The 72089-nt window shown below is 39.4% G+C and overlaps 1 protein-coding gene across 1 annotated transcript; it reads left to right on the forward strand.

Moving 5' to 3' along the window:
- The first annotated feature begins 28774 nt into the window (after nt 1-28774).
- LOC124545205 (lipopolysaccharide-induced tumor necrosis factor-alpha factor homolog) lies at nt 28775-51971 on the forward strand. Its single transcript, XM_047124075.1, has 4 exons — nt 28775-29159; nt 38681-38773; nt 39042-39183; nt 49887-51971. The coding sequence occupies exons 1-4, from the start codon at nt 28799-28801 to the stop codon at nt 49987-49989; spliced, it is 699 nt and encodes a 232-aa protein (XP_046980031.1). The 5' UTR covers nt 28775-28798; the 3' UTR covers nt 49990-51971.
- Nucleotides 51972-72089: the final 20118 nt, after the last annotated feature.

Below are 72089 nucleotides of genomic sequence, written 5' to 3' on the forward strand. Positions count from 1 at the left end.
TGTGTTAGAGAAATATGGTACCGATGTGTAAAGTTGTATAAGCAAATACCATATTAGCTAGGGTTCCTTGTGGTTGCCACACACATGGTACACAAAGTAAGCGTGTACCCCCCTGAGGATTAATGTAATTATAGCCTCAGGTGTTACAGATTACAGCAATGGAATGAAATGTATCACGGAAAACTTTCTTTGTAATTCAAAAATCTTTAAAAATAAATGTTTTAAGTACAAAATTAATCACTCAAATACGTGTCCTGTAGCGCTAAATGTGCGTCTTGCTGTAAGATAATTCTGTGGAAGTGTCGTACTTATCGTCCTCCGAAAGCTAAGTTCTGCAGAAGTCAATGTACTTACCTCATGATAAACAAAAGTGAAATGCTTTGCGTAGAGATATCTTAGTTATTACACTTATTGTTGTGTTCCTGTTTCCGCATTCCGCGATTGTCAGTGTCAATTTCCAATTCTTGTAACAGTCCCTGAAAAGCTTCAATGTCGTCTTTGCAACGTCCTGCCAAAATAATGTGTCGTAAATGTTCAGGCAATTTGATTAAGCAAATGCGGATAAGTTCTGAGGGGCTGTATGGCTTTGACAGGTACTGATTCTTGTGCAACATGTCTTCAAAATATTTCACAAGACTGGAGAATTCAGATTGTTCGAAATGTTTCATCATTATGATACCATGTTTTACTCGGTCTTGTGTGGCTTGAGACCAATATGCTGAGAGGAAGGCATGGTAAAATTCTCCTACACTGTGGCAATCGTGAATGACCGATCGCATTCTCACAGCTGGTTCATTCTCTAAGTAGCCACACATAAATTCTAATCTGTGTTCCAACGACCAGTTGGGAGGAAAACAATGAGAGAATTGATGGAGCCATGCTTGTGGATGAATGTCGTTGCCAGAATTCTTAAATGTTTTGAATTTACGTGTAGTAATGAACAGCTTATAGTCAAAATCATCATGTCGGCGAGTCGCATATCGGTCATTGTTAGGTCGTGTCGGCCGTTCCACCTCAAAATTCGGTGCACATTGCCAATTTCTTTCATAACTTCCGAAATGCCCTGTGTTATTATTTTGCGGCTTTTCCGTATTTCTAAGTCCCTCTTCCCGTGTTGGAGCGCGAGTGTCCTCTGAAATACGTAATTCTTGTATTACCTGTGTCAGCTGATCTTGTACTTCCCGGATTTCTCTTTGGTGTTGTGTATTAATTTGATTCTGATTTTGTTTGAATTTTCTTATTTGTTCATACTCTCCTGTGTCAGTGAAGGCTATGGGTCTTGTGTCATTCAGATCATCATCTAGCTTTGTAGATAAGTTAGTGACCTGATCCGAAAGTTCGGCTACTTTCTCCGATAGTGTACTTATTTCTTCAGTGTGTTTTTCTGAACCAAGTTTCAGAGTATCTACTGTGTCCTTAAAGTTTTCCTGAGTTTTTGCAAGTTGCGTAACCGAATCGGTAGATGCAACTGAGTCAAATTTAGCTTGCAAGGTCTCATGATTTTCATGAACAATAATTTGCAGTTCTTTTATGGCTGCTTCGTGATTCTGTAATGCATTTTCATGCCGCGAAAAAATAGGTTGAAAATGCTCACAAATTTGAGTTTTTACATCATTAAAGACTTTTTGACATTTCGATTCAATGTTATGTAACTCAGTAGTTAAATGTTCACGCGTTTGTTCAAGAGTTTGTTCCAATGAGTCTAACTTTTGAAGCTGTTGTTGTGTTTGTCTCTGATTTTGTTCCAGTGTGTCTAACTTTTCAAGCTTTTGTCCCATTTGTTGCGTTAATTGTAATAACAATGCACTGGTGTCTGAAACATGTTCCTCAGTGCTTTTCGGCAGTGAAGTTGCACCGGCAACATTCACATTTTGACAAGTGGAAAATGTGTCTTGACTCATTTGAGAAAACGGTGGGAACCCAAAACCTGAGTCTGCAGTATTTGCAATATTGTGTTCTGTCATTCCCGATTCCTGAGGCGAGCTGTTGCCGACCGATCGATCGATAATGCGTCCCTCTTCACTAATTGTTTCACTGTCCACGCCATTGTTTGCCGCCCGCCCCATTTCCCTATGCACAGTTACCAAACCACTACTTTGAATGTCTGTTAATTCATTACTCTGCGGCGCTAACACACTGCTTTCGTCTTCACTGTCATTTCTCAGTTTACTTTGGAGCCCAGTATTACGTTTTTCACACGCCATTACTGTCACAATATTTCACACGACAACACAGAAAAGCACAATTTGAAGAGCAAAAATAAGAGAACACATTAACATAACACTGAAAATAATATCTAGTTAATTGCAGCTGCGAAATACTTGGTGCAAATCTACATGCATGCCACAACTGTTTTACTGTACAACAATGAAAGACTGCAACTACAAAGGAGATTTTCTCTACAATTGCGCGCTGGCAATAAACAAAGGCTACACTAATTACACAAACTACAAGAAAAAATCAGAAGATTCCAGTGAGGTATCCTCGGCTAAGGGTCGACATATGAAACGTCCCCTTTGAACAATTATACATGACTGTGCTTAAACTGACACACAATATTTTGTTAGCGCAACGCAATCTGACTTTCAAAATTCCCTACAAAAGAATGGCCCTGACTAACATTAAACTATACCTTTCACAAATCACTTACCTCACAAAAATCTTCGCTGCTCAAGCTACTGCAATACAGCGAGCGCCACTACTGCCAGCTAAATAAAAGATTCAAACTATGGAAGGCACTAACTACTGATAGGGATAGTTAGCAAATGAAAGATATTAATAGAGAACGAACAATGTATTTACCTTGATATCATCATATATAAATATAGCAGTTCATGACAAATTTCAAAACTCCGCCATCTCTCTCCCCACATCCACCACTGCTGGCGGCTCACCTCCAACTGCGCAACGCTACGCGCTGTTCACAGCCAGCTGCCTAACACTACAATGGCGAGTATTACAACAATGCAAAGCAGCCACAGACTGCACACAGCACAGCCAGTGATTTTCATACAGAGGTGGCGTTACCAATAAAAAACCTAAACAGCCTACTTACAACTATCGCTGTCAGGTTCACTACCGTTACCCTCGAAAGTTAAGGCTATCTTACAACATTCATGGCCATGTCCTTTTAAAGAATTATGGCGGCTCCTCGGCGTGCTTAATTTTTACTGTCAACATCTGCAGCACGCAGCCAAATTGCAGGAAGCATTAAAGGCTGCACTCATTGGCCCTAAGAGCGGAGGCAACTCAACTGTGGTCGAGTAGCATGACCTCATCATTGGAGGCAGCCAAATAAAGCATAGCAGATGGTGCATTGCTCGTACACCCTGACCCAAATGCTCCTTTGGCATTATTGGACAACGCGAGCAGGGCAGCGATTGGAGGGTCGCTTCAGTAACACTGTATTAACACATGGCAGCTGCTAGCTTTCTTCTCACATAAACCTTCGACGTTACAACGAAAATGGAGTGCCTACGATAGAGAGTTTCTGGCAGTTTATGAGGCCATTAAATACTTCAGACCTCAATTTGAAGCCAGAGAGTTCAAATTGTTCAAATGTGTGTGAAATGTTATGGGACTTAACTGCTAAGGTCATCAGCCCCTAAGCTTACACACTACTTAAACTAAACTATCCTAAGGACAAACACACACACCAATGCCCAAGGGAGGACTCGAATCTCCGCCGGGACCAGCCGCACAGTCCATGACTGCAGCGCCTCAGACCGCTCGGCTAATCCTGCGCGGCCAGAGCGTTCACTGTTTATACTGACCACAAGCTGCTGACGTTTGCCTTACGCCAAAACAACATCGACTGTTCACGTTGACATCACAGTCAGCTGATCTACATAGCCCAGTCGAGTGTAAATTTTAGGCACATTTCTGGGATCGAAAACGCTGTAGCTGACTACCTTTCCCGTGTTAACAGCATCTCGTAGTCATAGCTAATCGACTTCACTACTTGCAGAAGAACTACACAGTCTGTTCAAGGATTCATTTTCAGCATTAGACCCCCAATTATCAATGTACCTGGAGCTGATGTCAAGCTATACTGTGACATGGAACCCGATCAAGAACTCACACAGACTCCATGTGTGGCCTGGCAGTCGTAAAGACTGCTGGGAATAAACAAGAGCGTGCATCAGTGTCAACGTAGCAAAATTAACCGCCACGTGCATTCACCGATAGGTGACTTGTGGACACAACTACTTGTTTTGCACACATCTATATCGATGTGGTAGACCCTTCTCCCCGTCCAATGGCCAATAATAGATATTGACAATGATCAACCTCTTCACTAGATGGCCGGAAGCAGTGCTAGTCGATAACATTTCAGGAGAGGCTTCAGCTTCCGCATTGTATCTATGTGAACGGCCGGTTTTGGCTGTCCACTGCTTGTCGCGATGGACAAGGGATGTCCATTTGAATCTAAACTGTTTGCACAGCTTAACAAATTCCGCAGCACTGTTGTTGTTGTTGTGGTCTTCAGTTCTGAGACTGGTTTGATGCAGCTCTCCATGCTACTCTATCATGTGCAAGCTTCTTCATCTCCCAGTACTTACTGCATCCTACATCCTCCTGAATCTGCTTAGTTTATTCATCTCATGGTCTCCCTCTACGATTTTTAGCCTCCACGCTGCCCTCCAATGCTAAATTTGTGATCCCTTGATGCCTCAGAACATGTCCTACCAACCGGTCCCTTCTTCTTGTCAAGTTGTACCACAAACACCTCTTCTCCCCAATTCTATTCAATACTTCTTCGTTAGTTATGTGATCTACCCATCTAATCTTCAGCATTCTTCTGTATCTGCAGCACTATATACCATAAAACCCAAGCAGTACCGAGATTATAGAATGCTGGCACCGTTCTCTGAAGGCCAGACTGAGGTGTCATAGTTCAGACTGGACAACAGCCTTACCATTGGTGTTGCTTGGTCTGTGAAGACATACAAACTGGACCTGGACTCTTCACCAGCTGAACTGGTTAATCGAGAAACACTTCAATTACCAGGCGAATTTATTGATCCACATGCAGTCCACATTAATGACTCCTACCAGGCAAATTTTGTGTTTCGCCTCAGGGAACAGATCATTCAAATCCGACCTCATCAAGCATCGAGGCGTGGCATTTAGCCCACCTTTGCGCACCGCGAGCTACAATCATGCAGGTATTGACATGTTACGTGCGAGTGGAGTGAAATCAGAGCTGCCACTTCCACATACAGCCCCTCATCTCGTAACAGGTAGAGACGAAAGAGCCACAATGTCCTTGTCAACAGCAAGTCCTGTACCATCTCGCTGGACTGAGTGAAGCCTTCATACGTATTCCCAGAACAACCTACTGCTGTACTGCGTACCATGGCACCCATTTGCTGCAACATCCGCCCGAGCACCGGCGTCAACACCAGCTATACCATCAGCCATCGCAAGCAGCCTTACGACAATACAGACGCGTCGGGTCCATTTTCCAGCGCACTCTTTGGACGACACTCCATTTTCCTGGAGGAGACTGTTTTAGCGACTAAATTGTTAGTTGCTGTCAGATGACGTACATACGACAAGTGTCAGAGAGTTCACGCGAGGCGCTGTATTTACGTTGATTTAGCGTTCCTTGATTAATATGACTTTCCTTGACTGTTGTCCTTAGAGACAATTCGCATATTGCTTTTCACTTCTCCGTTGCTAAAAATATTAATGTCCATACGAGATTAATTGAAGACATGCGCGGGAAAACAGGCTAACACTTAAACGTAAAAGCTTAGATGTAAGTGTTGTCATCTGTTGCTGGGTGCGGGAACTATCAGAATTGACATTGGTTCTATCCCTAAATATCCTAATATGACACGAAATGTCAATTTTGATAGTTCCCGTACCCAGCAACACTTATCTCTAGTTTTTACATTTGAAGGTTAGCCCGTTTTTCTGTACATGTCTTCAATTGCATTCTTCATTGTGCGTTAAATAAAGTTCTTTCCTTCCTGTGACGTCGGAATTTATGTTCCACATTACGACTAAATTTCAAGAACATGTACGAGTGTTTGTCGTACGGTTAGTCTTCAAGAAGCTCCGAAGAGTTAATGTGCTTTCGTACGCATTATGATACCACTTTTGTAGATATGACATCACGAAGTTTACGATAATGGGCTTTTTAAAACAATCGAAATTTTACGCTGCGGCTCTTAGACCATAGATGAAAATAATGGTCGCTTAAGATTTTACCAATTACTGACAGAGAATACAAACCAAAAGGTTTAATATTCTCTAAAGGAAATGATTGAATTTTACGTGGAAGAGAAACTGCGGTTAAATTATACGACGATGATATTTTTTTCCACTAATAGCAGAGCAAAAGCGTCACATGGGAAGTTTAATTCTACACTCGCGCTTTATCTCTTCCTGTCGTTGTACATGTATGCCAACGCTACGGCAAGGTTGGCAACAAGGAAAAGCACGCAGTGAGAGAGTAGTGAAGGTAGGAAGCGTTGTGTTGTGTGTTAGAGAACGGAGGTGTGTAGTGCCGTGAAAAAGCTATTGGCGGGTGGTGTCTTATAAGTTTGGTTGATTGTTGGTCGGTAGTAGCCGGGTAGAAGAAGGAGTTTTGTACAGGCAGCTGAAGGTATGCTTTTCTGACTTGATGAAAGAACTTCTACACATATAGCATTAATTGAATGGTAGATGGTTCAGACGTATTGTCAAGATTTTGTAGGTACGGGAAATTATTTTAATTGAACCTGTAAATTTATATTATGGATACCTACAGATAAATGTAAAGCTCCGGAAATAAGCATATTACGTTAAAAGCACAGCATGTTTGAATACGCATTCTAATGAAACTTAGCTTCGTCGCAAAAGTTGGTTTTTGGGTGCTACAGCCCATTATATTTAGCAGTAAATAAATAAAAGTGCAAATAGTGCATTATTGAATATCTTGGTATGATGCCAATCCCACTGCGTTGAGTGACGACCACCACAGTCAGAAGTTTCACAAAAGTCTTAATTTCCTTAACTTCATTATTCAAATAAGGTTTTCCCACATGTCATGGAGAGGACTAATGTTATGAGTGCCAAGCCTGTATGCTATCCTCATTTATTTATGTAAAATATAGAAAAAATGACGAGTCTGGAGGTAACTTTCAATACATTCCCAAGTGCCTTATTAGTTCACCAACTGCAGAAGCCACCTTAAAAAAAGAGCCGAAACGATATTGTTAAGGGCCTCGCCCCAACACTGAATTTCTTGTTACACAAAGATCAGCGTGTTTTGATACATATCTCTCTTTGTGTGGAATATGTTAGCAATTTGTCTTGATTGTAGAGTATTATTTCAATAGAACGTGGTTGAATCTTATATAGCTGAAGTCTTGTGGATGTGCGAGCTACCAGTTGTGAACTGTGATGGTTCTATCAAAATGAAATGCTGCAACACTGGCTTTACAGACCAGTCAAACTCCTCAGTAGTATGTTGAATGAAAGGTTTGAAGAGGGAAAGGGGGGCAGATGGAACATAAACTTCTGTGATGAAAATTTTAAATGAATCCTCTTTAAAAGTGTAACTTTGATTGTGATTTCAATGATACTGTAAATAACATTTTGTACCAATATGAAATGAGGCATTATGCATACAAACTTAAAGAAGGTGTATCAGAATGTATAATAGTCTACAAACTGTACACATCATAATATAGAGCATGCAGTGTTACACAAAATGTAACAACTGATTTCCTGTTGCTATCAGTCTGAAGATGAAGTGTGGGTCCCCCTCCAAAACGTTTTACGTCTTCCCCAAGGGTCATTCCATATCAAATCACCCAATAAAAAATAAATTTTACACCCACCTCCTTAGGTTTTCATGAAATTTGGCTCAAATGGTTCTAATACCGTCCAGACAACACCTGCAATTTTTTTTGCTGTATCTCTTACAGTTTTTTTTATAAATTTTTAAAGTTTTTATGTTTTGCGTTTTCTGAACCTTCGGAAATGGTCAGTTTAATTTGTATTCAAAACTTTAAATTTGCTAATCTTAAAAACTCTTTTAGATAACATCATGAATTTTTGCAGCAAGTTTATTTATTATACATATTTGAAGATAAAAATGATGCTATTAAAATATATTAATATTTGCTATGAAAAATATATATATATATATATATATATATATATATTTTTTTTCTTTTTTTTAACGGATGTTTTGTTTTATAAGAATTGCAATATCTCGAGTCTCAGACCTGATAGAATGCTCAAATTTGTTTTAATTTACTCTTAAACATATAGGCTACTTGATAAAACAAAAATAATGATGGCTTTTTAACATGTTTATTAATTATAGTAGATTACATTAGAATTATGTACAAAGATAGTTTACTTACGGCACTTATGTATAACCCAACTGATTGCTTGAAACATTGAATTTTTTGAGTAATTTTGTCTTTTTAATAAACATTAATGATGATTCAAACTGTTTTTCCACTTCATCCAAGAGCTTTCAGTTCTTTTGATACAGTCTTTTTTGAAGTAATACATTCTCCCAGTGCCGCTTGATTGAGGTGCGTCTACTACACAGACTGTGCTCCAAAGGCACTATGCAGGAATCTTATCTTTCAGGCCAATAAAATGATGCAGTGGGTCCTGAAGGATGTAGAAATAGAATTTCTGCATCTTCTTCATCATTGAACATTGTTTTTACCAGTCCAAAGTACCAGTTACCATCATAATTTGCAGCCACATAGCAATTTATGGATGGTTCAACACGAACCCAATCAGAAGAAGAATGGAAAGAAAAGACTAAGGAGGGTTTTACACTATCTGTAGTCCTTCTAATTTCAAGGTTGTTTGTTGGAAGTGGTTTGAAGTTATGAAAACTTCTAGTTCCAGGAATGGTTCGGGTTGCTGAAAAACGTTTTTCTAGTTTTAACCGTAGCAAATCGGCTTCTTTTTTGTCAATAAAGTGAAAATGAATGTTTTCAATATTTTTTTCACAAAACTTATACACATCGATTGCTGTCATTATTTGTTCTTTGTCTGAAAGCTGTAGACTGGCTTTCCTTAAAATTCTTTTAATAGTTCCTCCTAGGCCATCACAAATTGACTTCCCATGACTTGTTGCAAAAAAAGTGTGTTGGGCCTACAAATTAAAGTCTCTCAAGTGTTCAAATTTTTAAGACTGTTTCTATTTTTGTACTACCCAGCACAACCATCTGTAAAGTAGTGAACTGAGTCAATGTCAGTATGATGTAATGACAGCCACTTTGTAATTTCTTTTTGTACAAAGTTAACAAAACCAGTGTCACGTTCTTGGTCATCACTAATAAAACAGTGGTTGGAAACAAAAACATTGTTTTCCTCATTTCTTAGAAAAACTCCAGCTGGGTGTAGAGTACCACCACCTCTATTCCAGTGGTAACTTTGGATCTCATTTTGTATAACAAAGGAATAATTTTCACCGAAATCCATCACAATAATTGCTGTTTTGGGTGGTGGGTCTTCTTTCAATCTTTTAAAGGCTGCTGATTGGGATTTTGCTATAAACGAGTGTGGGGTGAGCTTTTCCAATGACCTAACCAATAAAGAAATGTAGTCTTCAACACTGATAGACTGTTTGATCATTTCTGCCCTGTCTGTGTTAACCCACTGACTGATTACACTTTCTTCTTCTAAATCATAATCTTCACTTAGTTTTTCAGTTAAGCACTCTGTTAGTGCAGTATTTGCAGGACAGCTGTTGCAATGATGTAGCATGCAGTTTTGGTTTTCTGTGTTGCACACAAGCATCTTAATTTAGGTCTTTATAAGATTCTTCAATTTTCACAGCATCCAGTAATAGTTTAACATTCTGGTGGATACTGCATACACATACAGTGTGTGTGCCTGCAGCACCAGCAAGGATACACCATTTAGGTCTCAAGAAACAAAATTTTGAAAATCCTACTTCTACCTCGGGATTCTCCCTTTTGAAAGAATAATAGAGTTCTCTCAAGTTACACAAAATGAGTCTTTTTTGCATGTACACATTTTTTTGAACACTTACTTTGTCTTTTGTTCCAGGTAGCACTCTGGAACTTTCATCCTTTTCATAAAAATCTGTTAAAAGGCTTACTGTATTTTCAGAAAGAGTTTTACCTTTTTTTGGACCAGGAGTTTCCAAAATACCCTTTTCGGATTTTAGCTTTCTAGCTTGTCGCACCATGTACTCACTTACATTAAATTCTTTCATCACTTTATTTCGAGTCTAAGAATCTGGAGCCAAGGTCAGAATCTGGATTTTTAAAGACCTCCCTACAGATGAAATCTTCTCTTTCATAAGAGAAATCATTACATCAAAATCCTTTGCTTTCTCAACCACACTTTTATCTTCTTCGTCATCATCAGAACTGCATCATATTTTAATGCTTTTGAAACCGCCTTTTTTGCAGTCTTTTCAATACTGCTAACCTTCCTTTTAAAATGAGACCCATTACTTTGTTCTGACAAGCCATGAAGCTTTATCGGTGTTAAACCTAAATAATCAAGAGCAATGTTTGTTTGTACGAGGTATTCATTTCTGGATTCCAATGATTCTAATTCAACTATGACTTCATCATCTCTTTCACTTTCATTGACTTCAACTCTTAATTTTTCCTCACAAAAGTTATGGCATGTTCAGCAAAGCTTTTGTCCAGGTTTTATGCTAATATTTTTTGTCAGTAATTGTTTAGAAAGATCCAAGCCTACACTTCTCAACGATTTTTTGATGGGCGTTTTGTGTTTTTTAGTGGGTCTACACATGTTGTTTGATACTTTTCAAAAACATTTAAAAAGTAGTAGCTGTGGTGTGAACATATATTCTTAAATTCACACAGATTAATTCCAGATCGTAAGTGGATCAAGTCTTTTTCTTCCTCACTCAATTCTGATACTGGTTGTAACTTTTTTGAAGGTGTGTAGGTTGTTTGGAAACAGTCAGATTTTTTAAATAACCCTACACTACAGGTTTGAATATCTGACGTACTGATTTCACTTTTGGTCTGATTACTGTTCTGGTTACTTTTATAGGATATTGGAAAAGAATCTCTGTAAACTAAGCAACAGTACTTACTGAGAGTTCGAATAAACTTAATAAAATACTATCCAAGCACTATTTAACACTGTAATAATTTTTTACTTCAAAACACAGGAGTAACAATACAAAATCCAAGTGTACATTGTTACTCCAAGAAGACAAAAACTTATTTTCGGTGTCTAAGTCACTTGGCATTTTTTATTTTTAAAATATAATTAATATTATTTTAAAAATTAGATAACTATTAAACAGGTTAAAAAGCCAACATAATTTTTCTTTTATCTAATAGCCTATACAATTAAGAGTATTTTAAAACAAATTTGAGCTTTCTATCAGGTCTGAGACTCTAGATATTGCAGTTTTTGTAAAACTAAACATCCGTTAGCTAAAAAAAAAAAAAAAAAAAAAAACCACTTATAAATTTTTTTCATTTGGAAGAATTTAATGTATCTTTATGGTAATTTTTTTTAACATTTAGATATAATACACAAACTTATTCCAAAATTTCATACTGATATCTTGAGTGTTCTTTAATATACAAATTTTTTTAGTTGTGAGGACATGTTTAAGTTACAATTTCTGACTGCTGAAACAAAGCCAAATCTAAAAACTTTAAAAATTTATTTAAAAAAAGCTATAAGAGATAGAGCAAAAAAATTTTACAAGTGCTTTCAGGATGATAAAAGAAGTAATTGTACCAAGTTTCATCAAAATCTGACATGGTTGGTGTCAAGGCCTGGGTGATATGACATGGAATGACCCCCAAGCTTCATTACCAAATTGACCGATCCTTGATGCCTCAGAATGTGTGCTGTCAACCAATCTCTTCTTTTAGCCAAGTTGTGTCATTAATTTCTATTTTGCCGAATGTGACTCAGTAGTCCCAACTCTTAGTTAGTTACTGTATCCATCCCTCTAATCTTCACCATTTATTTGTTCTTCTTTTAAAAGTGTCTCTTCTCTTGCCGGGACTGTTTATTGTCCACGTGTTCTTTATGTACAAAGTTACAACTGAGATACCTCCAGAAAATACTTCTTAACACTTAAATTCATGTTTGTGTTAATGACTTTCTCATTCTCAAAAATACTTTTCCTGCTGCTGCCAGTTTGCATTTTATATCATCTGTATATGAGCCATAGTCAGTTATTTTAATGCACAAATAGAAAATTACATCTAATACTTTGTCTCATTCCCTAATTTAGATTTAATCCCTCAACATCACCTGATGTAGTTCAACTACATTCCATTACTCCTGTTGTACCTTTTTTTATATTCATCTTATATTCTCATCTCAAGCTGACATCCATTCTGTTCAACTGATCTTCCAGGTCCATTATGGTCTCTGCCAGAATTGTAGTGTCTTTGGCAAACTTCAGAGTTTCTGTTTTTTTTCTCCCTGAAGGTTAATCCCATTTCCAAATATCTCCTTAATTTCTTTTACTGCAAACTCAATGTACAGAGTGAATAATGGCAGGTGTAGACTACAACCCTGTCTCACTCCCCTCTCAACTACTGCTCCCCTTTCGTGCCTTTGGTCGTATAATTGATGTCTGGTTCCTGTACAGGTTGTAAGACAGTATTTTATCCTTATTCCGTTATAAGAATGTATTCCAGTTGACATTACAGTATTTATGATTCATCTGAGGATATTTTTACAATGATCTATTGGTTTAATATAAGGAAAAACATAATTCATGTATACAGAGATAAACATATACAAATTATGTTTTAACTAGTAGAGAGTGGGTGGTTAGCCATGGCCTGGCATTTGAATAAGTTATTTAAGAAACATACGAAAAACTTTATTTAAGGTAGCCAGATAGAGCATAAGTCATTCTATGTGAGAGAACCCTCTATACCAAAAAATTAAAATAGTTCAAAGTACCTTGAACAACAACTTTTCTACAGTAGAAGATCCCTTCTCACAATTAAACAACTCATTTTCAAAAAATATCACTACTATTGTATTTCTATAGGTATTTCAATTTCGCTATTGTACAACTGATTGGTAAAGAGAGATCACAGCTTGTAGGTTGACTACCCTGATCACATGCTGTTTTGTTTGTTCATTGTTATGATCTGCCACACTAGCTTTTCAGATGTTGCAAGATTTTCAAGGAAATTTTGAAGTCAGTCAGGTATGTTTTTCCATGTGTTCTGTATCAGATCAAAATGTTATGATGATTTGTCACACACACAAGAGGAAACATGATGTTACTTATGTTGTAGCAAAAGTAATGAACTTATTAATTTAAAAGCTCCTGAAAGTAAGGTCATGACTCTTGTGACTAAGACTATGTTGATCATGTGACAACAGTTTACCATATTATATTAACATTTCTAATTCAATGTTACACACTTTGTAAATTAAACAATTATATCGTTATTTGCTTTATAGGTATCTCAACTATTTCTCAGTTTAAGAATGTAACCTGCTGAGTGATCACAAATTTTTAGGGAAAAATTTAAACAAGGCCCAGTGAAGTACGCAGAATATCAACCAAAAGAGAACAAAAGGTTTAAATCATGGAGGATGGATGAAAAAGCAGGACTTCAGACTTCTAGCAAGAAGTTAACACTACAGTGTGAGCAGGATACCATAAGACAGAAGCAGGGCAAAGAAAAGTGAAAATCATTAGTAAGACAGGCAAAGTGTCTCCATGAAAGGGTTCTTATGACAGTAAGAGATCAAGGGTTGGCAAACAACTCGAGGAAACATTGTTTGTTGATGAGGTACCAGACATTGCAAGAAATTTGAATCAAACTTGTGAATATGAAAAGGGAGGCAAAAGTTTGGATGAAGAAAGAAAATCCAAGATGTTATGATTTTATTTTCATAGTGACATTAGCAGGACAGAACAAAATAAAAAGGGCAAAGTTAGCATAAAGAAGGCCAAAACTGGGAAGAAAAAAGTGGTGCATGAATGCACAATGATGATTATTTGCTTGAGACTGGGAAGAGTTTGTGAAGGAATAGCCAGACTATGTGATTAAAAAAGTTCAAGTTTTTTAGCTTTGCCCATCATTTGTGTCTCCTGTTTCCTCTATTCTGTAACACATGTGTATGTAGACACCGTAATAACACATTATTTTTGGTGGATAGTATAGGAAAAGGAAGTAGGGAGTATTTCCACACAGGATACAAGAATTAATAGCCCCCCTCCTGTGTGACCCCTAAAGCTTTGAGTGCATGTCAGAAAGATGTTGCTGTAACTCTGTGCAAAATATCTTCAATGATGAAGTAATTCATACTGAAATACAATGGCCTCAGTGGGAACATATTGATAGACATCCCCAAACTGGCTTGTATCTGACTGTGTGAAAAAATGCAGATGCAGTTGCCAACATTTGTTATGTGAAAAGAAAAGTCTTCGCACTTTGAATATGTAAAGAAAACATTTGTTAATCATGATTCAGTTGCTCAGTGGATTTTACAGTAAACTACACAGCTGTGACCCCAGAGCAAATTCAAAGTACTCACTGGCATCGTCAACAAACTACTATTTTCTGTGCTGTTGATTGGTTAAAATGTGGTATTGCCTATAATTATGCCATTATAAGTGATGATTTGTCACATAACAAATATTCTTGCTTCAAGAACCAAAAGGAAAAAATGACTGAATCTTCAGCATGTGAAAGTATTTTCCGGTGGCTGTGCTGCATGATTAAAAAAACACTACACTGTCTAATTGGATTTGAACAGTAAATGAAGACAGATCTTTGGAAGGCATTAGGAATTATAGAGAAAGTACAAACTTCTAATTTGATGCATACCAGAGGTCAGTTTGTGTTTAAGTAATAAATGTACTTTTTCACACCTGATTTTTGTCCCTCCCATTTTGTATTGCATATTTTGAAATGTGTGATTGTTTTTATGTTCATTTCATGGTAAACTCCCTTTCATTTCTCCGATTTCATACTAGCGTATGTCTTTGTGTGTCACACAGCAGTCACACATGTATCATTTTCGGGAAGAGGGGTGAAGGAAAAGGACTGGAGTAGTTTAGGGAAAGGGATACAGTTCAGAAAAATCACCCAAAACCCCAAGTCGGGAGAGACATACTGGCCGGGATTAGAAGGAAAGACTGATTGTTGGGAACTGCACTGGATGAGATTTGAAAACCTGAGAGCTCAAAGGTGGAAGACAAGATAATATGCAAGTCAGAGATTACTACTATAACACCATGCACGAGTTAATAAGAGTGAAAAGCTAAGTGCATTGTTTGTAACAGAGTAGGAGAGGGGGATGGTGAAAAATAGACACGTCAGAAAATGAAAGATGTAGAAAACTAAAATGCAATGAAGAAAGGAGTAGTTACAGTGAAGAAAAGCTGGTATGGGAGGAATTAATGTAAATAAATACCAGGTGGGTGGTGAGAACCAAGGACATGTTCTAATGCTAGTTCCCACCCGCAGAGTTCTGAGAAACTGGTGTCTGGTGGAAGATGGCGCATGTGGTAAAATAGGCACTGAAGTCACGACTCTTACGTTGTACAACATGCTCTGCAACAGGATATTGTGTTGCCGGTATACACCCTCTGCCTATACCTGATTGATAACTGGGTGTTAGTTATGCTGATGTAAAAGGCTGAGAAGAGTTTACATAACGGCTGGTATATGATGTGTGTCATTTCACAGGTGGCTCTCCCAATGATAGTATGTGTTTTGCCAGTGGCAGGGCCCCCCCTGCGGGTTCGGGGGTAAGAATAGGCCCGCGGTATTCCTGCCTGTCGTAAGAGGCGACTAAAAGGAGTCTCAAATGTTTTGGCCTTAATGTGATGGTCCCCCTTGGGGTTTGACCTCCATTTTTCAAAATTCTACAGAAGTACGAGCCTTTTGGGGAAGGACACCTTACATGGTGTACCACTGGTCCTAAGTGCACTAAGACCTTGGCACTCAGCATTGCACCGGCGTTGTCACCATACCCATTATTCCTCAAATTGGGCCTAAACGCCTGATGGGTTGTCCAAGTTACGCCCATAGTGCATCTCCATCTGCACCAGCGATCATGATGGACTTTCCATGGCACCAGAAATCCAGCACGGTAGCCAGCCCGTTGTGGTGGGGTCGTCATGTACCCTCTAGGTTGTAGCCCCCTGACAACACAGGGATCGTACTGCCGATACCTGAGCTGCACCCTCCCCACGTTGGCCAAGGAGTAGATGCCCGTCTCCTTGGGGCATCAGGACTCCCGGCAATGGTCATCCTGCCAGGTGGCCCTTGCTGCGGCTGGGTGGCGCCCGTGGGGAGAGCCCCTGGTCGGAGTGGGTGGTATCGGGGCGGACGTTTCGCACATGAAACGTCAACACGTATCAGGTCGCTATGCGGCCGAGTCTTCCAAAAGAAAAGGTACCGTTTCTAGTTCTGGTTCTCCTGCCCTTTCCCCCTTGGCCACTCCATGGGAGGAGGGACAGGCCCGCCGGCTTGGGGCGAAGTACTTCCCCCGCTATTTGGTCTGTTCTCGAACAGATGGGGGGACGTTCGCCACCTCCAAGCCCATGTTCTTTGTTCAGCACATTGAGGACGTCTTCGGGGAAATCGAGGCTCTCAGCAAGATGCGATCAGGGTCCGTTCTTATCAAGACCACCTCTGCCACACAATCGGCAGCACTCCAGACGTGCGACTGCCTAGGGGACATCCCAGTCTCCATTGTCCCACATCTGGCACTAAATAGGACGCAGGGGGTTATTTTTCATCGTGACCTCCTGCTACAATCTGATGAGGAGCTCAGGGCCAACCTGGAGCGCCGCGGCGTGCATTTCGTCCGGCGAGTCCAGCGCGGCCCCAAAGACCGTCGCATCGACACCGGGGCCTTTATCCTCGCCTTCGAGGGGGACGTTCTCCCGGAGAAGGTAAAGGTGATGTGCTACCGGTGCGACGTGCGACCTTACGTCCCGCCTCCTATGCGCTGTTTTAGGTGTTTGCGCTTTGGGCACATGTCGTCCCGGTGTGAGGCTGAGCCCCTTTGTGGTAACTGTGGACGTCCTCTTCGTGAGGAACATACTTGCACCCCACCACCTCGGTGCCCTAATTGTCCTGGCGTCCACTCGCCTAGGTCCCCAGACTGCCCCGCCTATCAGAAGGAGAAAAAGATACAAGAAATCAAAACTTTGGATCGGCTCTCTTATTCTGAGGCCAGGAAGAAGTATGACCGCCTTCATCCCGTGTCACTGGCCACTTCGTTTGCCTCAGTTGTGTCCACTCCTTCCGCTGTATCCTCACCTCTATCCTGTCCCCCCTCCGCCTCCTCTGCCCATCAGGGGGCTCTGCCTCCGCCTCCCAAATCCCTCCCTTCCAACTCCTCCTCCCCCGCGGCCCCCACCCCCCCTGCCCCAGGGGCCACCCTTCCTCCTCCTCCTCCCCCCACGCCACCTGAGAAGCGATCCTCTTCTCAGGCGTCCATCGGGGAAACGTTCTGGACCCCAGCTTCCGAGGTCCGGCGTTCCAAAACGGACCCCGCGCGTGAGGACCTTCTTCGGGTCCAGCCCACCATCCCTGTGCCTCCTCGGCCTTCCAAGAAGGCCTCCAAGAAGAAGTCTCTATCCTCCTCTCCACCCCGGCGCGTTTCATCTGACGCTTCATCCGTGAGTCGCTGCTCCCGGCCGTCCTCAGTTTCGCCGGGACGCTCTGCTGCCAGGCGTTCCGCCGGCCTTTTGTCGGCAAATGATGCGGCCCCTCCTACACAATCAGGGACAGCGGCCGCAGCTGGCGACGAGTCGATGGAACCGGATCCGCCTGCCGTCAGTTGTAGCGTTGTTGCCTCGCAACCTGGCCCTCTGCGGCCATCGAGGTGACCAGCTCTTCCCCGTCTCGTTCCCCCAACTTTTTGACTAGCAATGGCGTTGTTTCATTGGAACATAAGAGGTATTCGATCTAATCGGGAGGACTTACAACTGCTCCTCCGCCTGCACTGTCCGCTCGTCCTTGGTCTCCAGGAAACCAAGTTGCGCCCGACTGACCGTATTGCCTTTTCCCACTATACCTCGGAGCGGTATGACCTCGCCCCTGTGGACGGTATCCCAGCTCATGGTGGGGTCATGTTGCTCGTTCGGGACGATGTCTATTACCATCCCATCCCATTGACCACCCCACTCCAAGCAATAGCTATCCGCATTACTCTTTCTGCTTTTACTTTTTCAGTTTGTACCGTCTACACTCCACCGTCATCTGCTGTTAGTCGGGCTGACATGATGCACCTGATCGATCAGCTTCCCCCGCCGTTCTTATTGTTTGGCGACTTCAATGCCCATCATCCCCTTTGGGGCTCTCCTGCATCCTGTCAAAGAGGCTCACTCTTGGCGGATGTCTTCAACCATCTCAATCTTGTCTGCCTCAATACCGGCGCCCCGACTTTCCTCTCGGACTCTACTCATACCTACTCCCACTTGGACCTCTCGATCTGTTCTACCACTCTTGCCCGTTGGTTCGAGTGGTATGTCCTTTCTGACACCTATTCGAGCGACCACTTCCCCTGTGTCGTTCGTCTCCTGCACCACACCCCATCCCCACGTCCTTCGCGCTGGAACATACTGAAAGCTGACTGGGGACTTTACTCCTCCCTGGCGACCTTTCCGGACCACGATTTTCCCAGTTGTGACAGTCAGGTCGAATACCTCACGGCTGTTATTATCCATGCTGCCGAACGTTCCATACCTCGTACTACTTCTTCTTCACATCGCGTTTCCGTCCCCTGGTGGAACGAGGCTTGTAGGGACGCTATCCGTGCTCGACGACGTGCTTTACGCACCTTTCGCCGCCATCCTACGGTGGCGAATTGTATTGAATACAAACGACTCCGAGCGCAATGCCGTAGAGTCATCAAAGACAGCAAAAAAGCTTGTTGGGCCTCTTTCACGAGCTCCTTTAACGGTTTTACTCCCTCTTCCGTCGTTTGGGGTAGGCTGCGCCGGCTGTCGGGCATTAAGGCCCACTCCTCGGTACCTGGCCTGACCTCAAATAATGAGGTCCTTGTTGATCCTGTGGCTGTCTCCAACGCCTTTGGCCGCTTTTTCGCGGAGGTTTCAAGCTCCGCCCATTACCGTCCTGCCTTCCTTCCCAGGAAAGAGGCAGACGAGGCTCGGCGACCTTCCTTCCACTCGCTGAATCTGGAAACTTACAATGCCCCCTTTACTATGCGGGAACTCGAACGTGCGCTTGCACTGTCCCGGTCCTCTGCTCCGGGGCCAGATGCCATTCACGTTCAGATGCTGGCACACCTTTCTCCGGCGGGCAAAAGCTTCCTTCTTCGTACCTACAATCGCGTCTGGACCGAAGGTCAGGTCCCCAGGCGTTGGCGTGACGCCGTTGTTGTTCCTATACCCAAACCCGGGAAGGATAGACACCTTCCTTCTAGTTACCGCCCCATTTCTCTTACAAGCTGTGTCTGTAAGGTGATGGAGCGCATGGTTAATGCTCGGTTAGTTTGGATTCTTGAATCTCGACGACTACTTACTAATGTCCAATGCGGCTTTCGTCGCCGCCGCTCCGCTGTTGACCACCTTGTGACCTTGTCGACATTCATCATGAACAGCTTTTTGCGAAGGCGCCAAACGGTAGCCGTGTTCTTCGACTTGGAGAAGGCTTATGATACCTGTTGGAGAGGAGGTATCCTCCGCACTATGCACAAGTGGGGCCTACGCGGTCGTTTGCCCCTTTTTATTGATTCCTTTTTAACGGATCGAAAGTTTAGGGTACGTGTGGGTTCCGTATTGTCCGACGTCTTCCTCCAGGAGAACGGAGTGCCTCAGGGCTCCGTCTTGAGCGTAGCCCTTTTTGCCATCGCGATCAATCCAATTATGGATTGCATTCCACCTAATGTCTCAGGCTCTCTCTTTGTCGATGACTTCGCGATCTACTGCAGTGCCCAGAGAACATGCCTCCTGGAGCGCTGCCTCCAGCGTTGTCTAGACAGCCTCTACTCATGGAGCGTGGCAAATGGCTTCCGGTTCTCTGAAGAGAAGACGGTTTGTATCAACTTTTGGCGATATAAAGCGTTCCTTCCGCCATCCTTACATCTCGGTCCCGTTGTTCTCCCATTCGTGGACACAACTAAGTTTCTAGGGCTCACGTTGGACCGGAAACTGTGTTGGTCTCCACATGTCTCTTATTTGGCGGCCCGTTGTACACGTTCCCTTAATGTCCTCAGAGTTCTTAGCGGTTCATCTTGGGGAGCGGATCGCACTGTCCTGCTTCGCTTGTATCGGTCCATAGTCCGATCGAAGCTGGATTATGGGAGCTTCGTCTACTCGTCCGCTCGGCCATCCCTCTTATGCCGGCTCAACTCCATCCACCATCGGGGGATACGTCTTGCGACCGGAGCCTTCTACACTAGTCCTGTCGAGAGTCTTTACGCTGAAGCTGCCGAGTTACCATTGACCTACCGGCGCGACATACTGCTGTTTCGGTATGCCTGCCGGCTGTTGTCTATGCCCGAACACCCCTCTTACAAGTCCTTCTTCGCCGATTCTCTCGACCGTCAGTACGGGTTGTATGTGTCTGCCCTGCTGCCCCCCGGAGTCCGCTTCCGTCGCCTGCTTCGGCAATTGGATTTTGCCCTCCCTACCACCTTCAGAGAGGGTGAGAGCCCGACACCACCTTGGCTCCAGGCTCCAGTTCGTATTTATCTCGACCTCAGCTCACTCCCGAAGGAGGGTACTCCGGCTGCAGTGTATTGCTCACGGTTTGTCGAACTTCGTGCTCGACTTGCTGGTCACACCTTTATTTACACCGATGGCTCCAAAACTGACGATGGTGTCGGCTGTGCCTTTGTCGTCAGGACCGCCACCTTTAAATACCGGCTCCTTGACCAATGTTCCAGCTTTATGGCCGAGCTTTTTGCTCTCCATCAGGCCATTCAGTATGCCCGCCGCCACCGCCATTCATCGTATGTACTCTGCACTGACTCACTCAGTGCTCTTCAGAGCCTTGGGGCTCCCTATCCGGTCCATCCCTTGATTCAACGAATACAGCAGTCCCTCCATTCTTTCGCTGATAATGGCGGTTCTGTCAGCTTTCTGTGGGTCCCCGGACATGTAGGAGTGCCTGGGAATGAGGCTGCGGATGCTGCAGCCAAGGCTGCAGTCCTCCAGCCTCGGCCAGCCTCCCATTGTGTCCCGTCATCTGACGTTTGTGGGGATGTATGTAAGAGGCTTGTGTCCTTGTGGTGGGATGCTTGGTCATCCCTCCAAGGAAACAAGCTCCAGGCAGTAAAACCGCTCCCAACTGCTTGGACAACTTCCTCCCGACCATCTCGGCGCGAGGAGGTCCTTCTGACCAGGTTGCGGATTGGGCATTGCCGGTTTAGCCACCGCTACCTGCTCTCTGGTGACCCAGCCCCGCAGTGCCCTTGTGGTCAGGCATTAATGGTGCGCCATGTTTTATTGTCGTGTCCCCGTTTTAGTCAATTTCGTGTTGTCCTGTCCCTGCCATCTACCTTACCGGATGTTTTAGCTGATGACGCTCGAGCAGCTGCTCGTGTTCTGCGTTTTATAACTTTAACTGGCTTGACCAAAGACATTTAACCTTTTTACTTATTTCATCTGCATCTTTGTCAGGTCCTTTTGATGTCCCCCCATCCCCTTGAGTTTTAGCAGGTTCCTTGTGCTCTAACACCAGTGACTGGGCGCTAATGACCTCAGCAGTTGAGCGCCCTTAAACCCTACCAAAAAAAAAAAAAAAAAAAAAAAAAACCAGTGGCAGGGCTGGAATATGTGGTGTTAGGCGGGTGCATAGGGCAAGTCTTGCTGCAGGGACGGTCACAGGGGTAGGAGTCATAGGGTAGAGAGATTGGTGCAGAAGGAGCATAGGGTCTGACAAGGATATTACAGAAATTGGGGGGGGGGGGGGGGGATGAAAAGCTGTTCTAGGTGTAGTGGGCAAAATCTCTGACAGAATAGATTTCATGGCCTTGTCAAAGTAGCTGATTCATACACTCAAGACCAGGATAATACTGGGTGACAAGTAATGTGCCCGGAAGTTTTTTTGAGGAATCAGCGTACCAGGATTGGATGTGATGACCCAGGAAATCTGCTTTTACTGTATATTGTGACTTAAAACTGTGAACACTACATATATGGAAGTGGCCACATGCATAAGGAACATACTTTATTGTAAATGTTCCTTTTCTGACAAACCTTTGTCTAATGTGCTACATTTTATCCACTAAATATGACAACTTGGCATGAGGTTCCATCTCACAATAATAAGAATTTTTGAAGAGCGGGTGATGACAGCAAAGTCTGTTGAAACCGGTTGTCGAAAATCCAGAAGTATATATGTGATCTCGGCTGTGATACAGGAAGCTTTTTACCAAGTAAAACGGATCACTCCTTCTCATTTCTCAACATGAAAGCTAATTAGGGCATACACACTGTTGATTTTGTCTCTCAGTGCTTTTCACTGTATGCACTTGCACATGACCTTAGGGTCATGATCATGAGGCACTGTCCCACTTCTGTTACAGCTCCATGATTTTGCTTCTGACTGCCTGAGAAACTTCTCAGCACCCCTTCGTGTACTTAATGATGTACCCATCTAATCTTAAGTATACGTCTGTAACACCATATTTCAAAAGGGTTCATTATCATCTTGTCTACTATTTATTGTCCCCATTTCCCATCCATATAAGGCTGCACTGCAAACACTTTCAGAAAAGTCTACCAAATACATATTTTGTGTGGGACATATTTTGTGAAAGATCATATGGAAATGAAGTGGCGGAGATAAACAGTATGGGCACAAAGTGAATAGTAGCTTGTGTAATGTGATTCTCCTAAAGATTAGATGGTAGGTAATAGTACATAATTATTTAAAATATATAATACACATATTCAAGTCATATTAACAATGCTACCACAGGATTTAGAAATATATATGTTGTTGTTGTTGTTGTTGTGGTCTTCAGTCCTGAGACTGGTTTGATGCAGCTCTCCATGCTACTCTATCCTGTGCAAGCTTTTTCATCATCATTTAACCATACAGTAAAGCTGCATGCCCTCGGGAAAAATTACGGCTGTGGTTTCCCCTCGCTTTCAGCCGTTCGCAGTACCAGCACAGCAAGGCCGTTTTGGTTATTGTTACAAGGCCAGATCAGTCAATCATCCAGACTGTTGCCCTTGCAACTACTGAAAAGGCTGCTGCCCCTCTTCAGGAACCACACGTTTGTCTGGCCTCTCAACAGATACCCCTCCGTTGTGGTTGCACCTACGGTACGGCTATCTGTATCGCTGAGGCACGCAAGCCTCCCCACTAACGGCAAGGTCCATGGTTCATGGGGGGATATATACGTTATGATATATATTATTGTTCGTAATTATTCATGAGTTATGTAATACAAAAATTGGGTCTGATTCTAATTCGTTGTCTCAAAATCTCACAGCTATATATATAGCTTGATGGTCATATATATATATATATATATATATATATATATATATATATATATATATATATTTGTCAGTGTAATTCAGAATTTGTGATCAAACCATTAAATTTTGGTTATTGTTAGTGACAACAGAAGAGCATTCAGTTAGAAGCATTACTGTATGTAACAATTAAATGTGCCTTTGAATATATCTTGCTGCCTATGGATCAGTGGAAATACTTTTCCAGGGGCAGAGGGAATGACTTGTTCGTTGCAGCTTTTAACTATCACTGTTTATTCAAGAAACTTAATTGTTATTTTGCGAGGTTGAAATGTATCATGAAAATGTAGTAGTATTATAGGTTAAATATTTTGAAGGGATGAAAAATACAGCAGTGGAGTAAGAGGACCATTGATTCTGTAGACTTTCATGGTGAGCGAACTTGACAAAGCTCTCTGATTTTCATTCAGATGGATTATCATGAATTTTTCCAGCTGAAAGCCAGGCTATTATGAAGTGTTGTAGTTACAATAAACATGTTATTTACATAACTGAGCTTTAGGTACTGTACGCAAAAATATTTGGTATTGGGTTGTAGCAAATATGAAGCTATAGTAACTGTAAAAAGCAGAATATACTACATGAGTAGCTTTCCATCTCAGTTCAACCAGAGGCCGCCACCTGACTGTCTCAATTTTGTTAAAGCTTGTGCTGTAGCTGCAGATACGTTTCAGAGGAAATTCTAAAAAGTTTTAGATCAAGATGTTCTGTACTTTTGGCACCAGGACTATCAGCTTGGAGGTCAGTTAGCCAATGAGTGTATATCATAAATAAATCATCACATTTAACAACTCATTTTAATCTGACTGACTTGGTGGTGCTAAGTTCGAATGCAACATGGACAAGATCAGTGAGGTAACACATTTTCCTCTACTGTTGCTTAAAGTGAACAAAAAGAAGTTACTGTGCCAACCCAGTTTCAGCTACTGATATCTTCAGCCTAAAATATTTTTTGTTACAGTTTCTTTTTTTATTTTTTTTCATCAAAAAAATTGATAAATACATGCTTTTCAAGCTTGTTTAGTTACTGAGACATCTGGACCTAGACTGAGTGTCTTAAATTTAATCATCAAATTTTACCAATGTTTGGGCTAAAATATCGCAAATTGGTGGTCAGTCAAGGTTTTTAAACTAGTTCCAATAGTAAGAGCAGAGTTCATCTCCTAGATGCTTGTTTTCACTTGTATTTTTTGTTTAAGGGGTAACATTTAATAAGTAAACAATAATTGATATTTAATAAGTAAAAACTAAAACAATCAAATGGTGACGTGTTCCTTAAAGACATTTATCTTCAAATGCAGGCAATTTTGTTGTGACAAGTGCATATTTGATGTAAATGGATACCCAAGAATCAGTTCATTTTTAAGGGCATATAAACTGAAAGTAAATAAATTGTAAACTTCAAACTCCTGTCTGTTTGTGGCATTTGATCTGACAAATAAAATAATGATTATTATTATTATTAGTTGGCAGGCATTTCCCTTCAAATTTTGATTGATAATTTATGCTAGTTTAGGAAGCTCAATCATCGTACCTGCATTTTACTTGCCACACGGTATAGTAGTAAATCTGCCATAGATCCATGTTGAAATGGACTAGTGGGTAACTCAGCAAAGTTTCATTCGAAAGTATTTTACTCAAGGCAAAATCGATTGAAGCCAATTAGTGAATTCGATGCTAATATCACAAAACTGTATTTTTAACAAGGTATGAATCTCAACAAACTGTTTCCTGCAATCCTCTTCAAAGGAGAACTGCCAGTCAATGATCCTAATGCCTAGAACTTTGAAGAATTGTGTGAAGTCAGGCCAGAAGCTTAGTGCAGCAAGTAGAATAGAAGCAATTGTTAATAGAAATCTTAATATCGGAATCAAATTATAATGAAGATACGGAAGTGGCTGAGGCAGTGAACGCAAGCTTGACAATACGTATTGCTTCCCCCATCAAGTTTCAGAAAGTTAGCACCAGTTGCCACACAACACTGAAGATCCTTGAAGCACAGGATGTCATCAGTAATAAAATTGCAATTGCTGGTAGCTTTGATCTAGATAAAGTGATGCGACCAGGTACAAGCCCTTTGTGCAAATTCTGCATTTACTTTGATTGTGTGATAAAAGAGCTGAAAGGGAAGTAAGGTTTAGCACGTGAAGATGAACAGCTACAGATATGGACAGTGGGAAAACTAGCATCCACATTTAATGTCTGAGCAGATGTGGTGAACATTACCAGAAAGCTGAAGGAAGGAACAAGAATTCTTGCACTTCCTGAATAGAAGCACGGAAAAAATATTTAAGACCAAATAAAGTCACAAATTATAAAATTTTATGAATGTGATGAGTATAGCAGGATGTGTCCTGAGATCAAAGATTGTGTTTCTGTTAGAATTCAAGGACAAATGATCAGTAAGGAGAAACAACTGTTACTTTGCAACCTGAAAGAACTATTCAACATCTAACAAGACTGCAATGGGCCTGAAATTAGATTCTCGGAATTTTGTGTATTATGTCCAACATTGTATGTGCCTTTCAGTTTTTCTAGAACATATTCAGTTTTTGTATGTACAATACATATGAATGTTAAGCTAATGATCAATGGAAATCCAGTCCAAGAAGATTACAGATACGTACTCGGAAAACTGTCTGTAGCATAGAATCAAAAGATTGCTTGCTCCATCATTGCAAAAAGTGCCCTGTTTTTGACAGATGCTTTCAGAAATAGCCATCTTGACAGTAATATTAAATTCAAGCAGTGGTTTCACACTGACAGAAACATTTGACACAAAACGGCTGGCAATTCATTTATTTCAGAATTGACAGGAAAAATACGAAGCCATTCATGCCATTGCTACATCGAAAAGCATCGAAGCTGTCATTTGAGAATGATAAAAGACAGTTTGCAAATAGGAGAAATTTTTTTAAATATATTTATCGGTAAGATATTACTGAGGTACTGATGTTGAAAATTTGAACATTTGCATAATCAGTTATTCCCTTAGGCATGGTATTGTTGCTGTGCATGTTTATTTGACAAGATTGATTGAGCAGTTGAAGGTTGCAACTGCAGAAATAAACTATTTCTGTTATTTTAGTGCTAGTTCTGCTCCTGAATAAAAAGAATTCCAATGACTTCATCAACTTACGTTATTGTGAAAATGATTTTGGAGGCAAGGCTGAATGGAACTTCTCTGGGACAAGCCATAGGAAATTTTTCCTGCGAGATCTTTATCTTGTAGTGATTTTACCCCTGGTCATGTGACATCAATGTATAGTGGCTTTTTGATTCCATTTGAATGTTCATTATGATCTTACACTCCAGGCCACATGCATCACACTGTAGACATATGGAGTTCTTTATGCAATGTCATTGCTGTAATATTATCATCACTGCTATTGAATATCAGTTTGCAGATCAGCATAGACAAATGACACTGTGAAACCATTCCTTGTACAAACAGTGCACATCTTGTTGGTCATTGAGCTCTTGGTCTCTCTGGTAGGTTTCAAGACTGAAGACTATTAGCTCTGGATGTCATTTTAGTATTGGAGGCTTATGCCTATTATTCACATACTAGAAGGAGAGGAAAATTTAATTGTGATGTTAAAAGGTTTCCTGGTGGTATTCAGTCTGTACACTGAGCAATCAGTGAAGGAAACTGGGGAGAATTTGGAAAGGGAATTGAAGTTCAGGGAGAAGAAATAACTTTAAGGGAACCCAGCCGGATGTTTGCGTCGTTCTCGCACGATATTTCAACAGCGTGCCTCGCTGTCTTCTTCGGGTGCTACCTGAGACGTCTCAGGTAGCACCTGAAGAAAACAGCGAGGCACGCTGTTGAAATATCGTGCAAGAACGATGCGAACATCCGGCTGGATTCCCAAATATCCAAGATGTCAACAGATCGCCGGGAAAGCATGAAGAATTACAATAACTTTAAGGTTTACCACTGACATTGCAATTCTGGTACAGACTGCAAAAGACATGGAAGGTCAGTTGAACAGAATGGATAGGATCTTCAGCAGAGGTTGTAAGATTAACATCAAAAAAATTAAAATAAGGGTAGTAATATGTTGTAGAATTAAACTGCATGATTCTGAGGGGATTAGATTACGAAATGAGACATTAAAACTAGTAGGTCGATTTTGCTATTTGGGTAGCAAAATAATGGATGATGGCCCAATTAGATAGGATGTAAAATGCATACTGGCTATAGCTGGAAAACTATTTCTGGAAAAGAAATATTTGTCAACACTGAATATAAATTTAAGAGTTAGGAAATCTTCCCTAAAGTTGTTTGTACAGAGTGTAATGTTGTACGAAAGTGAAATGCAGACAATAAACAGTTCAGATATGACCAGAATAGAAGCTTTTGAAATGTACTATACAAGAATACGAAAGAATAGATGGTAGATCTAATAACTAATGAGGAGTTACTAAGTAAAACTGAGGAGAGAAGAAATTTGTTACAACTTGGATAAAAGAACAGATCAATTGATAGGACGCAATGTGAAGCATCAATGAATTGTTGGTTTGCTATTGTAGGGAACTGTGGATGGTGAAACTCCCAGAGGGTCTCTTGTGTATGTAGGTTGCAGTAGTTATTTGGAGGTGAAGAGGTGTACACAAGGTAGACTGGCTTGGAGCTGCGTCGAAATGGTCTTTGGACTGAAGATGACAACATACAGGTTTCTACAGCTTTCCGTATGTTTTATTTTTTTAAACTGTTTTACTCCCAGCTGTATTTTTGCTCTCTAACTGCACAACAAAAATTTTATTTACTACTCAGCATACAGTTACCATCAGGTGTCACAAAATGTCAATCTAGAATACATAACTCGTAATCCTATGTTGTCTGTTCTGCAAAACATTTCATCTTTGATAATGGTAATGGGTGTGGCTGTCGACTTAGGACTCGTACTCGGGTCCTTGCCTTTCCCGGGCAGTTCTCATGGCATCCAACCTCTCCGTGAATGATTTAGGACCTTCTTCGTATAAGTAGGCCACTATAGGCAAATGTTGTGGCAGTTTCTGAATTTTCTGGTAAGTGCCTCCTCTTGTTGTAGTAACTGCTGTTGATGATCTTACTGTCAACAAGATATTGAGACATTGTTAAATTAGCAGAGAGGAATTCGTGAAAGGTAAATATGAAGAATCGCATCTGGAATTGTCATTCCAAAACTATTTCAAAATTGTTCCACAGATTTAGATTAATGATTTATTTATAAAACACAGTCATGAGAGAAAGTGAAGATTCTTTTCAATTTCTTGCTCATGCCATGGATGTAAAAGGTTTCACAAAGTGGTCTATTTTTTTGTTTGCAGTGATTAAGAACAACTTGCAGAAAAATGAATAAAGCCTCTGCACCATCAGCACCAATGCCAGAGTTTGAAGGCAATGAATTTCAGGGCCACCCACCTCCACCGTCATATGATCAAGCAATGTCTGTTTATCCACCTCCAGTACCTGAAGCACGTCAGGGTGGACACGCACCCTACCCACCACAGCAGTTGCCCTACCCGCCGACAGCGGCACAGATGTCTTATCCACCAGCTGTGGCACAGCCGCCTTACCCAGCAGCAAGTTCTCAGATGCCGTACCCCCCTGCAGGACAACAGATGCCTTACCCACCAGCTGGACAACAGATGCCATATCCCCCAGTGGGAACACAAACACAGCCGCCATATCCTGTGCAGCAGCCTCAGGGATGTAAGTAAGCCTTTTATGTCGATGATTTGTATTATGTTCTTTAATAGTGTTTCATTTTCAGTACTTCATGGCATTTGTTACTCTTGCCGTTTGTTACAAGTTCCCAACTATGCTACAGTCAACATGAATCATTTAGTTTTGAAACAGAGCCTATTAGTTTTGTAGAACATTGCCAATGTCATTTTGGATGCTTGCAGATCTGGATGTTAAGTTATGGTTCTAGAGCAGATTGTTTGTAGTTCAGATAACTCCGCACAATAGGGACCTACCAAATGAGACAGAACAGTTGTTAATACACTGTTCTCATATTCGGCATGATGGAATTTGTTGTGCCCAACCATTTTGGTTTAGGTTTCTGTGGTTTTTCTAAATCATTTCAGGTTTCTTCATCAAGATCACAGCCAAACAACTGGCCTATCTTCAGAAAAGCATACTTACATATTCTGTGGGTGTTTGCATTTTTGACTTACAAAGAAAACGAATAAAAATGAGTATTATGATGATAAATCCTATATCATTGTGGGATGTTCCCTGTGTGAATATATAATAAAACAAACAGTTGTAATAACATTTCCCCTCTTCCTGACACTCTTCTTAATACGAACTTGTCTGTCTTTATATTTCACTCTTATTGCTCGCACTCAGAGGTTGTTGATTATTTGTCTGTCCTTGCACTTCAACACCAGTCTTCTAAGGCATGTGAATATCTTATTTCACCTTATATTGTTTAATATTTTCTCTAGGTTTACAAATACCTTGAAGGTATTTGATTTTTCTTCAGTCTGCCTCAAGTAGTAAGCACAACATCGACATTACTTCTCTGGTAAATTTTCGCCTTCTCAAATCAAACTAATTTCTGTCCTCTCAGTTTTCCTTCTTGTTATTCTTACCTGCCTTTCTGGGTCACTTATTTCATTCATGTGAATATGCTCCTCTAATGTCGCACTTAGGGACAGTTTCTATACATCGTATTAATTTTCAACATATTCCTGCAGTATGGATATCCTTTCTTCTGCATTTAATCCAAATCTCTATCTGTATCTTGTAGTTTAACAGCTATACTTTTTAATTCTCAAAAGCTACATTTAATCACCGTGTACACTGCGCCAGGTTTTCTTAATCATAACTATTTCAGTATATTTACAGGTTTCTCTCATTCATTGTGTACCCTCTTTGCACTTCCTGTTAATTTTGTTTCTCAGCAACAGACACTTCTGTCTTGATGCCCCATTTTTATGAGTCTTACATTTTCTTCTTTTACCCATAAACTCAAATGTTTTTGTGTTATCCATGTCTTCTTTGCCTCTGTTTTCCTTCTTTATTACATTCCATTCCTTTGACACTAAGCCATTGATCACTTATTGTGGGAAAGTCTGAGACTTCATATCAGTGTGTCTTAAATTTTTAGTGTTCCTGTTTTATTAACACTTTGTTTTCTTTATTGCCATGAATTTAAGCCTATTGCTTATTACTACTCAGTTATGGGTGTGATTTATGATCAAGAATTTCATTTCAAGAATTTCATTTCTAAATCTTTGTCTTACCACTAATCACTCATGAAGTTCCATAAGACTCTGTCTGTAGTCCACTATTGTTTTTAAAAATGTAAATAACAAGCAGAATTAATTAGTTTTGTGGATGACACACATTTGCACTTTGAATCATTGTAAATGTGGGGGAAGGGCTAATCAGTTAAGTCGACATATTTTGTGTATTTTCATTCAATAATGTTATATGGAAACATGTTCTGCAGTAACTCATCTTTAAGAAAGATGTCTCCATTGCTCCAACATCTGCTGAAAGAATATTATGTGGTACTAACCAATGATCATCTTCTAGATCTTAGCTTAAGGAGCTAAACATTTTGACTACTGCTTCACACTATATTTAATCTCTCATGAAGTTTGTTGTAAGTAATCCACTACAGTTCAAAAGGAACTATGATGTGCATAATTACAATACTAGAAAAAAACTGACATTATTACTCCATTGTAAGGTTGTCTTTAGCACAACGCTGCAACAAAAATTTTGGATATCTTATCCAGTGATATAAACTGTTAGACAGGTCTGAGAGATAACAAAATTAAATTTGAAACCAAATGAACATTGTCTCCTTGACAACTTCCGCTATTCCATAGAATAATTTCTATTTTTGTAATCTGAAAAAGGCAGTGGATAGAAATTACCAACTCAAATCTGGATAAAAAAAAAGCTTGTAATTTAGCAGTTTGTAGCCATACTTACAAGTATATGTGTTGTGTGAATGTAAAACGATATATCGCACATTATTATGATTGACCATAAAAATGATGCATGGGACATGAAACAACCAACTGACCATGATTTGTTCAAGTTGATATCTACATCTGCATCACCTGTTGTTTACCAAGTATTTTTTCTTTTGCTGTGATTTCGGGAGGTTGAGTTCACTGCAACCATTTGATACCTGTGGCATAACTTCAAAGGCCTTTCTCCAGTCTCATTTTTCACTCTGCCCGTATTGTTGAGCTACCTCAGTTTCCATTCCCTCCCTATCACAAAGTTCAAATTGCCTAGGACTATCAACTTCTCATCCTCCTTCATGTACTTTATCAGTTCCCGTATTTCCTCACATATTCTCTTTCGTTTTCATCAGTTCATGATGTTTGCATGCAATCCTTTACAGCGATGATAGGTGTTGGATTTGTTCAAGTCCTCAGAATAATAATTTGGTGACTCTGTTGCTCATAGTGATTCACCCTGATACCTACATTATATTCATAAAGAAACCACCATCTGTACATCACTCCTAGACATTGTCGATTTATCTTGTAATCATCTGACCAAAAATACCTGCCCACTTTCCATTATATTTCCCTGAATTTATAACTTTGGATTGCTCATCTTTCTTTAGATTCTTTCCTACAACATTAAGACTTCTAACATTCCATGCTCCAATTCATACAATGTTAGCTTTAGTTTTTTCCTCTTGGCATTTTCCACCTGAAAATTCAAGTGGGGAACTACATTGTCTGCAGAATTATTTCCAAAGAAATGTTGATAAAGATTTTTTAGAAGACTGTTTGCCCTGTGGACACACATTGTATTTCAACATAGTGGTTTCAATTGCCTTCTGCAGCCTAATGCAGTTGATTATTTCTGATAGTTACACCTTTAGAAGTAGTTTCCACCTCCAGGGCAAGATGGTGCCCTGAAGCTCTAACCTCTCCTCCCTGCTGTTTTGACAACCTTGGCCAATTGCAGAATGAGGGTGACTTCTTGTATCATCATATGTGATGGTCGTTTATTCAGATTCTAAGCTGTGACTGGTATCAAACTCAGGATCAAGGAACTTTGGATTAGTAGCCATGCCGCCTGTACACCATGAGTCCTACACGAAGTTCCAGTAGTGCATAAATACAGAGTATAAAAACAGATATGGCCAGACAGTCAGGAAGTGTTCCTTGCAAATAGCATTAAAAAAATGTTTTATATTGAGATGGGTCCATAATCACTTCCTTTTCTACTTCTTTTCATAACCACATTAATCATGGAAAAAAAATGCAGAAACAGAAGGTACCAGCATTACTTGAAACTTTCCTTAAATGAAATGTTCAAGTAATCCTCTTGGTTACATTTGATTAGAATGTACAATAAGTTGTAGTGCTTTGTTTTTTCCAGTTGAACAAAGATAATGTTGACATGTGACACTCTTCATTGTTTGTGCTGACATGTGACTATTTTCATTGCATTCTGGTATCAAACACATAGCATCAACTGGTTGGTGTTCATTGTGAACTTAGCTTCCAGTACAGTGCAGTATTCAAATGTGGAGGTGGCTATAAGGATTATCAGATGTTAATGGCTGTGGTGTTTCATATTTGTATTAGGAGAGATTTCCAGAACAAAAATGTTGTGATGGAGTATATTTGAAGCAATTGACCAGTGTTGTAAGGAGTGTGGGATGTTTACACCTACTACTGATGAGTGGGGGACATAAAAGAATGACGACGCATCAGCTGGAGGAGGCTGGGTTCAATGTGACATTTAGCTGCAACACGTAATGTTGACCATGTGACTGTCTGGGGAGTGCCACAGGAAGAGCTGCTTTATCCATTTCATTTACAGCACTATCAGCAACTGATTTTCATGTGCAGATACACTTCTGCTTAAGATTCGTTCAACAGTGAGCCAAGCTTTGCCGTAGTGCTAGTGTGCTGTTCATGGAGAAGGCTTCATTTCAAAGTAGGTGGATAATATGTTGTACGGTTGTAGAAACTGAGCTCTAACAGGGAAGTAAAGCTTTTCCGGGTCCATGGTCATACAATGTATTTTCTTCCTCTATGTGTGAGAAATGGTTTCTAAAAGTTTGGCCGCACCTTTTTCTTAGGCTGCAGTTATAGTGGAGTGTTGTGCCTTGACCAGAGCAGCGCAGCAAGCAGAGCAGCACTGTCAAAACAAACAAGTGCTGGTCAGTGCACTTGATCATAGTAGCACTGCAAGCACAGCAGTGCAGAGCAGAGTGGCACAGAGAAGTGCCGAGTGAATCAAACATTTGTTTCTGAGCACGGTGACCAGAGTATTCAAATGAGCCTAGCTGCATTCGGGCAACTCCAGTGGCAGCATTCGTCTGTTGCTGCAGGTGCAGAGACAGTACTGTTGCTGACACTTGGGTTTCTTTTGTTGTACTGTTGAGAAAAGGGCATCAGTGAAATCCTTGATAGCAGTTGTTTTTACTCGGCATCCTTTATGGAGCCAACAAAATGACTATCATTACAACTGATTCGTTCAGGACAAGTTATGTGATGAGGTGACAGCAGAAGTACAGACTGCAAGTACAGGATACATTTCATTAATCTCTTATTTCTTTCATTGTCTTAAAATGAGAATCGATAATAAAGTTGAAATAGAATAGCTGAGAACCACATGAAAATTTTGGATATTATGTGAGAAATTGTTTTCAAAACCATCTATTTTTGGACAGTTCCATTTGAAGGTCTATTACAATTTCATCCTCTCCAATAAATGCTTTGCATAGAATGCTTGATGTCTACTGTATGTTGCTCATCGACACTCAGAGGTCAGTGTAGGTCAAAGACAATGTTGTGGGAATGTGTACACTTCGCAATACCATCAACAAATTGTGGTGAAGTTTCTATTGGCGTCCAGAATGTGCTCCACTTTGTGCTCATTATTCCAAAAGGACATTCAGTTAATCACCATGTTGTGGAAAAACATTTGTTAAAATATTCATTCCATGGATCTAAAACCCATCGACTATAAGGTTTCACAAAATGCTGCAACTATGGATATGCCTCATCTTCAGTGAATACAAAAAGCAACACAAATTATATCTTTGGTAGTCAACAGTCTGGCAGGATATTAAGCTCCCCTTCATGCAACAAGCTAAACACATTAGAAAAATAAAATGTACTACCTTCACTTTCCTTCCCATGTCCCCCAACATCAGTTATAATGAGTATCTCCTGAGGATCTGCAGCTGCTTGTAGTACGATTGAATGAGAATTTCTGTAACTGTAAACCATTGGATCAGAATTTTCTGGGCATTTAAGATGAATGTGTTTTCCGTCAACATCACTGACTTTGTTTGGAAAATTCTGTATGTTATATAACAGTATCTGGAAAAAGGCACTCATATGTGGAGTGGCTGGAGGTAATCCCATAACACTTTAGTAGTTGACTCCACAATGCTTTCTAGGAACCTATAACAATTCTTGTTTCATCAGCTATCGATTGCCCGTATAAATGACATTATTCCATTGGAAAAATCTGTGGTTGCTTGAATATTGGTTATATGTGGAAGTTTTGCCTGTTACTCAGGTGGTAAAATATTCTTATTGTGTACTATCATTTGCCAAAATCTCGTTTCAGTATCTCAAACTGTTTGAGATACGAGGAATGTCACAAATATTTCATTCTGGCTTTTTTACTGGCACATACGTTCAGGATGAAGCACTTTACATATGATCAATTTTCTCAAGAGTGGCAATAGGTGGCGATATCCGTCTAAGTTTAAAGAATAATTCATTATGTTAGCTTCATTTCATACATTAAAACGTATGACCTAATGTGCCCCAAACAGAAATTCGTAGTGACTCCTGTTTTTCAATGCAAACCTATTGTAATTCTCACAGTAGTTCACTTAATCCTGTAATAGCACAGCAACTATGATGATCAACACAATGATAAGCAGTTAACCAAAAGCTGACGATTAAGGCTATGAGATGTGAAAGATTCTTTTTTTTTTTTTTTTTTTTTTTTTTTACCAAATAGTTTCTTAAAATCATTTGAAGAAGGTTGCAGATCAGCCAGCTTGCACATTTGCCATCCACGCAGTGAAGCGAGCCTGCCATCTGCTGCACTGCTCTCTGCCCCACTAAACCTGAACGCGAAGCAGCACCACGGCAGCTGCCCGATGCGCAGCTCTGCTCTGTTCTGTTGCACCGTTGCACTATTACCTGGGACTTAATTCTGTATATGTGCTTCATTTTATGTGTTCCCCACTTTAAATACCCTAAGTAATGGTGCAGTAGTTCTGCTGTATACAGGACGGTCAGAAACAATCGGAAAAACTTGTAAGGGTGTTGCTGGGTAGCTTGTGCTGAGAAATAATAATTAAGAAAAAAATTCGATGTGTTGCGCCATTTCAGAATTAATTAGTGTTGACATTAACCAATCAGGCCATTGTACACGCAGATTTAAGCAGCCTCTCAGAGATAGTGCCACCAAACATGTTCCTTGTTCAGTTTCCTAAAACTGAGTGATACAGATATTGGGCATAGGTAGGGTGTGTGTGTGTGTGTGTGTGTGTGTGTGTGTGTGTGTTTGCTTGTTTGTTTGTTTGTTTGTTTTCTTTCCTACTTCAGGAAAAGGCCCTTTGGCCAAAGGCTAAAATGTATAGCAGTCTTTCCACTGTGCCTAGCTGCAATTAAATGTCTCCCCTATAGAGTGAGCAGGAAATCTGTCCTTTCCATAATATTGTTGTCATTCCATCCTGGCCTTCCCATTGTTAAATGAAGCCTCAGCTAGATGTGAACTGAATTGTCTACATAATATTCCCAGAGCTAGTTTCTGCTGAAAAATTATTTTAGGTGCACTTTCCCACAAAACGATTTGGTAAGATAACAGGAATTGAAAATAGATGGTATAAGCTGGAACTCAAACAAGAGACACTTTTAAAGTCATAACATGCTAAACTCAATTTCTTGGCAAGTTTGTCTGCGTGTTGACTCCAATTTAACTAGTCACTCGGCTGGACCCTTAAGTGTTTCTTCACGCAGTGTTTCATGTATTCTGTGGTTAATAATGACTAGTTCTGATGCAAAAATGCTGTTTTTTCTTTCTTCTTTGAAATTGCATAATAAAAGGCTTTGGAAGATGAAGGCTTAAACTGTTAGCTGTGACTCAGTTACTGACCTGTTTGATTACCATCTGATCTAAGTTTAGTAATGTTGAGGTTTGTATCCTTGATTAGCACACTTGTTACCAGTCGTTGGAATATTATGTACGCTCCTACAGGATGCTCAATGTTATGTTCCCCTTTTCTGAAGCTAGTTTTGTTCTTGCAACACATATTTTAACTTTGGCGACATGCTTTCTGTTACGAAGGTAAAATTCCATCCCTGTAAGATCTATACGTGCTCTTCAGTGGTTCTTTTATAATGTAGTCCATTATTGGTAAAATTATATATAAACCTTTCACGTTTGTAGGAAGATAAAGAGCTTCTGTTTCTGCTCATTATTTTGTGATTAGGCGTATATGTAACTTTGTTCATTGTCACATAGTATATAGAAATTGTTTCTGCTTCTTATTATGTTACAATGTCATTATGTGGCTGACTATACGAGTGTCAGACCATAATCATGAAATCTGTTGTTCAGGTAATGACTAATCTGGCTAGTTTCTGTCACTTAATCTCAAGTTTTGGTTGGAAAATTAACGTGGAGGGGTGGATCAACAGTACAGCTATGATTCTAGACCTCTTCTAAATGAGTAGGTGAATGGGTGCTCAGATTGGCGGAAGGCAAAGACCTACTGCCTTCAGAAGATCATGCCTGTTAATGTAAATTGGATGTTCAAAAGGAATGCTCGGGTTGATAGCACATTTATTCCGTTGCTCTTATAACTATTTTTATTTGATGTATTATATACATACTCTACATTATTGGAATACTTTACTGTGAAATGATGGTTGAAGTGTTTGCCTTGTCCTTGTCTGCTGCTGAAGAATTGTGATATAAATAAGTGTTTATCAGAATAGGAAGTTATAGAAGATTTTGGAATTAGCAGATAGAGTTTCTGATATTATGACAACTCATAATCCTACTAGGCTTTCATTCTATATGTGTAGCACAAACATATCTCACATTATCGTGTACTGTAAAACTGCTGCATAGCAATTATTCTGACAGTCTCAAGCTAAGACAAGATGTTTACGTTTGTTGAGAATATTGAAGTTAAGAGATAAGTTGCGGGCAGATACATACATACATAAATACATGCATAACATTAATCCTTGTTCCATATATCATGAATACAACTTTTCGTAATGATGTGAAACGTGTCACTTTAACATAAGTTTTCTATATACAAAATAATTTTTTTGTTACTACTTCATATCTAAAAATTCGTCTATTGAGTAATAGGAGTTGTCATTCAGAAATTCTTTTTATTTGCTTTTAAATGTTTGTTGACTATCTATCAGACTTGTAATGCTATTTGACAAATGACCAAAGATTTTTGTGGCAGCAGAGCTCACCACTTTCTGTGCCAAAGTGTGATTTAATCCAGAATAGTAAATATCATCCTCTGTTATTGTGTTGTGGCTATGCACTTTGCTGTTATTTTTGAATTGGGTTGGGTTATTAATGACAAATTTCATAAGTGAATGTACGTATTGCAAAGGTACTTCGAATATCGTAAATGTCTGAAGGTGATCTTGGGTTGGCTCCAGCTATTATTCTGATTACATGCTTTTGTGCAAAGAATGCTTTCTCTCTTAATGATGAATTGACCCAAAATATGATGCCATGTGAAAGCAGTGAATGAAAATAGGCATAGTAGGCTAATTTACTGATATGTCTATTACCAAAATTTGCAATAACCCCAATATCATAAGTAGCTGAACCTAACCGTTTCAGCAGATCATTGATGTGTTTCTTTCAGTTCAATTTCTCATCAGTGCACACACCCTGAAATTTTGAATATTCTGCCTTAGCAACAGACTTCTGCTCATAGTCTATTTTTATCAATGGTGTTACACCATTTACTGTGCAGAATTGTACAAACTATGCTTTCTCACATTTTAGTGAGAGGAACTGCAGCAGCCAGGACAACGAGAACTCGTATAGAAATTCCAGACTGCATAGAGTGCTAACTGTGGAATTTTTGTTACTTACACTAATGGGAAAAGCTAATTCTCAATGTAATGCATGTTGCAACTCTTAAATAACCTGGAGTGATGTTTTGATGTTACATGTTCTATTCTTGTGTTTGAAATAAAGGATTTCTCTCTTCCCAGTTATTCCAAGTGGTGAGCCACATTCCATTCCACAAACGAACATGCCACCACCTCAGCCTCCCGCACCCCAGCAGACATCAGTAACAACAGCAGGTAATTTATTCATTTATTTCAAGACAGTGCATCGTTTATCGAGACATAACTTCAGATATGGAATATCAAAAACAACCTTACTGCTTTTTTGCACAACTTGCAAAGTTTGTTTCCAGAAGTTGTTTAAAAATGTAGATAATGCAACTTTTGTGTTAGACTTTAATATAATTGTATTATCAACCTTTATGCATTTGTCTTGCTCTCGTTCCTTGTTTGTTCTAAAATTTAATAATGAATTTCCTAATAGAACCTTTTTTTAAATTGACAGTGTTTGTTAATGGACCTGTGGCAGTAGGACCAAAACCTTGCAGACTGCGGTGTCCTATGTGCCATTCAGACATTAAAACCAGCACAGTCACTGAAAACCAGGCTGGGGCTCACATCGCTTGTATTATTCTTTGCCTTCTTGGGTAAGTGTGAAATAACCAAAGTCCTTCACATTTTTGCAAGCACAGTTACCAGAAAAGTCCTGAGCTGCCATTATTGTGTAATTGGAAAAGAAAATGTGTTAGTCTTGGTTGGTGTGAACTTGCTTTTAGCTTTATAAAATGTGGTATTGCTTACCACACTTTCAGGAAAAGTAATAGAAAAGTTAGGGGCAGAAAATTTATGTAACGTGTGTTAGAGATGTCCTACCAATATCATTTTATGTATTGATGAAGCCAATAAGATGGCAAATTAGAAAGTCTTTTCCACTATTTCTTATTAACTGAAAGGAGGTACTTACAGCTAATTACAAGTGTGCATTATGTTCTTCATACTTTAGTCTATTTTTCCATACTGGTTCAGATATTTGTCCCCTCACAGTACTAAATTTGAGGTGCCTCTGTGGTAGAGTTTATCCAACTGACAGCGTAACAACCATCGGACTTCTGTGTTGGCTGCTTCATTGCATATCAATGACTGTCCTGGCAGGAACTTCTGCAGCAGACCGAAAACTTGGAAATGACTAGGGTGAGATCCAGATTGTATGGCGTGTGGTCCAAACTTTCTCAGTGAAATGATTGGAGCTTGTCAGCGATCATGACTGCCGCATGTGGACTGGTGTTGTCATGGAGAATAACCACGTTGACCACATTGAGGATGCCTCGGCACTTCCTCCCAATTGGAAATGTACTCGAGTTATACACACTAATCTGCTTTCACAATTTCATCCATGCAGGAAATGTTGTTGTCATTCACTGACAAATGCAACCTCTCAGAATCCAAAGTGTCGTGCAAGTCTTCACGGCCTTTTGTGCACTCACATACCACCACCTCAAACTTCTTAAGCCGAGACATTTTTACCTGTATGTGGGCTGCATTTTCCTGTTGATTTCAATGGACATTTGTCCCTTGCTCCAAAGAAAACTCTGATTACAAGTATAACTCAGTTCTCACTTCTCATTTGATCTGTTACCTGATGTTATTCAAGACCACTTGTACGTTACTGAAGATTTACAGTTGCCTTCTCATGCTTTCTTGAAGCTGTGGACCTGCAGTGCTGTGCCACTGGTTGTGCCATGCAACTGGGGGTTAGAATAGGCCCGCAGTATTTCCCGCCTGTCGTAACAGGCGACTAAAAGGAGTCTCACATGTTTCGGCCTTTATGTGATGGTCCCCAGTAGGGTTTCACCTTCATTTTTTAAAATTTTCCCAAAGAGTGAGCCAATTGGGGAAGGGTACCTTACACGGTGCATCGTGTCCATCATGCATTGAGATCTATAGCCCACTGTCACATCGTTGCATTGCAGTCCCGCTCATTCTCCATATCTTCAGTGAGGACACCTTCCGGGATGTGTTTTCCACCATGCACTATGCAGTGTCACTTTCTGTACCGACGTTGACCTTGGACTTCTTTGCACCTCATATCCAGCACAGTAGCCAGTCCGTTCTGGTGGGGCTGCCATGTACTGTGTTTGTTGTAGCCCTCTGACAACGCAGGGATCGCTCTGCTGATGCCTGCACCATTAACTTCCCACGTATGTCAAGGAGTAGATGCCCATCACCCTGGGGCATCAGGACTCCTGGCAATGGCCATCCTGCAAGGTGGCCTTTGCTGCGGCTGGATGGCACATGTGGGGAGGGCCCCTGGTCGGAGTGGGTGGCATCAGGGCGGATGACACGCCATGAAGTGTAGTACGTCATCTCTTGCTGGTGGTACGCCGCCAGCAGTCTGTAAGTGGGCAAAGTCCAACTTCAGTGCTAAGAAATATGACCCCAAGTCGTTCTCCTTCCTGGTCACGCCATGGGAGGAACACCAGACTAAGGATGGCAGTGAAGCTTATTTGCCCCGGTACCTCAAATATGAGAGCTAATGGGGAATCTTTCATTTCCATGTAGCCTCAGTTTTTTGTGGAGCATTTGGAGGACAAGTTAGGGTAGGTGGAGGGCTTGTCCAAAATGCGCTCTGGGTTGGTTTTGATAAAAACAGCATCCTCTGCCCAGTCACTGATATTACTCACTTGTGGCAAGTTGGCAGATGTTTCTGTTACCATCATGCCCCATAAGAGCTTAAATATGGTCCAAGGTATTATGTGCCACAGGGACCTTCTTTTGCAGTCTGATGATGAGCTGTGCGCCAATTTAGAGCGGTGACGTGTTCATTTCGTCTGGCGCATTCATCGGGGTCCGAGGGATAACCAGGTTGCCACCAGTGTCTTCGTCTTGGCTTTTGAGGGTCACACATTGCCTGAGAAGGTCAAGGTGATGGTGACCGCTGTGACGTCAAGCCATATATCCCTCCCCTGATTCGGTGCTTTAAGTGCTGGAAGTTCGGCCATATGTCTTCCCGCTGTACTTCCAGTCCCATCTGTCGAGATTGTGGACGTCCGTCGCATACCAGTACTCCATGTGCCCAGCCTCCCATCAGTGTCAACTGCAGAGAGCATCATTCACCTTGCTCACCAGAGTGCAGGATTTTGTAGAAAGAGAGGAAAATCATGGAATGTTAGACCCTGGACTGACTGACCTACAAATGAGGCTAAGAGAAAATTTGAGCGCCTGCATCATGTGGCTATGACCACTTCATACACCGCCACTATAACAGTTGTCGCCCCATCAGTTCCTTGAATTCCTGTCGCCTCCGAACCGGGAGACTACACCTCCCCCCTTGATGGTGGGGAACACGTTCAGGTACACTGTCCCACATTGAATGCCCACCAACAAAATCGTGGGTTACTGGATTCGTTGCCGTTAATTTTATCTGACGACGACTCATTGTTTGATTTAGTTTTACGTTTTATTCGTGAGGGTGGGTTTTATCATTTGATCAAAGTTTTAGTGCATGTCCTTTGTTGCTCTGTGTCCTCCACCCTAGTGCTTCTAGGATGGAGGTTTTAATGTGTTGCAGAGTGGCTGGCTTCTCCTTTTTATTCTCATGGTCAGCCATCCATGGTAATCTGCTTTGTTGTTTTAATCTCTTCATCCAGTTTATTGCATTTCTGTGGTTTTCTTGTCCCCTTTTGTCCATTTACATGCTTGTTGCCTTTCATCGTTCTTGTGATTTTTCCTTTCATTCTGCTTTGAGTTGCCAGTCTCTTTTGTTTTATTCTCACACTTGGGGCATTGTTTTATTCAGAACAAGGCACTGATGACCTCGTAGTTTGGTTCCTTTGTCCCTCCTTTAATCCAACCAACCAACTAACTTCGTTTCCAGCTGCATAGGGTCAAGGGCTGTAAGAGAGCTCACAACAATCCCAACTCACTACAAAATGATGTCACTACTGTTTAGAGAAATCTTCGGTATTTAGTTGTTTTCACATACAATATATTCAGTCTGTGGGGACAACTGCCTCATTACTCGAACAACGTAGCTGAAGTGGGTCTTAGAACAGCCTATAAGAGAGTGACATTCCTCAACAGTTTCTATCGACTGTTTTTGGGTGTTTACTTTGTCAACGGAGGTGCCTTCCAAAACACCACCAAGCGATTACGCCAAAGTATAAACACCACCTACAGAGCAGGTAGAGACCCTCGACAGCATCACACCTTGCTGATGTCCTGTGCTCACACTTCTTACACCATCACTGCACAAACCAAAATTGAAGTGCGCGCAGTGATACTCTTTCCATGTTAATTGCCTGAGCAACATCTTTACATGAATATCTTTCATCTGGTTGCGAGCAAGAAGTGAAATTTATTTTTAATGAAATGAAACTAGTTCCAGAGTTCTTTTGAAGTCTTAAACACCTGTGATGTGTACATACAGACTGAAGTGATGAATGAAAATGTGTACCAAGGCCAGGAGTCAAACCTAGGTCTCCTGCTCACTAGTCAGAACACCAACCTGACAAAGTTGCTTTGCACAGCTGCACGGACTATCCTGGCGTGACTCCCTTCTTAACCCAAATTCCAATTCAGGCCTCAGCCCACTTGCATTGGGGGAGGAGGCATGCTAGGATGGTCCGTGCATTAGGTCAAAACCACATTGTCAGGGTGGCATAGTGGTTAGCACATCTGCCTAGTTAGCAGGAGGTTTGAATCCAGGCCTTGCTATAAATTTTCATTTGTCATTTCAGTGTTCAAGAAACTTTTTTCTCAGTATTGAGTTTATGCTCTGTTGCTGAACCAACTATTACATTTAACACTTAACTCTATGTTACAGCAAACAAAAACAGATGAACACACAATAACATTAATTGTTGTTGTTGTTGTTGTTGTCTTCAGTCGAGAGACTGGTTTGATGCAACTTTCCATGCTACTCTATCCTGTGCAAGCTTCATCATCTCCCAGTACCTACTGCAACCTATAGCCTTCAGAATCTGCTTAGTGTATTCATCTCTTGGTCCCCCTCTACGATTTTTACCCTCCACGCTGCCCTCCAGTACTAAATTGGTGATCCCTTGATGCTTCAGAACACATCCTACCAACTGATACCTTCTTCTAGTCAAGTGGTGCCACAAATCCAGTTCTATTCAGTACCTCCTCATTAGTTATGTGATCTACCCATCTAATCTCCAGCATTCTTCTGTAGCACCTCATTTTGGAAGCTTCTTTTCTCTTCTTGTCTAAACTATTTATTGTCCATGTTTCACTTTCATACATGTCTACACTCCATATAAATACTTTCAGAAATGAATTCCTGACATTTAAATCTATACTTGATGTTAACTAATGATAAGTAAATTTTCTCATTGCTATTCTTTCCTTTTACAAACCAATAAATAATAATTGTCTCAGGTAAGTAAAATCCACAGTGCTTCTACGTGCACTCAATAGAAGCTCACCTAATCACCTCCTGAGTTTGGGCTGTAAATATATTGTAAATCTTTATCTTCTTGTGATTAAATTCAGTATATCTGCAGAACATAGAAATGCCTTATACAACACAGAGTGTTGTCTGTCATGAAACCTTATTCTCACAGCTAACAGTAAATGGCATGTCATTGCATGTACCATATGTCCATAACTTAATAACTCATCCATATGTTCATTCAAAGTCATAAGCTTGCTGAAATAAAGCTTAAAATTAGTAAATATTTCAGTATCTCCACACGTAGTGCCACTTTCCTGACATTCACTGTATCTCATGCGAAAATCGTCATTTGAAAACTCGTTATAGCTTAAAGCTTCCTTTAAATACAGATTTGCATTTCTAAACTGATTACTGCAGTGCTTAAATTCAATATACCTGTGCGTATCTTTACTAATAAGCTTACTTCTCTGACATACCGAAATCAAAGATCAATTTTTCACTTACATATTAGTACAGCACAAATATTTTTCATGCTGAGGTTTACAATAGTCAGACTTTAGTAAGCTTGCTAGGACACAAAAAGTATCTTCTAAATGCTGCTTCAAATGGACACAGTTTTAAGTGTACACTGGTATTTGGCACTCTAATATATCACTTCCTGTTGTAAATGTTTAAGAATAAAAGTTCATTTTAGTCATATCTGCCCAGACTTTGGGTAATACATCCTTAAATTGCTTTAAAAATTCAACGGGATGTACAGAAGATGTACAAACCCATCTGGTTGGAACTTTATTAATTCCTTCTGGTGTACTACGGTATCATCCAAAGAATTTGTGTTAGCGTCAGTGAATTAAAGTTTCTCATGTACCTCTGACTCATCTACTTGCAGGTGTTCCTCCAAACTAGCTGAAGTGTTTGTACCACCAATTACATCATCAGAATCTCTGTTCTGCTCTAGTACTTCTTCTTGGTGTCATGTCACTGAGATTTGGTTATGTGTATCTCTGAATTCCTGTGCGGATTCTTCCTCTGTATTTGTTATTTTACTTTAAACTTCTTTGAATTGTCCTGTTACCTCCTTCTGAACTAAATCACATTGTTTATGTATTTCAGTTTGTAACTCCTTATGTAATTTGACTAACGTTATGTCTATATTGGTAATTTTACTATTTGCAGAGTCTATTTTTGTAGATATTTCTTCTGAGGTCTGTCCTTGTAATATTGTTTAATATCCTGTCTAATTTTTTAACTGCTTCATTTGAGCTGTACTACTGTTTGACAACTCTTCTAGTTTAGCAAATAAAACTGCTATATTTGCCTTTATCTTTCCTGTGGTGAAGAGCTTTTAGTAAAGAACAACAGTATGCCTGTGAAATCACACTGAATTATCATTAGGCAATTTGTACAACACTGCACAACATAGAAGAGTGTTTATGTATAATTTCACACACCAAATTAAAAATTGCAACTAATAGGGGGCACAGCTTGGCCGATTCGTTGTGTGTGGACGAGACAGAGTGATTTCTTGCTGTACTGTTGTGTAGCCATTGCTGTATTCAGCTAACCAGCTGTCATACTGTGAAGCATAGGGATGCTGCTGTTGTGTTGGTTGGTTGCTGCAAGCCGCTCTGAGGTTTCTGATGCCCTCCTAGCCGTGGAATCGGCATGACAAAAATCTGCTTTTTCATCAACATAATATTTCTTCACTGGCAAGTCAACAGCTATTACAACACTGAATATTGCTAGTTGACCACGGTGCTGTGGTCAATTAATTTTATTTACTACTTCTGTTGTAACAATTCTGTTATTTAGGCCCCCCTCCCCAAATCACAGAATTATTTTTTCGTAAATATTGTAAATACACTGGACAACACTACAGCATTTGCTCATGTATATCTTCTCCATTGTTGACTTCAGTTGCTCTGGGCAACATTGTATATTTCTTGAAAACTGCTTTTTCATATCTCAAAAGCTCCCTCATTTCAGTGCCTCTTATCCGTATCCTTCACCTTGGGTGCCAAATGAACTGTTTCGGAATACTCATTGCAATGTGCAGATGCTGGAAGAGTGCTTAAGTCTTTCTGCGAAACTGTCTTCTAGAGAACTCTTCTGTATTTAGTCATTCTCTTATTCAATATATTCAATGGTGACAAACCTAGTAGTACTCAGGACAACATATTTGAAGTGAGTGTTCACATTGTCAGCAGCAGAGGTACTTCCCCCACACCTTCCGAAACACTGCCAAGCTGTGCTGCCAAAGTGTTAACGCTGCCTCCAGAGCAGGTAGAGACTGAAGACAGCATCACGCCGTGACGATTTCCTGTGCTTGTGCTTCTCACATCATTTTTGCACAAACCAAAATTGAAACATGCACAGTGGATACTTCTTATGTGCTAAGTACCTAAACAGTCTTGGCCGGTCTGGTACAAGAAAGGTTCACCACTGGGAATGGATATGTCAACTTCACATTTGCTGCTGTAATTTGACTGAAAGAAAAATAGGGGCAAAGACTTTCTAATTCATCCACATTAATATACAGCTTATTGTTGTTGTTTGTTACATTTCGTAGTAGCTTGTCACTGTAATTTGTTCTGACTTACTATTTCATTCGTGTAAGCCTGCCGCTCTCTCTCTCTCTCTCTCTCTCTCTCTCTCTCTCTCTCTCTCTCGTATTTTTATTAATATATGTTGTTATATATGTACACCTGTGTGTGTGTGTGTGTGTGTGTGTGTGTGTGTGTGTGAGAGAGAGAGAGAGAGAGAGAGAGAGAGAGAGAGAGAGAGACCAACAATTTTTCATGTTGCTTCTAGTGAATACTTATCCATTATTTGTAAATGGAAAGTAAATTTTTATCCGATACTCCGATTGGGTGTGGAGTATTGGTTTAGAGTAATATGTTACTGCACATAATCTTTATCTCCAAAATCCCATGTTCAACTTCTATCTAGTAAGATTTTCCTTGCTTGCTTTTACTTCATAATTTTTAATATATCATGTCTGTTGCACTGGATAGTGTTTTTTTTCTTTAAATAACTCAAACTGCATTGATTACTTTCTACTCCTGTGGCTCTTCCCCACACCCCCATCCCCCAACTCATCCCCTGCGTACGTATTCTATCTGAGGACAACGTTTACTTTAAATTACATCATATTTGCTTTTATCTGTTAGTGTTTTTATTTCACTGTTGGAATTCTCGCATTTGTGCCATTTTTCAGGCATTTGCAAAGCGTAATAAAAGATTTAGAGAAGCTGTATATTCTTATTACAAGAAATTAATTTTGACTTACTTCAGCCTACATATCAATAACAAATCAACGTATCTTTTTAATAACAACATATTACTGTAATATGATAAAGTGTAACTCAGTTCTACAGCAACAATATTAACTTAATATAACATCAAATCTTGTGCTTGAAAACAGCACAAATGCTGAAATTGCAATAGCGAAATAAAAACAGTAACAGCTAAAACAGAATATGACATAATTTTAAAAATATATAGAAGCTGTAGACCCATATTAGAAGTACAGGTAATTAATAGCTGTATGTTCGACAAAATAATCAAAATTTAAATAATTGATTCATTAACTGTATTCTGTAGACCTTACTTAAAAGTAAAAGTTTCGTGTGTTACCCTGCTGAAAAATAAGGAATTTTGTATGTAGTGTTTCATTCAGTGCTCATTAATCTCCATTTCTGATACCATTGGATGATTTTTGTTAATTTGAAACTGAGGTTAACATTGAAACCATCTGATCTGGACCAATTGTAGACTTGTAAATAGTCTTCGTGGGTTTGCTGTCGGATGACGTTGTGCAAATTACACAATATTTCCTCAGAGCAACTGTCCAACATGACATCTTCAAGTGATTCAACCTTACTGGTGGCTAGGTACGACAGTCGTACCTAGCCACCAGCAAAGTTGAACGACTTGAAGATGGCATGTCGGACAGTTGCTCTGAGGAAATATTGTGGAATTTGCACAACGTCATCTGGCGACAAACCCATGAAAACTATTTACAACATGTCTGCTGGGCAAGTTTGAAGAGTCACAATTGTAGACTTGCTTAACCGTCACCTGGACTGTATGGTGGAGTTTGGCAGTTGATTAACATCCTCATCATTGGCAAACATTATTTTGTGAACAGTCCTTTATTGTCTTGGAAGATCAGTTGTATAGGTGAAGTGTGAGAGTACCCACAGCAATAAACTTTATGGAATTTCACACCCTTTTCTCTGCCATTCTGTGTTGACTCAATGTAAAGTCCTGCTTTCTGTTAAGAAGATAAAAATCCAATCTATATAAAACTGAAGCTGTTAATGCACTGTCATTTTAGTTTCTTCAAGTAGAATTTTATAATACACACAGTCTAAAAATATGACAATATCACATGAGGGAAAAGTTCCAGTGAGTCAACATTTTATTATGTGCTTAATGACGCAAAAAAAATTGGAAATGATGGAAGGAATGAAGTCTTTCAGTAATTAGACAGAGAGGTGTTAAGATTGCATATTGAATTATTAAGGAAATATGAAAAGAATTGTTGACTGATTACAAAGGTTGCTTTTTAGGTGGTCATTGCAAGGTAATCAAAATATTTTATACGCCATCAGAAACACATAACTAACGTCTGTTGCCATTTACATTGTCTATTGGAGTAAATGTTAACACATATACATTTCACTTCTAATCGTTAAAAATAAGCTTTTTGATAGTGCCCATCAGAAGGATAATAGAGGTCTGGAAAATATCCCCATCTTTTCTTTCCAGTCTCATCCATATAAACAATTTATGCACTCTTCATAGTTCTGCACTTTTTGGTTGCATTGTCATAGATATATGGCGCATGATTTTTTTTCTGTCTAACCTTAGTCACTGTACTCTTCACCACACACTTTGCCAGCTATGAAGAAGAGCTTGCACATTACACATGTAAATGTTTGAATGAACACAAGTGATTTACTTTGTGCTACTACAATTATGGCATTATTTAAATTAAATCTAAATGATAGGGTAGTTGAAGAAGAAGATCCAACCAAATTAGTTAAAAACCTGATATATGGTCTGTTTCTAAGATATCTTTGTGCCCAAAAAGCATCTGAGTTTCCCACCAGATATTAAACAACAGAAAGCCAATGATGGATCACCAGTGGTTATGAAAAGGATAGATTGCTGCTCACTGTAAAGATAACACATTGAGTTCCACACAAGCACAACGGAAAGACTGTTACACCCTAAGCTTTTGGCCAAAGCCTCCATCAGAAAAAGAGAAAAAAACACACACGCATTCACACAAGCAGGCACACACACACACACACACACACACACACACACACACACACACACACACACACACACACATGACCACCATCTCTGGTGGCCTTCCTTTCTTTTCTGAAGAAGCCTTGGCCAAACGCCTAGTGTGTAACAGTCTGTTGTGCCTGTTTGTAACTTTGTATATCATCTTCAGTGTGAGTAGCAATCTGGCCTTTTCATAATCACCAAATATTAAGAATTGTTATGCTCATAATAATTAAGTTAAAAATTGTTTCAGCAGGTATCATTCACAAGTCACATAATCATATTTCCTGCCACCTTACCTGTACTTGAATGTGTCATGTACTTTGTATGCCACCATTCCATTAACAGCCGTTCGAATTGTGACCCTAAGTGGTGGTGGTGGTGGTGGTGGTGGTGATGCCACCCATTGATGGGTTCTGGTTCATACTGATTCAGCAGTCCGTAACAGTTCCTTTTAATCTGGTTTCTATTTTTTGTTGACATATAACAGACTCATTTTATGTGAAATTTACAGTAAGGACATGTGTTGCAACTCTCTCTGCATTAATAATGCTACTGTTACTTCAGCAATTACCCCATACTGTTTGTTTTGCACAAATAAATTGGAAATACAGAGCAGCCTTTCTTTCACAGGTGCTTTCTGTGTAGCTGTATTCCATATTGCATGGATTCTTGCAAGATTGTCCAGCACAAGTGTCCAGTCTGCAAGAGTTATCTTGGAACCTATAAGGGCTAAACAAATTCTGCAACTTGCAACACCGGTGCTCTGTGATTCATGGTTGCTATGAGGAACGTTGCATTTGATACTCCATTATATGTTCTTGTTACATTGTAATCTCAATGTTGTATACTACATCTGTTGTTGTCGTCTTGCCATTTCTGCACTGTAATTTTTTTTTAAAAAAAAAAAAAAAAAGATAAGACTAAGTTCAGTCTTCTGCGAAGATGAAGAGCAAACTTCATAATTTTTCTTAATAATCTTAATGCCAAATACTTAAACTTGTGTGCAAGTAAATTTTTGTTTTTCATGTAGAATTTTATCTAAGTTCCAGGAATACTGTGTAAAAGCATGACAAAATTTATGCCACATAACGGTGTGGATGTTGTGTAGATCTTCGTAAGTAAATGTGTGAGGAAGACCAGTGATGAATCTTCCCTTGTATATATGTTATAAGCTATAATATGTCAGGGATAAGATCTGCCTGCATGTAATATGGACAGTGGTATGAAGTGTTGTAAGTAATAATCAGTTGTTCATTGTCTTTGTTTCGTTGTGCAAAGTAACAATACCTGCAAAATAGTTGTGGTAGATTATTCAGCCTCATATGGTCACAGCCAAAGTATACTCGTTTATAAGTTTCAGATTTCATGTTTCTAATATTTATGTTTACTGTACAAACATATTTTTCAGTTTGTTTATGCCATATTCTTTTAACACAGCTTGCTAGGTATACTCTTTTAAATTAGAACTTAGATCATTCCTGTGATTATGATTTTCACATGTGACAGTGAAGCAGGTGTGCTGCAATTATGAGAAATGTGTGATGATTGTCATGTTAACATCAAAGGTTGTAAAAGTAATCACTTTCCATTTATCATTACAGTATGTGTGTGGTGTTACAGAATGGGTATCTGTGTTAAAATGTTGGTATTTTCCATTATCAAAAGTTTGTAAGCCACCTTATTTGGCTGTTTATGTGGGAATAAGGATATAATCTGTGCCAATTGACTCACATGTCATACAGATAATATTGAAAATGACAGAGGAAATAGATTTTAGATACAAGGTAACTTTTTTATCTGTGCTATCATATTTAATGAAATTGATAAAAAGGTATGAAGTGTTCTTCCCGTTTGAAGGAGGAGACAAAGTACTTTTTTTTTTAATATACCACACCCTTTCTAAGCATTATATTTACAGACAAAATGTACATAAATTGCAGGCTTCTCTGTGTAAAATTTACGTTCATGACATGATGGCCTATTGTTAAGTATCCCCCATCATATTATAAGCTTTCGACATCATTGTAACACTGCTGTATTTACTATAGTTCCATATATGTGCATTTAAATTTTACAGTTCTATTTATCTATTTACTTTGTTTCCATTTGATATATTTCCTTCTAAGTCTTCCATGTATGGTTTCATTTTCCCGTATTTTATATTTAATTACTGTAAATATTTTTACATGACTGATTGTAATTTTAAGTCATAAAAAAGTTAAAGGACATTTCATTGGCATACTTCAATTATTGTTGTATACAATTGTGGATGCTGTTGGCTTTTATTTATAGAAAAGGTATCACCTTTTCAGTGTTCAGTATGTAATGCAACAACTCTAGTTGATATTTACACTTCTATTTTCAGAGCTGTGATTTGTAGATACCTATAATTTTATTGCTGTAGATATATGTCTATTTTTGTAAAAATTTCTAGGTCAGATATATTACTTAGTTACCATGACAGTCAGTAATTCAGCTTAGTATGTGATGATGTGGTGCTTATAAAAGAAATCCAGTGGTATAAGTTCCAAGTCTCTTGTTCAACAAATGGATAAATAACACAAAAGCTGTATGACTGCAGATGGTCTACTTAGTTTTATGTGCCCCATATGTTAAATTATTCTACTTACCTATGCTGTTTTAAAATCTTGTAGGAAAGATATTTATGTGGAATGAAATACCAGTGTAAAGAAATAAAATGCTTCTTTGTGTGGACCACGGTGGTGTCGTTTGTGAAAACTTTGAATTTGTTTTAAACCAAAATGTTTATGTATCACTAGTCTTTCACAGGAAAAATACTTGCATTGCGTATTGTAGAATAACTAGAACTGAAGTTGCTCATTGTAGGAGAATAAAGTGCAATAAACAAGTAAGTGAAAGCACATTTCTAGTAAATGCAAGTGAATCGTCTAGATGATTGAAGAAATTGACAAATGACCCCCGGGAATCATGGGCCATGCCACTGAGAGATAGGTTGCGTGCCTCAGTGGTAAAGATAACCATTTCATGTAACCCCATCAGAAAGGTATCTGTAGACAAACCAGAGTAACTTATGATTCCTGAACAGGAGTAGCAGTCTTTTCAGTGGTTGCAGGGTGAGCAGTCCAGATCACGAACAGGAAAATACAAGGTGGGGGTCAAGCACACGTGGGCTGGGAGTAGTGATTTCACCATGAACCCTCTCACCACCCTGCAGGACATTGAAGCACATAGGCACATGGCGCCCATGTTTAATTCATTTGTAGTCATGAATGTTATCAGGGTTTTCCATGGTTTAGTGTATTATTGTCATTTTTGTTGATGCTGTTGTTCTTGTTAAGCTTTATATTAGACTGTTTTTCTATGGTCAGTGAAATGATAGTGTAAAGCCTCTGAAGGACTCCAATCTCTATCTCGGAGGGCATTACTTTTTTGCAGAGGGAGGAGGGGGATCTCACATACACTTAGACCACATAGATGTGTAGTACAGAGAAATCCCGTATAATGTCATTTTAAATTCTTCAACTATATTAACAGGTTTCCTGTTTCTATTCCAGAAAATTACATTACACCATTTTTCATTTTTGTCAGATGGTTTTTTTCCCACCAGTCTGATGAAAGTCCTTATGAAACACATTACAGCAAGGTCCTCCATTCCTAGATACTTCTCATTCATAATGTTCTTTAACCTTACAAAAAATTTGGGTTATGATCAATGAAATTGCTGTGGAATTGTTGAAATTATCATCCCATTTCCAAAGTTGGTTTTCAGTTGGCTTCATTAAAGACCCTCTTTAAATTCTTTGTAGCCAGTTCTTTCCTGAAACACTTGCATGATTAATTAGTTTACTACACAAATGTGCTTAATTGAGGTGTTTGCATTTAACTCTAAAGGAACAGACTCTGCAATCATCTCTAACAGCTTAACATTATCCTGAAACCTGGGACATTTTATCTTCGTATTTGGTGCAGTTCTCAAAAATTTCTCCCATCTCTGAAACAATCTGTTAAAGTTCCTTGTTGTCACATTCACTTTCCTGTAGGCAATAAATGTCTTGCTTCTCAGACGATGATGGTTGTACAGTTTCCAGCAATATATTAGTACTTACAGTATCATATTCTTTCTCATTTTGGCATGTATTCTGTTACAAGATTTCGCACACGTTCTGGCTCAAAAGCAGATACTTAATTCTTTGGGAGCCCATGACAGGCAAAGGATAGTCATAGAATCTCCTCAGTTCTCTTACTTTGGAAAAGTAGCTCTCAATAATATCTTGAAGACATGACATACTTGTAGCCTTCCTGTGTTAAATCCTTAAACAAAGGGCATAGACAGTTCAGACACCAGAAACCCTTTCTGGAAATAAAGCAAATCAGTCGTTCCTGTATAAGACAAATTATCTGATCAAACAATGGAAAATCCAGGATGGAATAATGGCAGTGTTATGAAAAGGATAGATTGTTACTCACCATATATAAAAGATGTTGAGTCACAGATAGGCACAATGAAAAGACTGTCAAACAAGTAAGCTTTTGGCCAGAAAGGCCTCCATATGGATTATCTGATCAGCTTTTTCTCCCTCTTCTTTTCTCCGTATTATTGTCGTTGTGGGAATTGAATCATATAGCCCTTCTAACGCGTTATCTTGCTCTGATAAATAATTTCTCTAAACACTTTTTAATTCATATCCATCAACAGAGTTTTGGAGTTTAGTACATCAAATCTATTGTTTATGACTTTGACAGCCTCACCAACTTAACTGAACTTAGGAAGATTGTGATGAATGACTTGCTCTACAGTTGGAGAAAACAGCTCAGCTGCTTTTTGTACCAGCCACAAGCAAATGGTTCATGGGTACTTAATGGGCATATTGTAAATCTACACCAGTTCAACTAACTTAGTGAATGCTTCTTTTGTGAACAAACTACCAGATTTTAGTCAGTAACTATCATCGAGCAGATGATTCCATAACATTTATAAGGCATGAGTCGCATCACAGAAAATTTATGCTTTTCTTTTTTAATCTGATGGATTTTAGAGTACAGTGTTTTGAATGTAACCTTCAGATAACCTACAAATTTTCTGTTTGGTCTCATATCACATGCAAATGGCAACATTCTCTGTTACATGAATCGTTTGAGTGAAGGAGTGCTTAGAAATGGCTGGATCAAAGTTAAATAAATGGGCCATGTCGATTTTCAAACTTCTGGTGATCATAACTTGAACATTATTGTGCAGCTCTCTGATAATCCCCTCTGCCTGATCTAAATGTAAACACTGTTTACTTTCATTTCATCAAAGCTAAGAACTATATCATCTTCAAGAGTTTGGTAATAACTTTGACAGAGTTTTCAAAATACTAAGTTTTAAATCAAGTCCTGGTGAAATGTAAACTGCCTTAGTCTTCTGTTAATAGTGACTTAACTGGGAAGAGGATATTTTAAATATGTCCCTGACAAAAGGCAACACTTTGTAATGGAGGCAACGTGAAATTGCCACCACTGCTATTTCTTCAGATGACCAGTTAGTGCACTGTCCTTCCATAACTGCTTGGTTATGACAGAAAAAGAGCCCTGAATTACTTTTTGAACATAATTTAATTTGAGTAATTTAGTGCTACATCAAGAAAGTCAGTCCTGTAAACCTGCTTTCTTTTGCGTAAGTGGTTTAGTTTCTGTTCCCATAATTTCTATTTCTTTGTGGTAGCTTGGTTTTTGTGCCCGATTATTTCTCTCATTGTTATATTCATTACTACACCATAAATCAGCTCTGGAGGATGGTAGAGTTACAGTTGAAACAGCATCAGTCTTCAGCTTGCATTTCAAAAGAATGTTCAACAGTTCACTTTTCAAATCCCTTTCATAATCCAAATCAGTGAAATATATTGAGCAGACATGAGCATTTTCAACTGAAAACGAATCTGAGCATTTAGAAGCATTTACCAATTTTTATTTTGTCTGATTATTTTTAGAAAATATATGAAACTTAATTCCTGGCTTGCTTATTTGTCTGCTGAGGTTAATACAACTGACAATTGCTCAGTAAACTGCTAATTGCCACTTACAAAAATTCATGCTGCCATAAACAACCTTGTTTTTGCTCATAAATGCAATTACAACACAATACATTACAGCAATTGTGGACTAATGAGCAGCGATTGGGTTCACTCTGACATATCTTGGGACCCCTACCGTGTATTCCCATATCTGTGATCTTGGGCGACTGATCTGCAATTGTAACCTTAACCAAAGCAGATTTGCTATGTTGGTACTGTAAACAGTAGAAATTGAGGAGAAGCTATGGCTATTGTGTTTCTAATGGCTTACAGCTAAACCACATGATTTAATGAAGATGGAATCCTCTTAAGTAAAATATTGCAGGTGTGAAATAGTTCACCACCACCTCTGCAGCCCCCCCCCCCCCAATACCAATATCTGTTTGAGAACTACTTAAGAAAAATCTGGTGTTCTACAGATCAGAATGTAGACTATTAAATACCTCAATAAATAGAAAATAATCAGTTATAGAAAATGAGAGAAGGAAAGTTGCGATCCACCATATAGCGGAGATGCTGAGTCGCGATAGGCACAATAAAAAGATTCACACAATTAAAGCTTTCGGCCATTAAGGCCTTTATTAGCAGTAGGCGCGTGTGTGCGCACACACACACACACACACACACACACACACACTCTCTGTCTCTCTCTCTGTCTCTCTCTCTCTCTCTCTCTCTCTCTCTCTCTCTCTCTCTCTCTCTCTTCTGAGACTGCAGGTGTGTGTGTGTGTGTGTGTGTGTGTGTGTGTGTGTGTGTGTGTGTGTGCGCGCTGCTGACAAAGGCCTTAATGGGTGAAAGATTTGATTGTGTGAATCTTTTTATTGTGCCTAGCTCCACAATATGGTGAGTGGCAACTTTCCTTCTCTTGTATTGTTACATTCCATCCTGGGTTTTCCATTGTTTGATTAGAAAATATAATTGGATAGATAAGAAAAACCTACTCGCCAAGCAGGCTCAGATGAAAACACACACACACAGGTTAAGGAAATGTGCAAGCTGTCGGAGCCAGTGGTCAATTCTGTTGGCAGAAGGGTTTAAGGGGGAAGAAGAGGACTGAAGGAGAATGACTGGTAATGCCAAAGAAAGACTGCTTCTCGTCCCGTGTGGCAAGTCTCACCTGACCTTGGATTTGTAGCAACTTTTGCGTCACACTCCCCATTTTGTAAATGTCACCACTTCCTCTCCTTTACCATTCTTCCATGCCCTTCTGCCAGAAGGAGCTGCTGGCTCCCAAAGCGTGCAGATTTCCCTAACTTTTGTGTGTTTTCTCTTGCCACCACTTGGTGAGTAGATTCCTGAATCAGATTCATAGGTTACAGAGCTTGAAACATGGATAGGCTAAAGTTAGATACTGTGGAATCAAGACAGTAAAGTGCAGTGGCAGCACGTACAAGACTTCTGCTCGAATGAGTAAAGGGTTATCGGCCCAAAATGTGATAGGGGTAATAAAGGAGTAACTCTAATAATAAATAAGACAATAGGAATGTGGCTGAGCTACTATGAACTGTGTAGTGAATGCATTACTGTGGCCGAAATAGAAAACAGGCACACACAGCAATTGTATAAAAGTGTATGCCTACTATCTCTGCAGATTATGAGGTGGTTGCCAAATTACGTTATGAAATAAAAGAAATTATTCAGTTTGTTTTCTGAGGTTCGTTGAATGCAGTGATGACACACATTGTTTGTTGAATCCAATGATTATACGTCTAGCGAACAATTGGTAACTGGCTTGCTAGGCTTATCGTGGATCTTTGTGTTAGTAACTGGTGCAGTAGAGTGTCAGTGTGTGACATGCATTTCCTAATATCAGTAAGGCTTATAGTTTACCCACCAACACTTGGCGAGACTGATTGCAGAGGATATCTTCGTAGGAAGAAGCTGGAAGAGCAACTAACTGCCTGGTGGAGGGCAGTTGCAGAAGAAGGCATGGTAATATGCTTAACGAAAAATTGAGGTAATCAGTCAGCAAGGAAATTGAAAAAATTAATGATAAATTGTAATGGAGAACATTTTAAAGACTTTGATGCTTTCAGATATTTAGGAAGTGAGAGAACCAGGAAAGGAAACATCAAGGAAGAAATTTCAAAGAGGATGGAAAATAGCTCAAAATTTTATTCTTATGACCGAAGCAAGAGTCATGATATGCATATCATATTATCTTATCAATTTTGACTTGTGGATCAGAATGTTGGATTTTGACAAAAAAAGAACTGAATAGAATGCAAGTAACAGAGATCTGCTTCCTATGAGGAATCTCAGATAAGACAAGAAGAGCCAGGATAAAGGATTAAAAAAAACACACAAACAAACATGCTTCAGATCTGTTCCCTAAAAGAAAATAAGGAAAGAAATAGGCCAAAATGGTTTGTACACTTTAAAAGAATGGGAAAAGAAAGATGGGTAAGAAGAGCTCTGGAATGGACAGAATCTGAAGCAATATGGAGAGACCAGATAAAGGATGATGTGAATTGGAGAAGACCCCTGTGGCAGGACACACTGAACAATAAAATGTAGATAATGAAAGATTGGAGGAGGCTTTGTGAGTGACCTGCATAAACAGAAATGTTTCAGGAAGATGAGAGAATTAGATTCAGTTTGTCAAGGGAGACAAATTTTAATTGTGAGGGACCTGGAATTTGACAGTGGCAAAGAGAAGATAAGGAAAAATACTACGAGTACATAGACAGGTGCAAATGAATGAAAGGTGTGCATGGGTGGCAGAATTTTGCACACAGAGTAAATTAATCATTGCTGAATTATGGTTTAAGGATTGTGGAAAAGGCTGTATGTGGAAGAGACCTGGAGGCAATGGAAAGTTTCTGATCAATCATATAATGGTAAGACAGAGCTTTTGAAACAAGACTTTAAAAGACATTACTAGGGGCAGATGTGGACTGTGACTTTTATTTATTGGTTATGGAATGCAGATTAAGACAAGAAATAGCAGAAAAGAAGGAAATCAATGAGTTGAGAACTGGATAAATTGAAAGAACTGGAGGTTGTCAAAAGTCTCAAAGGCAGCATTTAGCAACAATTGACTGACACAGGGGTAAGGAACAATAGAAAACGGATGGATAATCCTGAGAGATGAAACATTGAATGCAAGGCCTAGTAGAAATGCTTGCACAACACATGGAGCACTAAATTTGATTCATGAAAGCACCAAATATAAACTAGTAGGAAATGTTTCAAGCAAAACAGAATATAACTGTCTTAAGAAATGAGACTGACAGAAGGTACAAATTGGCAAAGTAGGAAAGCAGTGAAAATATTTACATACATATTCCATAAGCAACAGTATGGTGCATAGTGGAGGATGCAACATATCACTCCTAGTCATTTCCTTTCCAGTTCCACTGGCAAATAGAGAGAGGAAAAAACAGTTGTTTTAAAGCCTCAATGTGAGCTCTAATATCTTGCATCTTATCTTTGTAGTCCTTATGCTGAAATCTATGTTGGTGGCAGTAGATTTCTTCTGCAGTTGTCCTCAAGTGCCAGCTCTTTAAATTTCTGCAATAGTGTCTTGTTAGATTCCAAATTGAATTCACAAAGCATCTCCATAACACTTGCCTGGTGAACAAACCTGCAGGTAAAAATTGTAACAGCAAGCCTCTGAATGCTTCGATGCCTTTCTTTAATCTGACCTGGTGAAGGTCCTGGACACTTCCAACAGTACTCAAAAATTGATCATTCTAGCATTGTATATGCCATCTCCTTTATGGGTGAGCTACACTTTTTGTAAATTCTCTCACTAGACTGAAGTCAAGCATTCGCCTTCCCTGCTAGCAACCTGTTGTGCTCATTTGATTTCATATCACTTCACAATGCTAGATATTTGATCAGTGCAGCTGTATCATGCAGCACCCTATGAATACTGTTATTTGAATGTTATACGATTGTTTTTCCTACTCATACATATTAACTTACATTTTTCTACATTTAGAGCAAGCTGCTATTAATCACACCAACTAGAAGTTCTGTCTAAGTCATCTTGTATTCTCCTACAGTCACTCAATGGCAGACAGTCATCTTGTATTCTTCTACAGTCTCTCAATGGCAACATCTTCCTGTAGGGCACAGTGCAAACAGCAATAAATTGCCGCTCATACTGTCCCTCAAATAATTTACGTATATAGAGAATAAGATCAGACCTCTCACATTTCCCTGGGGCACTCCTGACAATACCTTTGTCTTTAATAATCACTCCCCATCGAGGACAACATACTGGGTTCTATTACTTAAGAAGTCTTCGAGCCATTCACATATGTTGAAACCTATTCCATGTGCTTGGACCGTCAAGAGTCTGCAGTGCGGCACCTTGTCAAACGTTTTCTGGAAATCAAGGAATATGGAATTTGCCTGTTGTCGTTCATCCATGGCTTGTAGAATATTGTGAGAAAAGAGCAAACTGAGTTTCACATGAGCATTGTTTTCTAAAGCTGTGCTAATTTGTGGGCAGAAATTTTATTGTTTCAAGGAAATTTATTTTGTTCGAACTCAGAATGTGTTCAGGAATTCTGCAGCAAGCTGATGTTAAGAATATTGGTCTGTAATTATGCAGATCTGTTCTTTTGCTTTTCTTATATGCAGGAGTCACCTATGCTTTTTGCAGTTGCTTGGGACTCTGCATTGGGCAAGAGATTTGCAACACATGCTAGCCATGAAAGGGACCAATGCAACAAGTATCTCTGTAAAACTGAATTGGAATTCCATCTATACCTGGAGACTTACTTGTTCTCTACTCTTTCAGTTGCGTCTTGACACATGGATGCCTCTTTCTATCTCCGCCAAGCAGGAGGCTGTATTACAGTCGGACGGCAATACGTTTGTACAATCCTGCTGCGTGAATGATTTCTCAAACATGAAATTTAAAACTTCAGTTATCTTTTTGCTGTTCCTGTTGCAACCCCAGACTTGCCAGTGAGTGACTGGATATAAGCCTTTGACCTGCCTAGTGATTTTACATATGACCAGAATTTTCTTGGGCTGTCAGCAAGACCTCTCAGTAAGATATGACCATGGAAGTTGTGTGCCTTGCACATTACCCTTACATCTTACTATCAGAGACAGATGCAGTCTGCATGAAAATTAAGAAACATTTGGGGAAAAGAAAGCAGCTGTATGAATATCAAGATCTCAGATAGCAAGCCAGTAATAAGAAGAGAAGGGGAGGCTGAATGTTGGAAGCAATATATAGAAGGACTGTACAAAGGAAATGACATTGGCAACAATATTATAGAAAAGGAAGAGGAAGTAGGTGAGATGGGAAATATTTTTCTTCAAGAGGAATTTGATGGCACTGAAAGGTCTAGGTAGAAACAAGCACATTGGAGTATATGATATTGCCTCATCCCTGTGTAAGAAAGACTAAAGTGAAAAGTATTGGCAGACCGATGCAACTGCTATTAGTCTGTTCATTATTTTCAAAAGCTTCAAGAGGCATAAGATATATGAAAGAAAAACTTTTTACTTATCTTCATTATCTCGCCGTCGTTGTTGTTGGCTCTAGTTCTTGTTTTATAGGGGTGCGTTCTTGAGGCTGTAATTTTGTAATGTTGCGGGTTCTTGAAGACGAAATAACTGATGAAGATTTGCCTGTTACTATGACTATCTTTTTATTTTATCCCATTCTTCTAAATCACACCAACTTTACAATTTTCACTTCTATCACACCACGAATTACATTATTAGTGTGACACACTCAAAAACACATCTCATTCCTTCAGAGGTATGTCCACATCTACTTACATTCTGTGGTACTCACATTGTTCCAAAGAGTTTACAAACTTTCATAATAAAAGAAGAATCATCAGCACGATATAACATTATTTTATAAACAGATCCAGAAATAAATTTAATAATTTGTGTTAGATTGTGCAATTAATAATATGAATTTTAAGCATGCCAGAACTTTCGCAATTTCAAATATTTCTAAAAGAAGAGCAATTTTAACTGCATGCACAGAGGTCTAACAAGTTGATTTCTTTTTACATATTTTAGCCTGAAACATAGCACATCATATGCAAAATCATTTGGAGTTCATTCAGTTAGACAGCTGATATAATGTTCACCTATACAAGAATTGACAGTATATGTGGTATTGTTCTCCCAAAAGTCCAACTCCTCGTCCAAGTCATGGGAGATGGGCAATGGCATGAAGCAGTGGATTAACTGTAGGAGCGAGGTACAGTGGAAACTGTGTGTGCCCCGGGACTGCTACGGTAGCTGTGAAGGTCCTACAGGAACCCTGAAAAGTGACGGCTAACAGGACTCTGTTGAAACTACGATAGGCGCAGCAAGCCAGTAGTGGATTATGATTTCTGCTTTCAAAAATAGAACAGGCCTCAGAAAGGACGGATTTAATAAACGATGAACTGGCTATAAACAAAGACTAAGATTTGGAACATTAAATATACAAACATTGACTGGAAAGGTGGAGGAGACAGTAGACATGATGGAAAGAAGGAAGTTAGACCTACTGGGGATAGCTGAAACGAGATGAAAGGGAGAAGGAAAGAGAGAACTGAGGAAATGCTACTAACTGTACTGGAGTGGAAATGAGGAGGGAAGGAGAAATGGAGTCCGAATAGTAGTAAGAGATGGATTAAAAGAGGAGTGAAGAGAATAAGTGATAGGATGAATATCACTCAAGGAGACGACCATAGAGGTAATACAAGTGTATGCATTGCAGGTGTGTTGCATTTCTGAGGAGAAGCAAGAGTTTGAAGAGGAAATGCAGAAACAGATGAGGAGGAAGAATATGATTGTAATGGGGGATTCAAACGCACACATTGGAAGAGAAAGACAAGGCTGTGAATGTATGCTTGGACCAGAGGGTTGGGGCTGCCGAAATGAGGAAGGTGGAAGAGTTCTGTCAAAGGAATGGCTTGCTGGTTGGGAACTCTTGGTTCAGGAAAAGAGAGAGCCACAAGATTACCTGGTACTATCAAGACTTAAAGTTGACAGTTGACTACTTCCTGTACGATAGTGAGATGAATAGGAACATCATTGACATTAAGGTAATGCCATCAGAGGCCTTGGATAGTGACCACCGTTTGCTGGTAATGAACCTGAGAGGGACAAAGGATAATAAAGGGACGGAAAACCTGAAAAAGCGTATAAGGGAATGGAAGTTGGAGAAGGAAGAAGGGAGTCTACGGTCCCTACAAGTAGTAAAGGAAAGCATCCCAAAGGATGAACCAAAAACAGTAGAGGAGGAATGGGGTACATTCAAGGGAACATTAGAAAGTGCAGTGGAAGCAATATGTAGGAGGACAAGCAACAAAAAGAGATGGAAAGAAACACCCTGGTATAATGATAAACAAAGGATATAGTACAGAAGAAGAATAGAGCCTTTAGGGTATGGTTCCAGAAGAGAACAGGAGAGACAAGAGAAGAGAATCAGTCAAGAAAGAAAGAAGCAAAAAGAGTGGTGGCAGATGAAAGAAGAAAGTGGATGGAACAGTGGACCAGAATGATGGAGGAGGATAGTGAAGGTTCAAAAAAGGTGTTATGTGGGATGATTAAAACTAAGAGGAAGAACGGTACAACAGATTATGCTCGAATGGCCAACAGAAGTGGACAAGATGTAGAGAATAGCGAGGAACTCAAGAATATGTGGAAGGGAATTCGAAGAACTCCTGAACCCAAACCGAGATCTGGATGAGGAGGAACAAGCCGAGGAGAAAAAAGAGGAGGAACAGCAAATAGAAAAAGACCTTACATGGGGAGAAGTGGAAGAGGCATTGGGCAAGATGAAGGGAGGGAAGTCACCAGGTCTGGATGATCTAAGTGTAGAGATGGTGAGAGCAGCAGGAGAGGTGGGGATACAATGGCTATATCGAGTAATGAAAATCGTGTGGAGACAGAAGATGATCCCAGAAGACTGGAAGAAGGGAATAATTGTCCTGATCTTTAAGAATGGAAATAGAAAAGAGTGCAAGAACTATCAGAGGATAACGTTGAACAGTCACTGTGCAAAGGTTTTTGAGAAAATTTTGGAAGCACGAATTCGGGCAAAATTAGAAGGAAGAATGAGAGAAGAGCAACATGGCTTCAGAACAGGGAGGTCCATGTGAGATCTAATTTTTGCTTTAAGACAACTGCAGGAACAGCACTATGAATATGGAATAGATGTACTAATGACCTTCCTGGGCATTGAAAAAGCATATGATAGTGTATGTAGAAGCAAAATGTGGAAAGCCCTGGAGAACAGAGGAGTAGCAAAACAGATTATTTGTAGGATAAGGGAAATGTACCATGGAAGTGTGAGCTGTGTGAAAGTGTGAGGAGAGAGATCAGCTTGTATTGAACAGAAGAATGGCTTGAAGCAGGGAAGTGCACTTTCGCCATTACTCTTCATTGTAGTGATGGATGATGCAATGAGTACAGTAGCGCAAGTAATTGGTGAAAGGAAGATGAAAGCAATGGTGTTTGCAGATGATCTGATGGTTTGGGGGAATAAGGAGGAGGAAATTCAAGAGCAGTTGGACGTATTTGAACGAACAGTACAAGAATATGGGATGAAATTTAGTGTAAGTAAGAGTGAGAGGATTATCACAACAAGAAAGAAGAAGAGAGGAACAACTGTAATAACAGTTGGTGGGGAACAATTGAGGAGAATGGAGAGTTTCAAGTACGTAGGAAGCCTGATACAGGAAAATAGAAAAAATGAAAGAGAAGTAAACGAGTGAGGGAGAAAAGCAGAAGAATTTCGGAAGAGTGTTAGAAGCCGGATGGAACAAGGATGTACCCCAAATCAGTAAAAAGGTTATATACCGGGGAAGAGTGTCAGAAGCCTGATGGAACAAGGATGTACCCCAAATCAGTAGAAAGGTTATATACCGGTCATACTATTTCCCAATCCTGATATATGCATCAGAAACCTGGTTTATGAAAGGAAGAGAGAAAAGCAAATTACAAGCTAGTGAGATGAAATTCATGAGAAACAGTGTTGGATTGACAAGGTAGACAGGTTAAGAAATGAGAGGATCAGAGAGTTAATGAAGGTGGAACCATTACAGGAGGAGATAGAGAAATCAAGGCTGAGATAGTATGGGCATGTTAAGAGAATGGAGGAGAAGAGGATACCCAGGAGGATACACAAGATGAAACTGGAAGGAAAGAGACAAGAGAAAGACTGGGAGACAGATAACTGAAGGGACTAGAGGAATGTGTCCAGAAGAAAGGAGAAGACTGGACCAATGTGAAGACAGAGAGATGGTGGCAAGACAGAAGACGATGGAGAGGCCTATGTTCAATACAGACCCGGCAAGAGGCTGGAAACTATCCAAGATGATGATGATAATGGTGATGATGACATGGTATCAGTTATTTCTACAAAAGAAGGTAATGTTATAGGGAGGTGACCCATTATATGCTGTTACTTATGAGTTCATTTGACTTACAGAGGCATTACAGTTCCTGGTTACCATTGTATCTGAAATAGTTAATTGAAAAAGCAGGTTGGATAAATTTGTAAGAAGAGGCTACAACTCACCAGTTTCATGTGCAACTGTAAACGAATATCCTGTGATGGATTCTATAGAAGACTATATTAACTGCAGGCTCATTTTGCTCACTACTCACATGCTTAATATCCAGTGTGAACTGTACCATGAAATCTAAATTTCTTAGTTGGTGCTGTGAAGCTGTGTTAGGTAGTTTGATGGCCACAAATGTAAGAGATTTACGAAGTTTAACTTGTGCATAATCTTCTTGTGGGTGACACTAAGTTCATAGTTACTGTTGCATTTGCATCCACCATCAAAGTAAGACAGGATTAGCAGTTCTGTGTATGTGAGAAGTGCAGTTTCTATCATTTGCATTTTCATTGTTATAAAAAGGGTGTTATCATTTAATGTCCAGTGTAGGACAACCTCCAATCTTGGTGACACTTTAAGAAATCATGGAATGATGGATTCATACAAAACACTGATAAAAATGATTAAATCTAGAAATCATCATAATTCTTGCACTGTAATGGGTGCAGAAATTGGTGAGTAGCTTGCACCAGCACTTCCAACGGTGGTGTTGTTTGTGAGTTTGTGGTGTAGGCCTACTGTAGGGATTGTATGTCATTAATTCCAAAGCACCTTTAGAAGGTTTTGTTACTAACCTGTGTTCTCAATTTTTTTTTTATCAACTGTAAAATAAATGTCTGTGCTAGCTATAGTGTATGAAATACTCGCAGCACCATAGTGTTGTTCAAAATTTCATCAAGTGAAGTAACATAAGTGTATGTCTTGATAGCAGATACTGTAGTGGCATGTAGGTTAGTATCATCTGTTTTGTGTTGAGGTTGGCAACTTGCATGCTATACTGACATAATTACATCAACCATAATCTGTGTCTTTACTCTGTGGCCCGTAACAAACAGTGAATGAGTACCATACAGTAGCACACTAGGCTCTAGAATAGGCTTAAAGAGAGTCATTTGTGGCGGAATAGCTCAAAGCTGTACTGAGTTTTTCAGGCATAGGTGGCTAGTAGAATTAGGGGGCATGGTGGCTGTCATGAGTGAACAGTCCATTGCTGTACTGGACAGCCAGTTGGTGTTATCCATTTCACTTTAGTTTTGAATGTTTGCAGGTTTTCAGTGTCCTATCTGATGTCTGCTGGCAACCATTTAAAGACTTTTCATCAGAATATAAAACTGTTTGGAAATTATTGTGTACTTGGAAATTATTTGTATTTATAGTGCTGGGGTTGTGAATTTCACTGTTTGCCTTAAATTCACCCATACTGTGAGTACTTTGTCTTTCTGAAGTTGTGTGCAAGGCACTGCAGAATAGACGGATGGATGCAAATGCTGGGACAAAGGTTCCTGTATCATTTGCCAGTGGGGAAAGTTATTTGACACATTAGAAGTCCTATTTCATGATGTGGAAATAACTACTATCTGTCCAATTGGTGCTCTGTTAGGCAGCAGGATGCATTGCAGTTTCTGTTTGCCAATACCCAATTGTTCATGTGTACCATGATTTATCAGTTCTCATGATCTTTTTCCAAACTTTGAGTATCTAATGAGAGTATAATCTCTTCATCTTTTGAATTGTGTTGATCAGAGGCAAACATATTAGGTGCTGGGTTTTGCCCTTCTTAAAAGTGGACAGGTGGTTGTGTATGACTTGGGTGTTCTTTCTCTTCTTTTGCGAAGACTAAATTGGCAAGTGATTTGCTTCCTTCATAGCCAAAAGTGTTTCTTGTTATCAACACACTGTTAGCCATTGTAGCACTTGAAAAGTCAAGTGACTACACAGTCTTGGAGATTGAGTGTCCTATGTGCTAGGTACACTTAATCTGGCCGCAATTAAATGCAATCATGCTCTGTTTCCAATGGCTTCTTCGTCTTCTTCTTTTTCGTTGCCTTTTTCTTCTGCACTTCAAATATTGCCTTTGCCTGTTATTGTGCCCATCTCTTCCTTGGCATCCCCAGATTTCTTTTGCCCATCAGATTGTAATTTCTGACTTTTGTTAGGCAGTCTACCACTGTTCATTCTGTCAAGATGTCCACCCCATTTTCTTCTGTTATCTTCAATTTTGTTTCTTACATTAACATGTTGACTGCAGCACACTTAGTAATGTTATTTCACTGCCAGACCATGGGAAGCACAAGATGCTAGGTGTGAGCCTCTACCGTGGCCGCTGCTGGCCACACTGCAGTCAGCATAGTAAATATGTTTAATTCCTTCATAATGTCGCTGTTTCTTAATCTCTATACCCTAATAAAATCTGTCATAGCCATCAGAAATCTTGTTTTAGCTGCCTGGATTGTAGACTTTTGTCACTCACTTCCATAGAGTAATATGGGAATGGTCATTATTTTATAAAACTTCATTTGTGTTATTTTCCTGTCTTGTTTCTAAAGTACCTGTATTGTTGTTGTGGTCTTCAATCCAGAAACTAGTTTGATGCAGCTCTCCATGCTACTCTATCCTGTGCAAGCTTCTTCATCTCCCAGTACCTACTGCAACCTACATCCTTCTGAATCTGCTTAGTGTATTCATCTTTTGGTCTCCCTCTACGATTTTTACCCTCCACGCTGCCCTCCAATACTAAATTGGTGATCCCTTGATGCCTCAGAACATGTCCTACCAAACGATCCCTTCTTCCAATCAAGTTGTGCCACAAACTCCTCTTCTCCCCAATTCTATTCAATACCTCCTCATTAGTTATGTGATCTACCCATTTAATCTTCAGCATTCTTCTGTAGTACCACATTTCGAAAGCTTATATTCTCTTCCGTTCCATATATGTTTCTAAATTTTCCCACTTTCTCTTCTATATCTTTGTCATACATGTACGAGATATAACGCCCCAGATAATTCAGATGGATGACCTGTTCTATTACTGTATTGTTCACGATTGTTTTTGTTCTTATGGGGTCACATCTTATAAAAACTATTGTTTTAGATTTCGTTGTAGACATAATCATGATGTATTCTTTGACTACCTTACTTAGAAGGTAAATTCCTCTTTCTCTGCTAAACTTGTGACACCATCTGAATATAAAACACAATTCAGAGTAATCTCTTTACCTATTCTAATACCAACATGAAACTTGGTTATACATTCATGTAGTTGTTTGTGTATGTGTGTTTCTGTCAAAACCAGTTTTTAGTTAGAATGGCCGGCCGTTGTGGCCAAGTAGTTCTATGTGCTTCAGTCTGGAACTGCGCAACTGCTATGGTCACAGGTTTGAATCCTGCCTCGGGCATGGATGTGTGTGGTGTCCTTAGGTTAGTTAGGTTTAGGTAGTTCTAAGTTTTAGGGGACTGATGACCTCTGATGTTAAGTCCCATAGTGCTCAGAGCCAGTTACTATGTGTGTTCTCTGGTTGAAACTAGTTTATACTGAATGTCTTTGTACACCAGAATTTCCTAGCTATAAATAGAATTTAGTGCTATACATGTTTGAATTTTAGATAAAACTAGTTTTAACTTTGAGCATGAATAGAGTGTAGGTTTCGAAACAAGCCCCCTTTTCTTCCCATTGGTTTTCTGCTGACAAACTTCGTACTTAGAAAGATAAATATTTGCCATCCCAGTTGTTATTTTTGCATGTTTTGAAGTTTCAGTTTTTAGTCTGTCTCAACATCCATGACTTACAACCCGTGATCTGCTTCAATAATATCGAAAATTGCAACTACACATAAGTAGTACTTCACAGGCTCTTTTTGTGTCACTAACTTTCACATCCCACAAATATTAATAACCTTGAATCGATTTAATCTTCTGTATCGTTGCTATGTCTTTTTTTCCAGCTGATTGTTCTTCAATTTTGTCCACTAATTTACAGTAAATTTCTTTTGTCATCATATTAAAGTGTTTTTCCCCCTTGTTCATCAATCTGTAATACGCTTTTTAAAAATTCTTCTTTGCATTGTGTTTCTTGATTTAGGTCTGCCATGAGAAATGAATACATGTTGGTCTATACGTGCTTAGTGGAAGACTGAGCCGGCCACGGTAGCCGAGCGGTTCTAGGCGCTCCAGCCCGGAACCGCGCTGCTGCTACGGTCGCAGGTTCGAATCCTGCCTCGGGCATGGATGTGTGTGATGTCCTTAGGTTTAAGTAGTTCTAAGTCTAGAGGACTGATGACCTCAGATGTTGAGTCACATAGTGCTCAGAACCATTTGAATTTGGAAGACTGAGTAGATGTATGCAGGCAGACGGTCTATTGACTGACTCGACCTGCACGAGTCAGGCGATGCCACTCGGCCAATCACAATCATTCAAATGTGTCACGTGACAACTAAATGAATGTTTACTTGGGCTGAAACAGCTTTATCTGAGTTATTTTATTAAAACAAGTTTTGTCTAGTTAAAATTATTTTTAACTGACATTCATTTTTGACCAACTATGAATTCTAGTTGCAACAAAGGTACCAGTATTCAGTTCTGAAAAAGGTATTCAGTATAATCCGGTTATAACTAGTAAGAATGCATCCTAACTAAATGCGGGTTTTGAATGTAAGAAGTTCGGGTGAAATACTAGAACCATGTTTGTCTGCCCTTCCCCCCCCCTTCAACCCCCATCTGTTAGTAATTTTGAGTGACTAAAGTTGCTGCCAGCTCTCCATTTATATATAACATGATTGCTGTGTTTTTTATAGGCTTCTAAAGATGTTTATTAAATGGAGTGCATCAGGGCATGCCATAGTGGCTTTCCGTGCAGACTCATGGTAAAATGGCATGATGTCAATAGGAATGCAAGCAGCAAGAACACTACATTGTTTATTGTTAATTCAAGCAAATTCCTAAATCCCTTTGCTGAAATAAGTAGAATTCAGTTGCTTGTTAGCTATTCTCGTTGTGCACCATTTTGCAGTGGTATGAGCAAAACTAGAAATCATTGTACTACTAATGAATGCAAAAATGCTTCATATAAAACTGTGGATGTCAATTATGATTGATTTTCGAAAGACAGAGTACTGCAGCACAAATGGGTGTCACTCCATAAAAGAGCTAAACCTGTTAATGTGAATAATGTAAGTATCTGTTCATATTATTTCCTCCCCTGAAGTTTATGATCAAGACTTCTTGGGCTGTGTTTAAAAAGAAAATTAAAGGATGGCGTTGTGCTATCAGAAAATTAAATATTGGCAAGGAGGTGCATCTGAGTTTGTCGCAAGCACCAGCGGAGAAAATATAGGGCCTACAGGTAACTGTCAGATAGTCGTTCTCTCGAGAAACTCTTTTCTTTGTATTATTGGTTCTGTTTAATAATAATTATTATAATTGCAGTGTAAAATAGATTTGTTGTATTAATAGGTAACATCATGATGATGATGATGATAATATTTATTCAACATTGAATAATCAAATACAATCCCTAGAAATAATACAGTTTAAGGACATCATAGAGATTATTCTTCTGAATACGTCAGTTTAAAAATTACAAACTAAAGATTTGTTTGTATTAATAAATTTTACATTTTGATGCATTTGACATTTGGTAGTATACAATCACAATATTACAAATATTGTTTTTATCAACATTATATTATTTGTAGGTTACTTAAAACTATGAGCTTGACATACTTATGAAGCACTTTTCATACAGATATAATACTCATCTAGGGAATAAAAAGGGTTTTCAATTAGAATTCTTTTTAGCTGATCTTTTAATTTGTTAGTAGGAAGGGTTGTGAGACTTTTTGGTAGGGCATTGGCTAGCTTCAGCCCAGCATGAAGTGCATTTTTTTTTTTTTCATATGAAGGTGTTCTGTGGCTGTTTACATGGTTTCTAAACTTTTGCCGTGTATCGTACTGGTGCAGGTCACAGTTGAAATTTGGTTGGTTGGTTGGTTGTTTGGGGGAAAGAGACCAGACAGCGTGGTCATCGGTCTCATCGAATTAGGGAAGGATGGGGAAGGAAGTCGGCCGTGCCCTTTCAGAGGAACCATCCCGGCATTTGCCTGGAGTGATTTAGGGAAATCACGAAAAACCTAAATCAGGATGGCCGGATGCGGGATTGAACCGTCGTCCTCCCGAATGCGAGTCCAGTGTCTAACCACTGCGCCACCTCGCTCGGTGTTGAAATTTGGATTTATTGTTTTCACAAGCAATATAACTTGCAATATGTATACACCTATAATGTAAGCACACCTAATTTTGGGAACAGATTCCGTCATGATTCTTGAGGTTTGGCACTACAAATAATTCTGATAACATTTTTCTGTAGTATTAATAATGTGCTTAGGTTGGCTTGAGTTGTTGCACCCCATATTTCTACAGCATAGTTTAAATTTGATGAGAATAGGGCATGATAAGCAGTTTTTAGTACACACATGTCCTTACAATATGTCCTGGATTGTAATTCCCAAGAACTTTGTCCATTTTTCCTTTTTTACAATGTCATTTCCTATGGATAATTTCATGTCAAATTCTATTTGTTTCCTTGTGTTAAATTCCATCATTGCAGTCTTTGAAGCACTTACATTTAGATGGCTTTCATTAAAATACTTGACTATTTCATTAGTTACACTGTTGCAAAGCACCTCCAGACTCTCATAGTAACATGATGTGAAAAGAGAAGAGTATGAAAGAGAATGCCACTACTTCAGAAGCTTTGCCTCTGAAGAAAATTAAATTTCACCAGTTGACCAGCACAGAAAGAGTTCTTGATCTAGAATTACTGCTAAAGAGGGGATAGATTAAAAACTGAAATACGACTGCCGATGGAAGAAAACTATGCTTTGGAAAGAAGTAACAAGGTCCTGAAAGCCAAGTGTTCAAAGTGTGTTGTGGAAGTAAATAGGTGTGCTTCAACTACAACAGAACAACTAATTAAAGACAATATAACAGCATTTTGTCTCAGTGTTTCACATCAGACCACATGCAGCCTTATTTACTTAGTAATGAAGAGAGAGTGAGGTGGGACATGAAAGATTTTGCTAACGCTCTCCTCTTAAGAGCTTACTTACCAAAAGCTTAATTTAGTTCTGGTGGAATACTGAAAGAAGTGCCGGATCTTATGAAGGCTAAAACAGAAACATTCAAATCTCTAGGCAAAATTTGAGTCCTTTGTTCCGATGAGATCAATATAGATGATCACATATGCTGTGACTCATCAGATGATATAATTTTAGGACCAAACAAAAATGTTATGGTGGTCATGGTTTATTGTCATCATGGAAACAAAAACAACCTGTGTATTTTGGCTTTGACAGTGCCATGACAAGTGAGTTACACCTGAACATAATAAATCAGTTGGAAGGAGCTGGAACCGAAACTGCAGCAGTAATTTGTAATATGGGAGGCAAGAATTCAAAGTTCTGGAAGGAGTATGAA

The sequence above is a fragment of the Schistocerca americana genome, chromosome 1 (genome assembly GCF_021461395.2).
Source record: "Schistocerca americana isolate TAMUIC-IGC-003095 chromosome 1, iqSchAmer2.1, whole genome shotgun sequence".
NCBI classification, from domain to species: Eukaryota; Metazoa; Arthropoda; class Insecta; order Orthoptera; family Acrididae; genus Schistocerca; species Schistocerca americana.

Excerpts from the sequence above, each read along its gene's own strand:
- LOC124545205 (XM_047124075.1), top strand. The coding sequence starts at position 28,799 with ATGAATAAAGCCTCTGCACCATCAGCACCAATGCCAGAGTTTGAAGGC. Across the intron at positions 29,160-38,680 it reads TGTGCAGCAGCCTCAGGGAT|TTATTCCAAGTGGTGAGCCA; the intron begins GTAAGTAAGCCT and ends CTCTCTTCCCAG. Across the intron at positions 38,774-39,041 it reads GACATCAGTAACAACAGCAG|TGTTTGTTAATGGACCTGTG; the intron begins GTAATTTATTCA and ends TTAAATTGACAG.